Here is a 71582-nt window from a genome sequence, read left to right on the forward strand (position 1 = left end):
TTAATAAAGAAAAAGGAAAAATTATGCATTTCAAATATGTAATTGTCTTAAGGAGAAGGAAAATAGATTTCCAGACAAAGTTCATCTGTGTTATAAACTCTACTACATAACAACAAATATGTAATATGCTTTTCAAAAGGGAATTCTGACAGTAGTTACACACGTTATATCATATTCTAGGTCAGATCCCCAGCTAATCTATCTACCTCAGTCTCACAAAACAGCTACAAATAGGAAAATATTCAGGTGAAGAATCAAATATGTGTCACCCATTCTTCCCTTCATGGAAGGAATGTGAAATAACAGGGAGAGGAAATGACAACAAATGTGATGAGTAGCTCCTGAAGTTCCATCATATCCCTGGTCCATGGCAATGAGCAGGGTCTTACTGCGAGCATTTAATTGCAAAACCAGAGACTACAGCCCCCCATCAGTACTTGCACATACGTGAAAAGTGTTCTACATTCAAAAGTGAGAAAAGATGCACTTTGGCAAACAGACAGCAGTTTTTGAGAAAAATGTTTTCTGTTTGAAATGCTTCAAGAAAAGCTCTGTACAAACAAGCTTTGGCTTCTGGGATACTCATCATTATTTTATCCATGTGTTTCATGTGCATGTTTCAGTGCCTGAACTTGTGTGACTGGTCAACTAAAGCACATTTTGTTACTTCAGTTCTTTCAGTAGCCGACCTAATCTTCTGTAACTGCCTCACCTAATGTTTCTCTTGCTTCATAAAGTTATATCGTCACAAATGTAATGTTGTAAATATTAATTTTATGGAAAAAAAAAGAAATGAGAATATAAGAAGGGGTATGAATATATCAGAAGCAAAAACTTGTTTAGAAGACAAAAACATTTCTACAAATATGTGGCTTTACTATTAGCATGGCTATTGTCCTACTAGTGATTTTTCCCTGCCTTGATGGATGTTTTACAATCTGAACTTTTATATATTTGCCTTCTTTGTAACTCTGAATCTGTGTGAAATGTTCATTATTTTAAGATATGGGAATAAGTATTAATCAAAGAACAGCATTAAGAAACAGTAACCACTCTTACTCTGCATGGCGTCAGCATCATTCCTTCCACTGAACTTAGGTATAAAATCTGTACCAAAATTGGATTAGAAAAGTTGGCTTCAGTAACTTATTTCTAGTCATGATGTGGAAAAAACCAATTTGCTGTCAGTATCCTATTATTTCCACTTCTGCTCAGAAATTTGTGAGTTGAATGAACAAAACCTAAGGATTAATGGGATGAGGATACTGCTAAGATTTGTTAGAGCAGTCACATCTTTCTCTCTCCAAAAACACAAGATCCAATCATAATGATCTTACATATGTAGAGTGGTTTTCATGCCAAAGGACACACAAATGCTTTAAAAACTTGACAAATTATGTACATGAATCTTACCATTCACCACTGAATTTCAGCAGCCTCTCTTATAAAAGATTTTTAACAACACACAGTAAAGTCTAGTTCACTTTAGGACAAGATATGACTACTATAAAGCAGGAAGAGTCTCAGCAGGCAGACAGTAACACTTCAAATGCAAATGCAAAGAGACCACTGAAGTTAACATACTACTTAGGAAGTGTGGCCCATCTATTTAGCAACATTCCTTTTGTGTCTTGAGAGGACCATACATCCAATAACTCATTGAGCAAGTCCAAGTGCACTTGATGCACTTAGAGCACAGTTCTTCAAGGTGCTGAATACTGTGGTTCACAAGACAACAAATGGTAAGTCTGTAAAAATGACATGATTAAATGTAAGTACTTAAGTGCTTTACTGATCAGAACTTCCAGAGCAGTATAAAAGAATCTGTGTCCCTGAGAGCCTGACATTCACATCTTGAAGGCAGGATTCCTGAAGGAGAGAAACAGAAGCAGTGAGAGGGGTTGGTATTTTTCACTGGCAGTTTACAAGGACAGAAATAGGTAATTCACCTCAAGATCCTTTCTCTCACCCATTCCTTGAGAATTTGCTTTATGAGGCTACAGCTGAAGAGGACAAGGGCTCTGTCTAAAAAGAAAAAAAAAAAGAAAGAAAGAAAGAAAGGACTAAAACATATCAGAAGACATATAGACAAAACCTAGGTCTCTAAAAAACTTCTACACAGATGTTAACCTAACTGTAGAGATACCTGTTTCTGTAGACATCTCCAGTGCTGCAGCAAAGATTGTACAAGAGGGAGGTCTACGCTAAGCACTAGTTTAAGAGTTTCTCAGATGGAGGCAAATGTGCCTGAGGACTGACAGCTGCTGCAGTCATGGCTGCTGAAGGTGTGTGGGGATGGAGAGAGCAGGCAGCAGCCTGATGAGACTCTCAGAAGATAAGGAGCATGTCTTGAAGAAGCAAGAGGAGGGTCACCACATGGAAGGGTGATTTCTGAAGAGGAAAACCTATTATCCCAGTGTTTTCCTTTTCCTATAGTTCACCCACAGGTGCCTCTGTCATCCTTGAACAACCTCTGACCATCTGTCCTCAGAAAGCCAACGTCCTGGGACCACATCTGCTGCCTTTTATGTCAGCATTTAGAGTGGAGTTAGGCTGCTTATGTAAAACACGTCATGAAAGGTGACAGTTATATGTCTCAAAAAGCATCTATAAAGGCCAGTGTGGCAAGACAAAAGCAACCTAAACTCCTAATACTTCCTAAAGTCAAATCTAAAAGAAATGGTAAAGGAAGTGTTGACATTTACTTTTTTTTTCCAGGTTAAGGCACACTCTTTCAGACCATAGCACTGCTCATGCAATAGGTGCCTTACTTCATGGTTATATATGCAGTGTACAAGTTACATGTCTGACCTCTCTGAGAGGAGTTAGTGGACTTCTAGGAAATGTCTTCAGAAAAGCCCATTTTTTACCCAAGAGAGGCAATCAAAAAGGACTGTGAACAGTATGATTTATAAAAAACTAACCGCATCAAGGACTCAGCTACCCAGGATTCATTGACGGGACCCAGGAATGCTTCCTCAGTCCCTGTGTCTGAAATACAGAACATTTCTTCCTTTCTAAGCAAAAGCCTGAAGGGGTTTGAACCTAGATTTACCCCCTTTTGGGGAATGTCCTATCAGACTACTGGTACTCTGAAGAGAAGGAGAGGGACACCCTTGGGTTTTTTGCATGGAGTAGGTAGAAGTGTATGGGAACCAGAAAGGGTTGAAACAAAATCCAGTTCTCTTCAGTTAGCAGCTTGCAGACAAATTCAATCCACTGGAGGTATCCAAAGAGCAGAAGGAGAGAGTTGTTATATTAGACCTGGCCATTTAAGTCTGCTTTTACCTAGCAGTCAGAAAAAGGCATCAAGATGGAAATGTGTACTTCTGACCTCCTTTTCTTGTATTTCCAATCCTATAGGTAATTAGTCTCCTACTCCTCATACCAGATCTAAGGCAGCAGGCATGAAACCTGCGGGTAATGTACATTCTGTGATACCTAGGAATGCTTCTCAGATCCCAAGAATGTTCAGCCCTGACAGAAGGTCAACCTGGTATCAGTACAAGGTCTGACTGGTAATCCCCATTGCCTGCCATGGTTCCTATGGTAAAAAAAACCCCAAACGTATTCTCAAATGGTTTCCCAAACAAATTCCAGTAAAGTGTCAAGTCAAGAGACTAAAGCCTGGCAGACCATCAGCTGGCACCAACAAGAGTTCGGCATGGATGCAGGGAGCAAGTGGGCATCTGAGGAATGGAGGAGGACAGTTTCAGGAGCTGGGGCATGGGATGAGTGAGGGAGACACAGTCAAGACACATACACATGCCTAGGTTTATTCATGGGGATATGAACAGAGGTGAGAAGGAAGCTCTGTAAAAATAGCACTGGGGGAAAGGGGATTCACCTCCTTATTAACAGTCTGCTCCTGGGAACTCCCAGCTTGCTCCCACCAGATCAGATTAAAGTTATCAGAGTAAAATCCACTGCTGTGGGTTTAGGAGGTAGAAATTGAAAGCAGACACTGGGATGAAATACCGCTCATTCTCACACATGTAACCTAACAGATCAGTTCTCCAGGTATAATTTCATTTCCTTTCTCACTCGTGTGCATTCAAGATGCACAGTGGGAGGAGAAGGAGGTAACTAGTAATGAAAGGAAAAGAAAGGGCATTCTTTACTTGCACACACACACAGGAGGAAGCTGAGGAGGAAAGAGGGACAGGTGCAATGTGTTCTTTGAGAAGAATCTCCCTCAAAGGAGAAAACAGCAGGATGAAAATGGAGATGAAGGAAAACTATTCAACTGTGAAGAATTCTGGGGAGAGGGAAAGCTGTCCCTGAAGCTGCTCCACTTTGCACTGGAAAGGAGGGAGGGGAACTAACCAAAGTTGCTGGGTACCCAAACCTTCCTGCTCCCTCTGCAGGCATCACTGCCCAGCTTGTCACACAGACTGCTTTGTTTACAGCCTTTTCCCCAGCTGATGGCTGTGAGTGGGGAGCATGGGGGTAAATCCAGCAAGCGCTTCAATACCTTTTGCTTAGCATTCAGTAGAGCAGGAGGTGAAACCAAGATCTCTCTTCATATATTGGTTCCTTACCTACCAGCACATAGAGTCCTTTGTGCATGCCCTTCTTCTTTTTCTTCTTTCCATCTTCTTCTCAAGGAAAGTGAGAGTAATGGTTTCACTCTCTCCCAAGCTCTGAATTAATTTGTTATGTCCCATTAAAGAGCTACAAGAAAAAAATGCCATTGAATAAAAAGGTTATGTAGATCTTTGGTTTCTAGTTTTGTTTTTTTATCAGGTTTACAGGCAAGGTAGAGGAAGAATACTTGTTCGTGAATTTGGGTGGAGTTCTAGTGATAATAACCTCTTGGTGCTGAACTCTTCAGTTCCAGCAAGATGTAAGACTTCCTGCACATGCCCTGAAAACTTCTGAACTTTTCATTATATCAGAGTTGGATTTTCCTGCTTACTGATGATTTTTGCTAGTTTCACTTATAATTGCTACTATTCCGTAAAACAGTTTTGAAAAACTATAATCATCACATGAAGGCTCCTGCGGTAACTGGCACACATCCATGCAGCTGAGAGATAGGTACTACAAACTTTCAAAATACTTCTGCCCAGGAACTATTCAGTGAGGTATGTCATGGCTAGCACTGCTTACCTAGGAAAAAGAAACCACCTAAAGACTCTTTATTAAATTACTCTTTTCTGTAAAATTATATCTCTTTTCTATTTGGACAATGACACTCTTTTTTTCCTTCTTTTTGGTTTTGTCAAAACTTCAAAATCTTTTAGATATAAGAGAAAATTCAGGCATGAAGAATAAGGAATTGAGCTAATGTAATTTGTATGGTTCTGATTACTGATGATGGGTTTTTACAGCTTGACATTTTGGTCTGCCACATGCACCCCAGCATTTATCTAACTGTCCCTGCAAACAGATTCACACTCCGAAAACAGCACAGATGGCAAAAGTATTTCCATAAACGCTTTGATGTGGTCTTCTAACAGAAGCAAATATTCTGCAGAAGGAGAATATTATGATTGAAATACACTTAATTTTTAACCTATTTCAACATTAGAGTTATGCAAATTTGATTAAAACAGAGACTTAAACCAAAACTGAACTGCTCACTGAGCAACAGCTGTGTATGGTCTGCAGGTGGCTTTCCACAGCAGCATGCTCTTCCACGGTCTTTCAGCTCCCTCTACTGCTTAATCGATTCCCATCTTTTTTCATACTTGCAATGAGCTTTTACTCACTTTTTCAACCTCTGTTTTGATGAGAAAAAATGATGCATATTAAAATTGCACCTAAAGCAATGAAATGATTGCTTGAATTGATAAACAGTGTGTGCAAAGTTTCATGTAATTATTGGCCCTCCTTTTCTCAGGGAATGACAAACAGCCCATGGGTCTCTTCTGATTGCTTTCTGGTGACCTGCAGTGCATATATTCTGCCATTGCATTTTGGCTGGGTGTCACTGGAACGCATCTGTTGCTCAAGCTGACATTTCCTGGTTATACAATTTTATTTCATACAGATAATTTTTTAAAATAATTATGTCATTATATAGCTCAGTGTACTCTTTATTATGGATGTCTCTTTCAGATGTCTCTAGAATACTTTCCCAATTTTGAAGATGTTCATCCATCAATAATACTAAAGGAAAGAAGCAGCAGCTTGTATGCGTGTCTATCGTAGTCTTCATTGCCATATTTTCCATTTTTAAGTAGACTTGACAAAGCTTATCCCAGATAGCAGACAACTGTGTATATTCAAACAATGTGTTGGTCAAAATGCGATATAAATGTAAACCACACACACACTCACTCATTAAAGCAGAACTTTGTTTAATAAGGTATAATGAAGGGAAAGAATCATCTGCCAGAATTAATGTGAGAATTATCATGAAAAACTCAGCATCATATTTGACTAAAATGGAGATTTGAAAGGCAGTAAAGGTTAAGGGAATATTTACACAAGAGATTATGCTGTTCCAAGGTATCTCTGATCCTCAGGGCTTTAGAAAACCCAGAAGGTCTATCTAGATTGCATCAAAGATGAGAAGCTTAGAATTCAACGTGTAGTTTTCTCCATAGGTATGTAGGGTATTATAGCCATTTTTTTCTGTTTGGATATTCAGCCATGTGATTATGTAACTCACTGATGGAATTACCCCAAGAAAATAAGATTATGAAATCTCCATTTGAAATTCTGGAAACCTATTGAAAGCGCAGGTTTGGGGAATCTTAGCCAAGGCATACTTCCTCCAAAACAACTAGGATGACTGTCTGAGGGATCTGCATTAACGCTTAGCCCCAGAAGCAACAGTACCTGTCAGTATGTACTATGCTACACCTGGGAATAAATGCAGTCCACACGCGAACAGAACGACTTGGACAACTTGGGCTCGATTAGATCTTTCAGACACTGTCTGAGTGTGTTGCTTTGTCCTTTGTGAGGACAGTGCTTACATTTGAATCTTTTCAAATTGTTTGCTGCTGTTCAGGAAATGGCGACACGCTGCTGGCTCTGCTCAGGGAACAGGGGAAGCAGCTGTCTTTGCTATCACCACCTTCTTGCAGTTTGCTCTTGAATGACACCTTTGGAGCAGGCCCATTGGACTGGAGACTAATTACATGACTGAATACTTCCCAGGAGGACAGTACAGAATGACGGTCAGGTCCAAAGGATGGAGGCACGTGAAATAAATAGGTGGATTGCAGGACCCCAAAGCTACAGTCAAACGAGAGTCCCTCAGAGGCTGCCTAATTCTGGAGGTACTTGGGAAGACCTTCCCCTTTCAGCCTTAGAGTCTGGCATGCACTTGAAATTTGTGCATGTCCTGACCTTTCCTTACCTGAGCAGTTGAGTGCCTCACTCCCGCTCAAGTCTCATCATGGAGTCTGCTGCCCCACAGCAGCCAGATCTGGGTCATGTATTACCTGAAAAAGCTTCATACACTGACAGTCTCATTGCCACAAAATAGATAGGGACAGAGAAGAGAAGAAGGCAACACTGACCATCATGTCCAGTCCTCCACCACCAGAGACAACCAGAACATGAGCAGCAGTTAAGGGCATAAAGGACCCAATTCATAAGTTTCCCATTGCTGACAAACATGCCACAGGTGGGAAGAGTAAGCAAGGCCATGCCAATGAGCTTCATCCCTGCAACAAGAAGGACCATCACTTAACATGGAATTCTCAGGCAATTTGGATGGCTGCTCCTTCCAGGTGTGCCTTTCTCACTGCCCACTCTGTCTCAGTGGTCACTACGGGCTCAGGAAGCCTAAATCCCTACTAACACCCCAGTGTACAGGGCAGCTCGTACTGCACAGGCATAACTGCCTGCTTCACATCTCACTTATTAGGACCAGACTCACCCAGCCTTGCCACCATCACAGCTCAGCTCAGCACCGGACTTGTCACGCAGGACTCTTCATTCAGAGCAGTAATAGCAGTCTGCAAACGTAAAGCTGTGTGCTAGTGGCTGAACAGCGGGACAGTGTTCAGCTGCTCAACAGAAATACCAGGCAACCCTATCAAATTAATAAAGGAAAATTTCCTTTCTGATCTCAAATTTGGTGATTAATTTAATCTTGAGTACATCACTAAAATACACCAAGGTGGCACTAAAAGGGTTTAAAATCTCAAATCCACCAGCTCACCCTAACTCAACCTTACTCAGCCTATCACCGCAGCCTCCCCAGTGCTGCAGGGGAGGGCAGTGAAAAACTAGAAACCAGTTATACATCTTTGGGAGTGGAGAGGATGAAAGAGGCACAATAGCCCTTTCCATTACAAACTTTGCCAATGACCAGCAGAAATTCTGGAATACAGGATTACAATAGAAATAAAATGCAAATAAATGTGAACACACAACAGTCTAGTTGCAGTTCATTCTTTCTGGAATACTGAAGAACTTAACATTTCTCATTCTGGAACCAAACTTTTCCCTAAACTTTTCATCCTCAGTATAAACAATGCATATTCCTTGTTCTCTACCTCATTTAGAATACCTTTACTCTTCAGGTGCTTATATACAATCTTCTAATTTCCTATTTAAATTAACCATGGCCATTTTATTACTGTTCAACCTTGCGCCATGACTTGAAATTCCTTTTCCCAAAATATTTTGGGAGTCATCACTTCCGCTCTGATCCAGTTTTTCTTTCTTTCTTTCCAAACCTTGTTGAGAAAGAGAACTGAAGAAAGCAAAATGCACCAAGGAAAGCAAGAGCAGAACCACAGAATTGTGGGCCTGTGATAGGAACATTCTCTTGGTAGAGGGTGAGTGAGAACCTGGGATGCAGGACCTATGATTCTATGGATGCCCAAGTCTTCCAGGACTGCCTTTGCATTTTACAATAAACAGAGAAGAAATAAAATTCCTGTACATATGCAGCTATTCTTCCAAGTGATTAAGCCTGAGCTCTGGGTTCAAACTACAAGTTTGCATGGTGACCTTACACGCTGTCTAAGCCTGTCCAGGTAGCAGGTGGCATTCTACTATTTCCAGATAATTTTAACTCAAGAAGTAGCAGAGCAGAGCAGTTTTTTGCCTGACTGAATTCAGTGTGAACAAAACACAGTTGGCAGATCCTTGTGCTTAGGGCCCAAGTTCCAGGTACTTGACCTATCATTCCACCTACAGCAATAAATTAAAAATGCCTGGAATGGTTTTCTAACACTTAAGGTAAGCGAACAGAACAACTCATATTAATATTTTCAAACTTTTTAAATTTCCAGAGTGCACATATGCAAACTAACTAGCTGTGATGTTCCCAAGTTCATGTTGATTCTTTAACCATTTCTGGGGCTTACGCACAATAATGCCAGACATTAGTGATGTGCCCCAGGTATTGGTATCAGGGCCAATGCTGTTTACCATCTATATTAACAACCTGGAAGACAGCAGTAGCAAAACTTCAGCAAGTTTACAGACAATACTATGGTGGGGAGAGTGGTTAATACACCAGAGGTTTGCACTGCCCTTCAGAGAGACCTCAACGTGGCAGAGAGGAACCCCATCAAGTTCAAAGGGACATGCGAACTCCTGCGCCTGAGGAGGAATAACCACAGGTACCCGCACACAACATGGACTGATCAGCTAGCTGCTAAGCAGATTGGCAAGAAGGGCCCTGGCAGTGCTGGGGAACACCAATTTCTACGCAAGCAACACAGCCTTGCAGAAAACTAGGCCAACAGCCTCCTGAGCTGCATTAGGAAGAGTGTTGCCAGCAGGTTGAGGGAGGTGATTTTCTGCTCTGCTCAGCACTGGTGAGACACCTGGAGTGCCTGGTCCAGTTCTGGGCTTCCAAGTACAAGAGAGACATAGACATAGTAAAGCGAGTCCAGCAAACTGCCATGGAGATGATAAATGGATCAGAACATCTGACCTATAAAGAGAGACTGACCGCTGGGACTCTTCAGCCTGGAGAAGAGAAAGTTCAGGGAGATCTTATCAGTGTGCCTAAATACCTGATGGGGCAAGGGTGGAAGCAGAGAAGACTGAGCCAGAGTCTTCTCAGTAGTGCCCAAGGAAAGGACAAGAGGAAATTGGCAAAAGTGAAATAGTGAAATACAGGAAACTCAATTTACATGCGAGGGGAAAAAAAGAAAAACAAAAAAAAAACAAAAACCAAACAACCCAAAAAAACACCATGACACAAACCTGCAAGGGTGATCAAATGCTGAAACAGGTTATCCTGACAGGCTGTAGAGCTGCCATCCTTGGAGATATTCAAAACCCAACCAGACACGCTCCTCTGCAACATGCTTTAGTTGACCCTGCTCAGTGCAGGGTGGTTCAAACAGTAGTGTCTCCAGAGGTCCCTTCCAACCTCAGCAATTTTATGCTTCTGCAGTTGTAAGCAACTTTACCCACTGTCACCACCACCACCACTTAGACCTTGACATCCTATGAAGTTCAAAGCCTGTCTAAAAGGTTTTGCACTTTGTATGAAACAGTAACAATCAGGGCACCATTGCATCTTTGTGGAACTAAATTGCCCACTTGAGTCTGGATCCAGTACCTGTTACAGCAGCTTTGTCTACAAACCTTTGAGTGGGGACCCACATCTCCATTACATCAGTGAACCATACCTGTGGTTGAATTGCATCTTTAATTTCAAGAAAAAGAAGAAAACGTGGTTCTCTTACATCCATGACAATAATACTTGGAAATAACAGAGGAATGAGACAGCTTCTCTCAGACTTAGAATGAAGCTAGCAGCTTCTTGCTTTCCTCAGATGGACTTACCCACCTAACAAGTATAGAAAGACAACCATAAGCTACACTAACATTTGAGCAAAGCTCAGCCTCGTGGGCAGACTCTCACCAATGCTTAACCAGCTCATAGGTTGGATCTGGTAAGCAGAATTGTCAGTCAAATTCCTAAGAAGTAAAACGGTTTAATATACCTGTAAAGTTAACATTAGATGAGCTGGTCCAATCCTGAATCTAAGAATTTCAGGAGGTGCTCAAAAACAAATGGGGCAGTTTATTAAATTTTGAGTTTAGCCATAGTTATTAAATCTACACCCAAGGACTGTAGTTCAGGTGCCCATCTTTTAAAATGGAGTGATGAAGACCATCAAGTTTAAGACTGTCTATCAAAGATGGTGGAAATGTAAAGATTCTATGAAAAGATTTATTCAGCAACAACAAAATTTTTAGAAACCAAGTCCTAGTCAGACTGAACAAAATTAAATGTACATTGAAATATGCAGATCATTTTTTGACAAGTCGTTCGGTGTACTAAATTATCTTGCTGGAATAACAGGTGAGGAAACACAGTTTTTAGACCTGTTCATTTACTTCCTTTACTTCCATGGAGGTTGGCTCCTGGAAAATGTTTACAAAATTAATCGATACATTTGGTGGGACTGCTCCTTCCACCAGCGCTGTGTGCACAGTCTGTAACTCCAGATGTTATAGAACAATCAGATATTAACATAACTTTTCAGTTTTTTCTCCTTTACAAATTAGCATTATAGCGATCTCTGTTCTGAAAGTCTCTATAAGCACGTTTTGCATCTGTTTTACTGTGCGGGATTCTTCCAAAAGGCTCCAGGTCATTGAAGCAGGCATCAAAAACTTCATCCACAGCTTTCTCTGCTGTTTCTTTGCTAACTTTTCTAACAGCCAGAATGGAACGAACTGCTCTGTCTCGTACACAAGTCTAAAGTGGGAATTAGATAAAGAAAAACCTGTCATTATTAGTAGAAGTAATTTTTTTTTCCAGATTTTGTCAAGTATTGATTCCTACTACATACGCAGTAATTTTGTATCACGGAAGAGTCAGACAATACCTGTAATAAGCATTGAAGTACTTTTTTGTTCCATCCTGTGTTAACTATGTGTTTTAATTTTCCATGTGCAAATAAACTGTCAGATAAGTAAAAGACATTCCTTAGAACAGGAATTGAAATACAATTTGGCATTTGTTGAGGTATCGAGTATTTTACAACGGGACTCGGACACAAGAGAAAATATGTCAGAAAGAGACATAAATACCAGTTAGTACTTTTGTCATTGAAATGCTATAAAACATCAAGGAATTACTCCTCTGCTGGCCTCATTTCAAGACCTCTCTTTATGGCAACTTTGGCTTACACCGTTTGACTACTAAAAGACAAAAAAAGGTGTAAACATCCCCAGCTACAATCTAACTGCCACTCTAACATGAGCAACTACTTGTGACTCAACCCGTAGTCCTCACTATTATTAAAAAAAAATTAATTCCTGTAAGACTTAACACACATGGCTATTTAAAGCCCTTGTTGTTCTTCCTCCAGTTTTCTAAGACTTTTATAGTGGGTAAGGTATTCCCACTACATTTCCTGCAAACCCTGGTTTTTGTTTCATTCTTATTAACCATCCATTTTAAGTAGTAACGCTCTATGATATGACTAAGTATTCAGAAATTTCACTCCAACAAAAATAACAAGGTAGAAAAAAAATTATCATGAATCATTAAAGGTTATTAAAGGTTAATTAAGAGAAAGCAGCAAGTCCATGGCATCTACTTCTTTCTCTGATGTTTTCAGCTATGAAAACTGAGATCAAGTAGGTAAATATAACAAATCAGTAGACTTTAACATCTACAGTCTTTACCTGATGGTGTCCTTTTAATCCAAATTTAAACCTGGCTATTTCATTCATCAGTGTACAGTCTCCACTGAGATTAGCAGCTCGAATCTATTGAGAGAAAGCCACACAATCAGAAAAACACATGGAAATGAAGTCATAAAAGCTGTAACAATTTTTTTTCTTCAGTATCTTTCTGGTGACTGCTGGTAGAGAATATTCCCAGGGCCGCTTCTACTTATGAAGTACATATTACCCTTTAGATCCACCCTCTCAGCCTCAATGAACACCAAAGTATTCCTATAGGACCTGTAAGTTGCTCCAGGGACTGTCCCCCACAGATTCCCAAAGCTTAAATGAATGAGTAGAAGAGATCACATGGATGGGGGGGGTGTGTGTGTGTGTGTGTCTTACTGCTAAAAGAATAGGGAAAGTAATATTCTCCCCAGTCTGTATCTGTATCAGAAGCTGATACAAGAGACAGGAAGAAAGGCAGATACCCTCCAAAGACTATACCTGCAATACCCAGGAGAGCAGTAACACACCTACTTTTGGAAAAGCCACATTTAAATGACTATGTATGTTTTAGCTTGTTAACTGTCTTGTCGTTTGTAATTTCTTTTGTCTGCCAACAGTTCCACACCCTACCCCCTCAGTTAGGAAATGTAACTAAAACTAGATTTCCTATAATACCAGGGTGAGAATAAACGCATGGAAAATATGAAATGTAAGAATTAAAGAGCTGTAAATAAAAATTGTAAACACCATATAATAAGTATCAAAAGACCTGAAGCAAACAAATAATCTCAACAAGAGCAAGAACAAGCACAATCTTGTTTTATGTATTTTCTCTCTTGATTTTAAGTTTGAGGCTTACATGCTTTATTCCGCACTGTGCAAAAGCTTAGGAAAAAAAACCCTAGATGATAGTTAATAATTCTGAATTACTGTATTGGGTTTATGTGGCAAGATGTTGGCAGCAGTGGGCCTGTCGGGGTCGCTTCTGTGAGATGAGACAAGGGGCTGCTCCCATGTCAGACAGAGCCAGTTTAGGCCGGGTCTAAAACAGACCTGCCACTGGACAAAGCTGAGCCTGTCAGCGGTGCTGGCGGTACCTCTGTGATGACATATTTAAGAAAGGATGAAAAACACTAAATGGCAGTTTTGAAAGAGAGGAGTGAGAAAAACATGAGAGAAATAGCCCTACAGACACCAAGATCAGTGAAAAAGGAGGGGGAGGAGGTGCTCCAGGTCCCAGGGCAGAGATTCCCCCACCACCTGTGGAGAAGACCATAGTGAGACAGGTTATCTCCCTGCAGCCTGTGAAGGAACACAGTGAGGCAGATATCCACACTGCATTCTGAGGAAGACCCCATGCCAGAGCAGATGGACAAGCCCTCAGAGAGGCTGCAGCCCATGGAGATCCCGCACAGGAGCAGGTTTTCTGGCAGGAACTGTGGCCCATGGGGGACTGATGCTGGAGCAGTCCATTCCTGAAAGACCGTACACTGTGGAAAGGACCCAAGCTGGAACAGGTCTTGAAGGACAGCAGCCCATGGGAAAGACCCACATTGGAGTAGCTCCTGAAGGATGGTATCCCATGGGAGGGACCTCACACTGGAGCAGGGGAAGAGCATGAAGAGGAAGGAGCAGCAGAGACAAAGTGTTATGAACTGACCACAGCAGCCTTTCCCCATCCCCCTGTGCTGATTTGGGGGGAAGGAGAAAGAAGAGTCAGGAATGAGGGAGCAAAAGCAAGCCTGGGAAGAAGGGAAGGTAGGGGCAAGGTATTTTTAGTTTTATTTCTCACTATCCTAATCTGTCATTGACTGGCAATAAATTAATCTTCCCCAAGTCAAGTGAATTTGCCCATGACAGTAACTGATGCATGACATCCGTATCCTTATCTTGATCCACGAGCTTTTTAATCTTATTTTTCTCCCCTGTCCTACTGAGAGGGGGAGTCAGAGAATGGCCTGGCAGGTGCTTGGCAGCCAGCCAGTCAGCCCCCCACAGTTATACAGAATGGCTTTATTGACACCACATAAGGCTGCTTCATTAAGCTTAATCTATAAAAAGACAATGAGAAAAAAAATTAATGAGAATTTAAAAAATCAGATTACTGTCTCTTCCACAGCAAACATGAATTCGATTAAGGAATTAAAATTCATTTTTATGAAATCTGATTTGTTCCGTACCAAACTCATCATTTTGTTTCTCTCACATACAGTTTATAGGAGGAACCTGTGCAAATCCTAAGCAAAAAACCCACAACGAATTGAAAAAAACCAAGAGAGCCACTGTAAGATACTTATATCATTTTATATATTTAAAAAAAAAACAGTTAAAAAGCCACACAGTCACAAGAATATACTTTCACAATATTAATCAAAAGGGTAAGTTTTTCTGTGGTCAAACGATATGGGTTACATCAGAAATCAACTAAAACCATGTGAATACATGAGTCGTGTATGCAAGAGGAATCTTTCCTAGCCTGTGCTCAGTTTAATTTCACCTCCTAATGCATCAATTTTTAAGGCCTTTCAAGCAGTAAATTCCTATGTCCACTAAAATGGACATGGAGTCATAAATAAAGCGTACTATTAGCAACATCACAATTAATCAAAGAATGTATGTTATGGGAAAAAACAAGTTTGCTGTTAACCCAAAAAATCTAAACAAAAATAAGGTTACCACACTACTGTGATAACTGCCCAACAGTACAAACATTTGATCAATGTGTGAAAGTGTTTTCATCTCTAACTACTCTTATTTGTTAATAAACGCTTCTTGTTATGGTTACACCCACAATGACAGCATTGTACTTAGTATGACACTGACTTGTTAATATTTGTGAAAACTAAATATTTGTTTTCAAAATGAAACTGCTTAGGTTGATTTGACAGAAAGGGCAAAATATATTAACAGGACTAAACCAAATGAATTCTGTGCACCAGCATGCCTATTTAAATATGAAACACCCCTAATAACCAGCTGTAATTAATATAATGATGTTAGAAGCATTTTAACTTACTTCTGAACAAGCCAAGTGTTTGACATTTTTAAACCAGTCAACATGTGCACGGCAGTGATCAAAAGCATGAATCAATTCATGTGTGACGACCCGGTTCATATGGGATTGGTGGCGAATGTTGTTCTGACACAGAACGATCTGTAGAACAAAAAATACAGGCAGTCTTTTCACCAAGTTTCAACATCTCCCTTACTTCTCAGAGACCTAGGACACACCACCTGTAGCATTTAAACTTTTTAGATCAGTGTTTTTCAGCAATAACAGCCTTATTCTGCAGTGTACTAGTTCCAATACCATGGAACATCTTTTGTTTATCTTGTTTTCATGACTTTAGCTCAGATATCGGCATCAGTAGATTTAATCCTAGTAGGAAACACTAGAAAAAAAATGTAGTCCTTTGAAAGGGGATAATGTCCAGTGCCTACCTGAGATGTGGCAGAATCAAAACCTCCACTGACACAGCCATCGCAGTTTTCACAAGAAAAGTGCCGGTCATTGAAAACAGTGCTGAAAGGCCCAAACAAACAAAGGAAGAATTTGAAAAAGACTATTAACTGCATACAGTTAACAGTGTTAACATGCTAACAGCATGCACTGGTAACTCCATAAAGTTAACAGTGAGGTTACTACACAGAACAAGATGAATTAATTTACATACCAACCAGACTGCTTCATAGCCTCAAGAAGAAGTTGAGCGTATGGATCTAGAAAAACATTGCTGCAATTAGCTCTTCTAGACAAAAGCTTTGAAAGTCATCTATAATCAAAACATAAAGGCAGTAAAGAAAAAAAAGACAAGAAAACGGAAAAGCACTACACATGCAAACTCATACCTTCCAGCATTCAACCCTAATGCAATACAACTGGCATCTGTTACAGCTCGGGCTACGTAATTTGATATATAGAAAGCTACTCGGGAATCAAGTCGCTTCTGGCCTTATTTTATTAGCAGCAAACGCAAATAGAGCGGCCCGTAGCGACCATTATTTTCAGTGACGTCCACAGTCACCATCGCATAGTGCAAAGGGCACGAATGAACCAGAAATCGACAAATCCTCTCAAATTTTCGAAAGGAAGAGGTAGAGAAGAAAAAAAAAAAAAAAAAGCGCCCAGCCGCTTCTGAAACTGTATTCTCTTTGCCTCGACCAGAACCAGCGTGCTGGCCAAGCAGCGCCGCGCCGCGCCCCGCCGGCTACTCAGGCCGCCCCGCGGCGGGACATGGCGGCGGCGGGACCCCGCGGCCCGAGGTCAGCACCGCCAGCCGCGGCGGGACGAGCCGAACCGAGCCGGGCCGGGTGGTACGGGGGTGGGGGGGATGGGGGTCCCACCACAGCGCCAGGCCCGGACCCGGGGAAGCGCTTACTCGTGTCCAGGGTCATCCTCAGCATCAGCTGGCACCTGTTGTGGAAGGTGAAGAGGCTACGGACAAGGAAGCTCTGCGGCTTCTTGTTCCGGTCCGGGAAGAGCCTGTAGCCGAGATCATCCTCCTCCTCCTTCTTCTCCTCCACGACCCCGCGTCTCCCCTCGGCCGGCGGCGGCGGCGGCGCCGCCGCCTCCCCCGGCTCCATGGCGCGCCCCGCCCCCCCGCGGCGGGGCAAAGGGGAAGCGGCGCGGCCAATCACTGGGGTGGCTTCGCGTCACGTGAGGCGGAGGGGGCGCGGCCGGGCAGCGCGGAGGGCCGCGGGCCGTGGGGTGAAGCGCGGCGGAGCGCGGGCGCATGCGCTCTGCGCACCCTCCGTTGCCTCTGGCATTGCTGCTGCTGCCGCCGCCGCCGCCGCGGGGCCGTCAGGGCGTCGTAACTGTCCCGGCGCGGGGCCGCGGGGCCGCGCTGCGCTCTGGGGGGAGGCTCGGCCGCAACGGGAGGGCGGCCGGCGGAAAGAGGCGGGACTCGGCGCAGGTGAGGCCGCGGCGGGGGAGGCGGGAGGGAGCCCCCTCCGGTGGGCCTCGTTGGGAGCTCCCAGGCGGCGCCGCAGAGGCGGGTGTTGAAGCTCACCCGGGCTGGCGTTGCCCCGGCGGTGTCCTTCGGCCTGAGCTCGAGCCCCCGCGGCGCGGCCCCGGCGTGGGGGTGGCTGCCGGGGCGGGCCCGCCGTGCTGCCTGGTGCCAGCCCAGCCCGGCCGCGCCGGCTGTCGGCCGGGCCGCTGGGGTAGCGCGGCTGCTCCCCTGGGGCCGCGGGGAAGGAGCAGCCCTGGCGTGTGGGTGAAACAAAGACGGGCCTTGGCGGGGGGGGCGGGGGGCTCGAACAGAACCGGCCGAGAGAGTGTGAGGGCGGCACCGCGAGGGAGCCCGCTGTCCGCGCCTGGGTTAGGGGGGTTGCGGAGCTGCGTGCAGCGAGGGGCCTCGGGCTCGGGGTGGCGGGAGCAGGCGTGCGTTACGCGCCGGTGCAAGGCGCCTTACCATGCGGGGAGACAAACGGCTAGGCTTAATATTAGTTTTCTACGTGGATAAGAGTATTATTTTTTGTCAGTGATAACAAGAAGAAAAGTTCAACAGATCGCAGTGTGGTTTCTTGCATCTTCTGAAGCGTCTTCTAGCTGCTGTTGGCCAGGGTGTGCGAGGCCGTGTGGAATATTTGGTGTGGCCGTGCCCAGGTTTCATGAAATTAACTGTCAAAATATTGCACAGACAGTTCAGTCTGGGCAACAGTTGTAGGTGGTGGTGGGGGAATATATAAAACCCACCTGAACGGGAAATATGATTTAAAATACCAATTTTTTGGCTTTGCCTGAAGTTTCTTTCCCATTAGTTTCAAGTGGACTAAATATTTAGAAGACTTTAGGAAAAATATATTCCTAAGGGTAAGCATGTTACCATTTATGTATAGGAGTTAACTGAGGTGAAGCGCAGCTGGTGCATCAGGGCATCTACGCAGCTGCTTACTCCTGAGGATGAAAAAATCCTTCTGCTTTGGTAGCATGAGTTCAATAGTAATTATGCAGTGTGTTTTTTCCATATTTTTGAGACTCTTGTCCATAATTAGACAAGAGTCTACATAAGAGTCTTCTGCTGTATTGCAGAAGTCATTAGCTTCGATTGGCCTATAATTTTTTATGTTTCTTTCCTACTATGTTATTTCCTTACTGGATGTTAAAAATACATAAAAAAATCTAGTCCTTTTTCTTCCTTAAAAATTTTGTGTGTACTGCTTCTATAAAGGCCTTATTTATTCTTGTGTGAGGATTGTAACTGATCCTGAAGCTTTGAGTCAAGAAGTTATAGTTACCAACCATTGATAGGTTTCTTTGTCCAAGTCTGCATTTACTTAATCATGAATTATTTACTCATGATTGTTTTCAAAATACGTTTGCTTCATCCTTTCAGCTTTTTGTGCTATGGACTGTACAAGTACGGGTTGGGTTTTTCTTCTGAATTGTAACCAAGGTTACAATTTTAAGGTTACTTTTTACTCGTGACTTGATATTTCTGTGGTAATAAAATGTCTTTCACTTAAGACACTAAACTTGAGACAACAAAATTTATGAAGATGATTAAGTATTAATAATTATTAAACAGTATTTTAGGGACTTGGAGGGCTCAGATATGTCAAAGAGAACATTCAAAGAATTTCTGGGCTTGGAATTTACTAGGCTTCAGAATAAAACACCTCATGTGTTTACTTGTTCCTGTGCTAAAAATGTGTGCATGTTTAAGTGTACTGACTTGTAGGGGCCAAAAGTGCTTTTTGGGGGTTGATTTATCAGATGCCTTGGGTTCAGGTACAAGGCAACATGTATGTCTTAATTGTTTTTTTGTTTGTATTTGGTTTTGGGGTGTGGGTGCTTTTTGTTTAGTTAAAACTTAAATGTTAACGAAGTTTTCTACATTTTGTCATCTGGGAAACACTGCAGAAATTGCTTTAAGATCACCTTGTTATCACTTTCAGGATTTTCATTGTTTTGTTGGGCCCTTTACCTTACACTTAGTTAGGAAAGCATGGCTTGCTGTTTGTTATGATATACTTTGTTTTATCTAAATAACGTGGCTTCCCTTCCTTTTTTTTCAAAGTAATTTCAATTGTGTTTCTTCTTAGTCTGTTAGTATTTAATGTTCCTGTTGTGCTATTGGAAAGCCTGTCTTGCGTGTAAGTACATACTTTCAAGTTCTCTTTAGAAAGACTTTTCCTTGAAATTTGGCAGATTACAATGAGTGCACCAAATAAAGCACTAGAACTACAGCTGCAAATGAAGCAAAATGCTGAAGAGCTGCAGGATTTTATGAGAGAATTGGAGAGCTGGGAAAAAGATATTAAAGAAGTGGATTCTGAACTAAGGAAGCAGAGTGGTGTCCCAGAAGAGGTAAAAATCACAAGTCCAGTGTCAATATTAACTCAGCTATTCATACTGTGATAGTGCATGTAATAATTGCTTTTTGCTTCAGCAAAATTACATGTGTTGACTTAAAATATCTGAGGAGAAAGTATGAATTAACACAGCTGACTTGTTCCTCATCTGAAGCAGACCAAAGATTCCTCTGTAAACTGTTACACCAACAGAGCTATGGGGCTGTAGCATTTCAAGGTGATGGGGCCAGTAAATTTTTCATTAGTCCCAGGTAGATCTAGGAGACTGTTTCTGTCTGCAGAATCAGTATTACTTATTTATTGCTGATTTTTAACATATTGATGTTATTCTTCAGTGATACTCTGCAGAGAGTTGTTTTCTGAAACTTAACTTTGTATCATACATGTAATATTTGCTGTTATTACATACTAGAAGATTTATACTTGCTGTCCTTAGTGGTTTTGCAGCACTCCTGAGAACAGCTTGCTGGATGGATTTCTAAAATAAAACTAGTCAGTAGATAGATACTGTATCTAGATATAGGTACTATAGATTCTTCAGTACAAGTGACTTTAACTTACCTGTTTTATTATAAATAAATTATTTCAATTTAGAATTTGCCACCAATTAGAAACAAGGCTTTCAAGAAAAAGAAGAAAAGCAAAAGTAAAGTCCCTTCAAAGATAACCACTGAGGAAAATAAGAAAAACAAGATCAAGTCTTATGATTATGAAGCATGGGGAAAACTTGATGTGGTGAGTTGGAATATTTGCTTGTTAACTGAGTCTTGTCCCCAGTTGATTCTGTTTTAAATAAGACTTTGTTACAGTGCTGTGAGTTCAGTCCACAAGTCTGTGTCTTACTGTGCTGGGCACTGTATGAACCTAGAAAGCAGCTTTCTCCCAAAAAGCTTATGTTTCAAATTTGGAATGTTGAGAAATACTTGTTTTCTCCTGACTGTGCTCTCATCCAGCAGATTGAATTTGGCTTTAAGAAAAGAAGAATGGTTAAAAGATAGATCTATTACAAGGTCATATTTATAGTGGAATATGACTAAACACAGCTGGTAGTATTTGAGAATAGATCTCTCACTTTCAAAGTGTGGAATACTCCTTAGTGGACTTAAGCAGTAGAGATTTTTAAAATCACACTACTAATTCTCCTGAAGTCTTACTTGTATTATTTTGCATTGTTAAATTATAATGAAGGTAATAGTTTATTTGATCTGATTTCAGGATAAAATACTTGAAGAACTTGATAAAGAAGATAGTACTCATGATTCTGTATCTCCAGAATCAGACTCTGAAGAAGATGGAATCCATATAGATGCAGAAAAGGCTCTTGCAGAGAAGGAAAAGGTTATAACATTATAAATATTTAATTGTAAAGTAGCAATTTAGATGTGGGAGCATTTATAGTTTCTTTTAAAAGATTGTCCACTGAGACGATGCTTTTGGTGGAAGACTTGCCGGTTTGGAATTTTTTGTCTGTTTTCCCACCTGTTGTTCCAAAATAGAAAATTCTCACTACATTTCTGTTTCTTCTCATCACTGATCACAGCAAAGCATGTCAGACTGTTTAATGTGCACTTGTGATGATTAATGTATTGGTGGTTTTTTGCTTTGAGAAGTTGGATTGCTGTATAGAATTGTCATAGGGATCAAACTGGCATTTATCTGAACACAACATCTGAATACCCCAAACTAAATTCCTAAGAGTTTAAGACTAGTCCCTTTACGAGTCCGGTATATCTAGGAACAATGGGTGAACTCGTATGCCTTCCTTGCCTTTGTAATGGCGAGTTGGTACCAGTTCAGTTTAACCTTACTTTTGCAAGTAGAGTACAGCAAGACCTATTTCATGCTTCATTGCCATGTGAGATAGGCTAAGTTGTGTAGCAACTTCTGTGATTCTGAGAAACTTTGTTTACAACCAATCACCTAACACCATCTGTCAGTCCATACTTTTCTTCAGTAGATTTTCTTAGTTTTTTGTTTTTTTTAAATTGTCTGCATGGGTGACACCTGTGTTCTTTCTCTGCTGCTGTGGAAATCCCTTGATGTGTAATCTGCAGTCTACACTGAGAAATTGAGATGTCTTTGACTGTTATCATTTTGGCTGCGGTGAAGCAGTTGAGGGTATGAGATAAAAGTTGTGTCCCAAAGGATGTGGAAACTAGAATATTTGCCATGGAGAGCAAAGATGCCAAGTCTAGTTACTAAACACTCAAAAAAAAACCATCAGTAATTATGGTAATTTAAGCAGCTACGTACCTGCTTGTTATAGGTTTCTGGAAATGAACTACAGATATTGAAAATCAGTACGTAATAAAACTATAAATCATGAGAAATATTTAATGTGGATACTTAGAATATTTTAGTTAAAAGAAGTGTTTCCCAGTAAAGCAGTACTTTGAGAAATGTTAAACAAAAATGTTTGAGCATTCCAAAACACAAACTTTTAATTTTGTCACCAAAAGTTAGTAATGTGGCTGTCCACGTACAGTAATTTGCTAGAAAGACTTTTTTCCGTTCACAGGGTAATAACTACTTTAAACAAGGGAACTTTGATGAAGCTATAAAATGCTACACCAGAGGGATGCATTCTGATCCATACAATCCGGTATTGCCCACAAACAGAGCATCGGCTTTTTATAGAATGAAAAAGTAAGACTTGTATTGTTAAATCCATAATATTTTCTTCTTTGAAACACTACCTTCAGATTTTTTGTCTGGTTTTAACTCTTGATTGTAATATTTATCATGCTGTGATACAGTCTATGTAAGACTGCTGTTGCAACGTGCTTTGCAGTTTCAAAGTAAAATAGGCATCACCAGGATAAGGAATTTGGTAGTCTCTCATCTTTTTTACCTCTGCTTTTATGCTATAAGTTCAGTCTTCTGTGTTACACTGTAAGGCTTCAAAAGAAAAAAAAAAGAAAAAGAGAAATTTCGCTATCTAGTTTGCCTTTCAGCTTCAGTGAACTAATTTCTAAGGCATTAATTTGTTTTGGGGGAAGAAAGGGTTTGGGGCATTGGTTATTCTTTCTGCTGCAGTCGAGATTGTTGACCTCTGTGTTCTTTTCCTGTTTTGATGTATTCTGAATCAAGAGATGTTTGAATACTTGTTCTATGCCCCTTCTGAAGCATCTAAGTTTTCCACTTTAGAGACAACCTGTAAAGCTTCAGGGTAAGCTAAGTCACTGAAGTTTTGGGTTTTGTTACTTAGATGTGTCCAAACTAATTCATTCATATTTTTGATAGGTTTTCTGTTGCAGAATCTGACTGCAATTTAGCACTTGCTTTAGATAAAAATTACACAAAGGCTTATGCCAGAAGAGGGGCTGCTCGCCTTGCTTTGAAAAATCTTCAAGGTGCTAAAGAAGGTGAGTCTTTTCAAAATTCTTTCCTTAAAATACATAAAACTGCTCAACTACCTGCTTGCTTAAAGCTTGTGTGATTTGCTTATTTGGTGTAGGAATTTAATTTTCAATTCCTGTAAACAAAGAAATGAAATACCATATTGCATATTTTTCTGGCAAGATAAAATTTAAGCAGTGAGGCCAAACGATTGCTGTAGATATTATCAGTTCTAGAATAATTCAGCTTTAAAGGTCCTGGAATACTGTGTTCCTTGCAATATTTCAGGCTTCTTAGGTTGTTACAAAAAAGGGTTAATTCAAAAGAATGCTTTTATTTTATACTCTGGTTACTAGCTTGTAATTCCTACCTGAAACATTGTTTTCTGGTCTTGTGATAGATTATGAAAAAGTTTTAGAGCTGGATGCAAACAACTTTGAAGCAAAAAATGAACTGAAGAAGATTGATCAGGTAATAAGATTAATAGGCCCTAACATAAATTAATACACCCTGTTCAGTTTATATCTATATGTGTTTATAATAACTGAATTCAACAGAATCTCATTTGCTTTTTCTGGTATTTGGATTTCAATGAGGTCAAAATCTGTAATTGAGTTTCTTCTGGATTAACTAGCATGAATGGAAACATCAGTGTAATAGTGGATTGGCAGACTAAGGCTGGATGTGTGTACCAACATCTCTGGGTTTTTGAGTTGTTCTGTTTGTTTTTTTTAATCTTCCCTCAGATGTTTTTTCTGCCTCCTGTGTTTAATGTTTTTTTCAGTCATGCTTTAGTATTTCGGTACAAGGTGCACTACATGTGAAAGAATGTGCGTTTTCTTGGCTATAGAGCTGTACTACTGCCTGCTTGTAGTCCCACTGATTGCTAGCAGAACGTAGTAATCTGCTGAAAGTCTGATCCCTTTCATGACGGAGAGAGAATGTTGATTATGATGACCTTAATAAATGTAGGCTCACCTGTCATTACCGTGGGAACATGCTTATACCTCTTCAGCGGTAGTTCTGAAAGTGCTTGAAAAATTTATTTTCAGAATTAAGACCCAAAGCCTCCAGTAACTGAAGATTTGTGAATTGGATATATATAGACAGGTTCCATGGGTCATTTTACATTGTGCTTCATAAATTAGATACTTTTTATTTACTGAGTAATACTCTGATTTGCAGACCCTCATAGAAATACATTTTCGAGAACAATTTAGAATGATCTCTCCAGTTTGCATTCAGCTTACAACATAGGCACTTCTGTTAAAATGATTGGCAGATTTTTGCATCATAAAAGTTGTAGACTTTATCGTAATTTACGTTATGAAAAAAATGTAAGTGGGGGAAGTACTTATTGAGGAAAAATTACATCTTCGCAGGCTTTGTCACCAAAAGAAAGTTCAGAACAGAAAGAGTTTGGAGATGCAGTCCAACCAGAACTAGCAGACAAAGAGAAGTGCGTTGAAGACCAACAGCTCAAGCAGAAGGCTATTACAGAAAAAGATCTGGTAAGTCACAGGTTCTGGTGGAACAGGAGAGAACTAGCAAAGAGAAGTTGTTGTGTTGTGCTATTAGCTATGCAAACATGTAAATTAAACTTGATACTGTCTGAACTTCATAAATACAGTATCCTTGATAAACCTTATTTGCTTCCCACTTTGGGCTCTGTAGGGAGGGGAGGGGAACAGTGAGTTCTGTTTGGACTCTTCTGGAGGAGTAATTACACAAGGTAGCTTTTACAGCCCAGATTGTACGTGACAAATTTCAAATGCGTAGTAAGATAAATAAAACTTGAACCGTATTTTATGAAGATCCCATTTCTCCAGTATTACATGCATCTTGACCCCAGCTTGGCCAAGTAGAGTTGTGGACAATTTCCTGTGTTTCCAAACCTCTGATTACATAGTGGAAAGTAGTTATAAAAAGGACTTCAGGGAGTGCAGGCAAGAATGACAATAAAAATGTATTTCTGGATACATGGTCTTGACTCACAGCTGGCTTATTGATTTCTCCATCTCCTCACTGTTGGAATTAAGAAATAACATTATCAACTAAAACATAATTTTCTTTCTGTTCTCTTACCTAGCTTTTTAACTTCTGACTTTTTACCAATATTCAGGTTTCCTGTTTCCTATACTGGTTGCAGGAGGTAATTAGTAGGAAAAGAGTGAAAGCATACGCTAAGTAGGTAAAAGGAAAAAAAAGTTTGAAGAGGCCACAGAAAATTCCAGTCTGGTGCAGTACTTTATTGGCAGCAGAGTTGACTCACTGTCGACACGTTCCTGGCAACATGGATCATGTCAAGTCTGAACTGTGGTCTTTGCTTTATTGCCAGTGGGCAGAGTAGTAGCGGAGAAGATAACATGGCTTTGTATTAGTACTGAGAAGCAAAAGATAATTCTAGTCTCTTGGAAACAAAAAAAGTATATGTAATTTTGTCTTATGGAGCATTAATTAGAAAATAACAGCAACATTTGGGCCCAAGTAATATTTGAGGATAGCAGTTTCATGGATGCAGCATGATAAGGATTTGTGCAGTGCAGAAAGTCGTCTTGAAAGGGGAATTGTAAAGGTTCAAATTGTGTTTAAATTCAGGAGGTACAGCATGGCTTGTCTTGCACATAAAGAGTAAAGAAAAATCAAGCTGCACTTAAGCTACACATGTAGCAGGTTTTTTTAAATCCTCAAAGTACTAGAAAAAATTAAGATACTTTTTGTGGTCTGCCTCCAAGCTTAGATATGAAGAAATATGCCATAAATATCTGCTCTGATTAGGTGTTCTTTGTGATCCATCATCTGGCTATTTTGACCCTCTCTACTAAAAAGGAAAACAAAAACCCTCATTGAACTAGATTTTTCTCAACACTATTTTTTTTTTTTAACCTAAATGTTACAGGGTAATGGTTATTTCAAAGAAGGAAAGTACGAAGCTGCAATAGAATGTTATACCCGTGGTATAGCAGCAGATGGCACCAATGCACTTCTGCCAGCTAACAGAGCCATGGCCTATCTAAAGATTGAGAAGTAAGTAGGATTGCATGTGCTGCACTGTTTCTTTCTTTGTTGTGAACTAGATGAAGAATGATCCAGTACATTTTCACTCAAGCTCAGTTACTGTCACTCCTTTCTAGAATTCAGTATAGAATAAATTGTATTGAAAACAGTAAGGGAGAGAAAACAATGCAACATGTGTGATCTTACAGTGTATTTCATAGAAGTTCATAGAAGTTGTGAGAGAATAAAATAGCATCAGTATGAAATGATAGTTTCTAAAGTTCGATTTTTTTTTTTTTCATTCTTTCATGATGGTAAAATTCTAGATATTCACCTTTCTCAAAGGACCTGCCTGAAGCTTTATGTCTTTTTTGACTATAAAACCCAGTCAGCTACTAAATGTTGCACTGTAAAAAGTAGTGGATTATAACTTTGGACTTCAAAGGAAATCGATAGAAGCTTTTTCTAGAAATTGTCATATTTACAATATTTTTCTTTAACTCCGCTAGTGGAGACATGTATGTGTATTTAGTTTGTTTTAAATTAAGCTTTATTGAAATAATCCAGTAACAGTAGGAAATGCATGCTTCCTAGCAAATGGTGGAAATTCCTTATGACCATTTTTGAAGTCTAACTTTTTTTTTTAATCCCTGATGGTATGGTAGCTTAAAGCTTTTCAAACAGGTAGCGTGAGAAGCAGATAGCTGAGCATTATGTTGGTCATCAGTTCTAACATGATGTGGCTGGGTATCTGTAGAGACAATACATTGATCTCAGATTATGAGATTCTAAAATAGGTTACTCAGGTAGTATTTCTGATGCAACATTTATAATTCAGTACTGAAGCCACAGGTCATAATCAATCATAATGCAAACAAAGATCATAATGCAAACAAAGTTCTCAGAAAATCAGAGGAAGAGATACTTTAATTGAATGACCAAGGAAGAAAATTGATTCTGTATGATATTTCACTGTGTCATGGGTCTTTAGATTTAAAAGAGGACCCAAACATAAAATGCAACAGAAGCTCACTGGTGGTATTATAAACCTGTAGAGCTGATGATAACTGTAAAAAAAAAAAAAAAAAAAAAAAAGCCAACCCAAACAAAAACCCTCTTCCCATAAATTTAAGGATAGATTGAAGGAGGAGGAGATGACTGAATGAAAATAATGTAACAATCTGGGGAACTACAGGTGTGTCAGTCTGGCCTCTGTGCTAAGGAAGGTTATGGAGTGGTTCATCTTGAGAGCCATCATGCCAGCATGTAGAGGACAGCGGCCCAGTCAGTATTGGTATAGGAAAGGCAGGTCCTACTTGACTAACCTGACCTCCTTCTATGACAAGGTAACCCACTTAGTGGATGAGGGAAAGGCTGTGGTTGTTGTCTACCCAGACTTTGGTAAAGCCTTTGACACTGTTTCCTACAGCATCCTCCTGGGGAAACTGGCTGCTTGTGGCTTGGACGGGTGGACTCATTGCTGGGTAAAAAACTGGCTGGACAGCCGAGCCAAGAGAGTTGTGTTGAATGGAGTTAAGCCCATCTGGTGGCTGCTCACAAGTGGTGTTCCCCAGGGTTCATTGTTGGGGCCAGTTCTGTTTTACATCTTTATCAGTGACCTGGATGAGGGGATCGAGTGCCCCCTCAGTAAGTTTGCAGGTGACACCAAACTAGGCAGAAGTGTTGATCTGCTTGAGGGTACGAAGGCTCTACAGAGGGATCTGGACAGGCTGGATTGCTGGGCTGAGGTCAGTTATATGAGGTTTAACAAGGCCAAGTGGTGAGTCCTGCAGTTGGGTCACAACAACCCCAAGCAATGCTATCGGCTTGGGGCAGAGTAGCTGGAGAGCTACCGGGTGGAGAAGGACCTGGGGGTGGTGTTTGACAGCTGGCTGAGCATGAGCCAGAAGTGTGCCCAGGTGGCCAAGAAGGTCAACAGCATCCTGGCTTGTACCAGGAATAGTGTGGCCAGCAGGAGTAGGGAAATGATTGTGCCCCTGTACTTGGTGCTTGTGAGGCCACACCTTGAATACTGTGTTCAGTTTTGGGTCCCTCAGTACAAGAAGGTCATTGAGGTGCTGGACCGTGTCCAGAGAAAGGCAACAAAGCTGGTGAAGGGTCCAGAGAACAAGTTTTCTGAGGAACAGCTGGGAGAACTGGTGTTGTTTAGCCTGGAGAAGAGGAGGCTGAGGGGAGACCTTATCGCTCTCTACAACTACCTGAAAGGAGGTTGTAGTGAGGTGTGTGTTGGTCTCTTCTCCCAAGTCACAAGCAAGAGGACAAGAAGAAATGTCCTCAAGTTGCACCAAGGGAGGTTTAGATTGGATATTAGGAAAAACTTCTTCACTGAAAGAGTTGTCAAGCATAGGAACAGGCTGCCCAGGGAAGTGGTTGAGTCACAGTCCCTGGAGGTATTTAAAAGACGTGTAGATGTGGTGCTTAGGGACATGGTTTAGTGGTGGACTTGGCAGTGCGAGGTTGATGGCTGGTCTTGATGATCTTAAAGGCCTTTTCCAGCAATTATTTTTTCAGAGAAAGTTAATTTCTCTGTCTTGATACAAAGAGAGAGCAGTGTGTCATGACAATACCAAAAGATTTGGCTGAAATTTCAAGGTGCTGAGAAATCATATTTTGTATGTTTACTTTTATTTTACATTTTAGCTCAGTGGTGTGTATTTATATGTCTACAGGTAATTAAGGTCTGTCTTCGTATTAATTGTTTTGGGTAGCTCTGTCTCTTCAGTCGAAACTGCTTCTTTTGAAACTGATTACTAATTTTATGCTACTCTTTTGCTGAGATATCAAGAGGCAGAGAATGACTGTACACAAGCTCTGCTCTTGGATGCTTCCTATTCTAAAGCCTTTGCCAGAAGAGGAGCTGCCAGAGTTGCTCTTGGAAAGCTAAAAGAAGCTATGCAAGGTATGACTGTTAATTAGCATAAGTGTGATAGATAAGAGATGAGTATAAAGACATCCTGATATTTTTTCATCTTCTAATAGCAGTTAAATCAATTGCTGACTAATTGAGGTTATCAGTGCAAAAGTTAAGAGTGGTGGGGTATTCTTGTGTTTCACTGAATATGTATAAAACCTTTCGTGGTATCCACATGATTGGAAGATGATTTTGTGTGAAATCACAACTATTGTTGCTTAGGATAAGTAGTAAGAAATAGTTTGAAAAATTTGTTTAAAACTAGGTCATGACATAAGCATTATGATGACTTAGCTGCCTTTAATTATTTTAGAGCTGTGAAAGGAAAATAGAAGGTTTAAAAATTTACCACTTTAACTTCAAAAGTCTACAGTTTTCTTATGTTGTTTTTTCACTCAGATTTTGAAGCTGTTCTGAAGTTGGAACCTGGAAATAAACAAGCAATAAATGAACTCACTAAAATAAGGAATGTATGTATACTTCTGGTTTTTTTTTTGTAAGTCTATGGTAGTAGAATGTTTTCATTTATAATTATTCCTCAAACTCTTGATCTTTTGGACAACTTACCATTTTTTCAGGAATTAGCTGAGAAAGAACAGAAGAGTCGTCAAGAATATCCTGCAGTATTGATAAAAGAAACGGAAGTAAAAAATATAGTGAAGCTGATTGATAATCCATTACATGTGAAATCAACAGTAAGTTGTTTGTTGTGAGTTGCTTTCTATAATGATGGGAAAAGTAGAGCTTAAAGTTAAAATCCACTTCTTGCTTGTTTATGTAGGCTGACTTCTGACAGATATATCTTGCCTGTGGAAAGCCCAAAATTTATAGATTTAGTGTCTTGATATTTTTCAAGAGCATAACTTCAGCATTTCCACGTGTGTGGAAATTCATTATTTTTTTTTGCCCTCCCCCCCTGCCCCCCGTGGTGCTTCTATATGACTTGTGAAGGCGGTGTTAGGTGATGGTCAAAAATAATTAGTGTTCATGAAGAAATCAAACTTTAGTTAGCATGTCCTCTAGGGGTGGAATTAATTACCTTATGATGTATGTAACTTGGTCAACCAGCAAGGCTGAGTTACAAATATTTATCAGCTCAGAATTTTAAGTTGAGGATGAAGGCCTATGTTGCTGGATACTTAATTTGTTTAGCTAAATTACAAAGCTTGACCAGGTCATTGGTCAAAATATATGGTGGTTCTTGCCCATTCAACCTTAGAGGAAAAAAATAAACTAATTTTTTATTATTATTATTGGGAAAACAGGATGCAGGTTCTGAGATCCTCTAGAGGAATAATATGCTGGTTTATAAGGGTAAAGCAATAAAATCATCATATAAGGCTGCCCAGAGAATGTAATGAAGTTTCCTTTTTTGCCATTTATCTTTATTGAAAGTATCTTCCATGTGCACCACCACAGATGAAACTGGTTTTCATGAGATTGATTTTAAATTAAGCATAGCTGTTTATCTGGGGCCTGAATATACACTGATTTTAAGGCACGTGACATGAAGTATTGTCTGTTTAGAAACCTTTGCGAAGAATAGCCATTGAAGAAATTGATGATGACACACCGAATAGCGATTTGCCCAGCACTACTTCTTTAGTCAATAACTGGAGGAATTCAGTGAGTGTCGGAACAACAGAGAATCTAGATCAGGATGATCAGTTGACTACAATGGACATTCCAAAAGCAAAGCACTTGAAAATAGAAGAAATCAGTGATATGTCACCATTACAGTAAGTATAAAAACTCTGATCCTGTTTTTAAAAGGTAAATGTAGTTGAAATGTAATCTTCATTTTCAGATTTCTGCATGTGGTATCAAACATTTTGGAGAACTCGGATTAAAAAGAAAATATTGAAAGAAACTGCAGTTCTTGCATGCCTGCTTCCTTGATCATGTAGTGGTTGAAACAAGTATGATCTATTTAGTGTCAGATGGAAAACTAATCCTGTTCTTACACTTCAGGTATAAAAAAATTAATAACATTTTCCCATATGCCATACTGTCTTCCTTGTGCAATCCATCTTCCCTAGCTGTGATTTTTATTTGTAATGGTTTAGAGTAGACTCTGAGCAGAGTTCAAATGTTCTTTGCACACCAGTTGTGTGAGAGAAAAGGAGCAGATGAGAGTGCCACCACTCTTTCTTCTGCTGAGTAGGCAGCCAATAACTGCAGGCTCCCTCAGAGTTCCCAAGTTCCGCTGTGTTAGCCAGGCAACCTCAAGTATGTCTGGCTGAAATTACGCTGAGGTATAGAAGCCACTATCCCTGATAAGAATTGGAACTCTACTTGTTGTCTGCTTAGGAAAGCTCTGTGTGCATCGGTATCATCTGACTGTGTTAATAGTAAATACTTCTTATGGAATTGTAATTGAAGTATTTGTGAGAAATGCCAACACACATGCACTCTTGAGCTCAGTCAGATGGATTTACTGAAGAAAAAATTATATTTCTTAGCCATTTTATAACTTCTGAAAAATAAATGGACTTAACTGACAAATTGCAGTGCAAAAAATAGCTCCACTGTAATCCGTGTTGAAAACGGTTTGTTCATTTGACATGGTTATTGTTTTGCATCTGAAATTGTAGTGTTTTTTGCAGCTGTGTACAGTAGAAATCTGTACCATAAAATGCAGTTATTTCCAGAAACAAAGCAGAGAAAGGTTGAGTTTATTTGTAAATATTTACAGGTAAGTTTTTATAGAAAATTAAGTGTGTGTATATATATGTATATATAAAGTATACTTTATATATATAAAGTATATATGAATTAAGTATAAAGCCTCCATAATTTGAAGGGTAGTTTTTTTAGATACCTGCTTGAACTAGAATACATTATTTGTAAAAGTTCTGATTGTATTTTTGATTCTTAAGGAATTAAAAGGTAGCCAGTTAGGTCTGTGCAGGATTTCCATGAGTGTTTTTCTTGATTATGTTTCAAAATATCTCTGCAGGCTTCCTGCTAGTGCAAAAAGAATTTCATCAACGTTGCATCCATCTTTCCCTGTGAACAAAGAAAGAGAAGAAGACATGAAAAGGTCATTTGGATCTGCTCCTTCAGTCCCTGCCATTCCTGCAAATTCTTTCCAGCTTGAGTCTGACTTCAGGAAGTTGAAAGACTGCCCAGAAAATATGTATTTGTACCTGAAGGTATGAAATGTAGTATTGATTGACAGTGCTTGGACAGTTTCTTCAACCAACACTGAAGAAACAACACGAACTTAGGTAGAAAGGGTAGCTATGCTTAGTGTCTTGACCATGTACAGTAGCCCCTTTCTTTAATTGCCTTCACATAATACTAAGTAGTTTGATCCACATTTATTTCTCCTCCTTGTGCCTGACTTTTCACTTACCTCACTTTGAGTGCAGTCTCTGCATAATCTGCCTCTTCTTTCAGACTTAGGCCCTTATTCTGTAAACACTTAAATACATTAGTAACCATGTTAAACTCTAATTTTTCAAATGAATGCTTCTAGGGTAATTAGACATAGCAACATTCTTACCTCTTTAAACTGAAGAAATGCTTGAAACACATCAGTCTACTTAATGTGTACTTCTGCTTGTATGTATTTCACAAAAAGTTTGCTTAGAATCTTTAGCAATCATCACCACAAAAAACCCCAGCCAAATTAATGCTTAACTTCAAATAGTGCATGTGATTTGTTTCTTTTTTTGCTTTCATGCACCTCAGCATTGTCCAAGACATCCTAAAAACTTATTTCTAATTCTCACGACTCAACTGTATTTTTTTGCCTAAAAATAACGTTAGTTTTTTTTTTCCAAAGCAAATAGAGCCTTCCTTTTATCCGAAACTGTTCCAGAAATCCTTAGATCCAGACTTGTTTAACCAGATACTGAAAATTCTACATGATTTCTACATTGAGTAAGTTTAAGTCCTTTGTTTTACACTGCTTATTGCTATTCTGTTTTCTGGGTTTTTTGGTTGTGTTTTTTTTGGGGGTGGGGGTGGGGGGGGGGGGGGGTTGGGGTTTTGGTTTGGGGTGGGGTGTCTTGCCTTTTTTTTTTCCTCCCTGGCACCATCCTTGGGCTTACAAAATTATTTCCAGCATGCAGCATTACGTGATCATGATGCAATAATTGGAATGATTCAATAGTTCCTTCTTAAGAAATTAAACATACTGTCAAAAATCAGATAGAAAAGAGGTAAAGAAATAAATAGCCTTTACTCTGTTGTTGAATTCAGTTCTGCTAAATCGCATTAGAAACAGAATATTAGACTGCATGAAATAATTTCTGTTCGTATGAGTGTGTATATTCTGTTATCGCATATAACTGCATATTAGCTTCCTATATTAACTGTCTAAAGCTGAGAAATCCAGAGGGTTTCATTTTTGTGCAATGTTTATCGTGATGCATTCTGACTTCTAATTACCTGGTAGCATTTTACAGTAGCCTGTACTAAATGTGTATCGGAGCTAGAAGTTCTGATAAGGCATGACCTGACAATTATTTTTGAAATTTCTATCCCTGCTATAATTTGAGGCTTAAAGTTCACTTTGCCTGTCAGTGTGCTGCTTCTCTGAATTACTCTGCCTGAAGAGCACGCATTCAGAATGTTTTTAGGGTGTTGTCTTATGGAGAAAAGCAAATGTAAATGAATGTTAGCCTTTTCCTTGGTTTCTTTAAAAGTAAATATCCATCATGTGGGTGAAACATGACATCCTAAGAGATATGGCCTACATTTGGTGGTATGACATATAGAGGCTAGGAAGATGAAATTATTTGCAGTAAGGTAAAAGGCATTTCTTCTGGAGGGAGACAGGACAAGTTATGAATGAAAGAAAAATATTTGTTGTTAGTATTTGTAACAAAGACAGTGCCTGTTTACTGCTGACTAGAATGTAAAATGAATACAATCTAGGAATTTTATGTATGGATAAAAATGATGGCAACTGTAATGCAGTGCTTTTTGCTGAGCTTCCTATGACCACAGGTGCTACTTCCCCTCACACATCACTATATGTATAAAAACGGTGAAGTTATGGCAAGGTATAAGCATTAAATCATACAATAGCTATTCTGTACATGAACAGCAGTCAGTTTGGATCAGTCTAGGTTGTTACATTTCTTCCCCCTTGCCCTGTATTAGAAGGATACTTGAATAAAGATTTCTGGATGTTGACTTCATTCTGGGTGAATGAACAGGAAAGATGAGAAAGGCAGGGAATATGGGGGGGAGAGAGAGGGGAGTTCCATTGGTTCTTTAATCTCTCGTTCCTCAAGTCTTTAATATTGCTTGCAGCTACTGAATCTTTCTAATCAACAGTAATTATTTTGATATTTCCAATAATCTTCTGCAGGAAAGAGGAGCCATCGCTCATCCTTGAAATCCTCCAGAGGCTGTCTGAATTAAAAAGATTTGATATGGCAGTAATGTTTATGTCAGGCTCAGAGAAAAAAGGTAAGTAATTCAGTAGTGTCTTTCAAACTTCATTTGTGATATTATAGAACCTAGCAAGAAATATGTAAAATGTAGTGCTAATCTTGTTGTTTATTCTGGGTAACAGTCAGTAAAGGTTAGTTGTCTAGTTTTTTGATTGTTTTAGAAGTCAATAAGAGGATCATGTAACTTTTCTTAGTCTTTTGATTTTTTATAATTGTTAAAACTTGAAAACTTCCAGCTAAATACTTCTGATTTTATCAGTAGTGCCGCTGCATTTTAGTCTGATAAAGTAAGCTTCACTAGGATTTCAGTTTACAGCTGGTAATGTTACAAAAATATGGATTTGTATGAAATCTTATCTGACATGCAAGGTATCCAAATTACACATTTTTTGTAATTTACAACCATTTCCTCGCAATCCTGACGTTACTGGTGGCAAAAAGAATGCAAACATCTCTAAACCACCCAGCCTGTTCATCTCTGTCCTGTTCTTGAGGCATCACTTAGATTAGTTTGCAATTCAGGTTGACATTGCCTTGGGTTCCTGGTTTATAAAAGTGTTTTATGTCTCAGACATTTTCTTTATTTAGCACACCAGACAGACTATATAACAGTGAGACACTGACAAGCAAAACATTTCGCTGGGACCAAATAATGTCAGATTTACTATCAACAGCTGAGTTTCACTAATAACCATTATACTTTCAAAATTTTTATATGTGAATCTTCTTAAAATAAAATTGCTTGTTTGACTTACTGAAGCACAAGTAAATTCCACTTATGAATTGCATTCACGCCTTTAACCTGATGTAAGCTTTATCTGCCATCTGGCACTAACTTTTATCTTCTGCATTTAATGGCATAGTGCCAAGATTGTAAAAGCTGTCTGTTTACGTTGTCAGGATTGTATACCTGTTTAAGGAAATGTTAGGTGGCTTGTGGGCATCAAAACAAAGTGAGAACTTCCCTTTGCTACTTTTTTTCATCCTCTCAGTAGTTCTAAAAATTTACTTGTGTTTCAGCTATATAATCCAGCTCTCACTGAGGAAAGAGTTTACCTTAACTTAAGGTAATCCCTGATTTACCCAAAGAGTGCAACTCACAAAAATAACAGTTCATGTTGGGAATTTCTTTTACAGTTACACAAGTATTGTTCAATCATTTGAACCATATGGGATTGAAAGATACTTCTGTGGAAGAGTTGGAGAAGAAATACGGCATTTTCTCTTAGTGAGATGACTGATGTGTAAATTTCTGTTTCTGCACTTCTTTCATATGGAAATCATCTGAAGAAGCCTATAAAGACTGGAATTCTGCTGCTTTTTTATAAGTAATGAAACTCTTGGTTTAGCCAAATGGCAAGTGCCTGAAGAGATAATTGTCTAGTTCTGCAGGTACATTTGCTTTCCAGCACCTGAAACAGGTCTACACTGTCTTCAGTGGAATCTGTTTGCCTAAAAAATAATTGGGCAGATTGGCATTCAGGATTTGGACTGTAGATAGAGATCTTTATTAAAAGGAAAAAAATATTTATAAATATGTCTTTGGTAAGAATCAAATGGTGTATATTAGAAATGTGCATGTTTTTTATTTTAGAAAATAAACTGAACATTGAATTGAAGATAATAATTAAAAATCCTTTAAAACTTAGGTGCCTAAATCATTCTTCTCTAAGGACACACATGTAATATGCAACATGTAATATGCAAAGTGAGCCTGGGGTATGATTGCGAAAAAATTCCAGAATTCTTTTGAGTTTACCCAAAAGCTGAGTTTTTAGCATTGACAGCTGAGATATTCCTGTGAACTTCAACTGTAATTGCAGAATAGAAGGAAGCAAATACTGTAGAATTAAACTAAAAGTATAGGGAAAACCGCTTCTTGTTGTCTTTGGAGAGTACTTTTAAAATACTCTGGTGAAGCTTACTGTTAGGGTTGGTTGTTCCTAATCTGGTAAAGCTGTTAAGAAGCCTCAGGAAGCTAAGCAGAATACCTTTCCAGTATGAAGAAGACAATGGCATGAAATCACCTGAAATTCCTTGAGGACGTAAGACTTCCCTTAATAGTTATGCATTAGGCATAAACTATTCAGACTCTTCACATGACCAAAAGAAGGAAGTAAAGCACTTGCCAAGTATACTGTAAGATTTAACTGTAGTATCCAAGTAGTGGTGTCTAAAAATTTGCCTGTGTCTCTAGGCTTGACTGCTCTCTCTTTCATCCTGCTGATATTGATGTTCTGCCTTGTGCTTTACTCATGCTTCTCTGACTATGGAAGCCTTCTGATAGTAATGCTTTTGTTTTGGTAGTTATGCTCTTTTTCAGCGGAATGATTACACAGCTATAGCATTCAAAAAGACTTAAGACTTCCAAGATGCATTAATAGGAAAAAGTATGAATGCTATCTTTGAGGTAGTCAGTATAGGAAAACTAATTTTAAAACATTTGCAGGTGTGTAATGTCCTGGTTCAGATAGAATTGAGTTTAAAGAAAATATGTAGCTGAGCTACATCCTTTGGCTGGGTAGCCACTGACATGAATGGAGCACTAGATCCCTAAGGTAGCTTCCAATTAGCACTGAAACTGAGCGCTAGGAGAATAAGCAGTGTTAGTGGGGAAATGGAAGAGCCTTTATATAACACTGCTTGCAGCTTACCTACAATATAAACAGCAGGTCCTACTAGACTAATAAGTTCTACTACTTTGGCAAGGTAACCCACTTAGTGGATGAGGGAAAGGCTGTGGTTGTTGTCTACCCAGACTTTGGTAAAGCCTTTGACACTGTTTCCCACAGCATCCTCCTGGGGAAACTGGCTGCTTGTGGCTTGGACGGGTGGACTCATTGCTGGGTAAAAAACTGGCTGGACAGCCGAGCCAATAGAGTTGTGTTGAATGGAGTTAAGCCCATCTGGTGGCTGCTCACAAGTGGTGTTCCCCAGGGTTCATTGTTGGGGCCAGTTCTGTTTTACATCTTTATCAGTGACCTGGATGAGGGGATCGAGTGCCCCCTCAGTAAGTTTGCAGGTGACACCAAACTAGGCAGAAGTGTTGATCTGCTTGAGGGTACGAAGGCTCTACAGAGGGATCTGGACAGGCTGGATTGCTGGGCTGAGGTCAGTTATATGAGGTTTAACAAGGCCAAGTGGTGAGTCCTGCAGTTGGGTCACAACAACCCCAAGCAATGCTATCGGCTTGGGGCAGAGTAGCTGGAGAGCTACCGGGTGGAGAAGGACCTGGGGGTGGTGTTTGACAGCTGGCTGAGCATGAGCCAGAAGTGTGCCCAGGTGGCCAAGAAGGTCAACAGCATCCTGGCTTGTACCAGGAATAGTGTGGCCAGCAGGAGTAGGGAAATGATTGTGCCCCTGTACTTGGTGCTTGTGAGGCCACACCTTGAATACTGTGTTCAGTTTTGGGTCCCTCAGTACAAGAAGGTCATTGAGGTGCTGGACTGTGTCCAGAGAAAGGCAACGAAGCTGGTGAAGGGGCCAGAGAACAAGTTTTCTGAGGAACAGCTGGGAGAACTGGTGTTGTTTAGCCTGGAGAAGAGGAGGCTGAGGGGAGACCTTATTGCTCTCTACAACTACCTGAAAGGAGGTTGTAGTGAGGTGTGTGTTGGTCTCTTCTCCCAAGTCACAAGCAAGCCACGATTGCTCCCCCCTCCCTTGGCCAGCTCCTCCCAGTTAACATACTGGGCATAACGTTACATGATATGGAATATCCCTTTGGTCAGTGTGAATCCACTCTCTTGGCTGTGTCCCGTCCCTTCCTGGCTTCTTGTGCACCTGGCAGAGCATGGGGAGCTGGAAAAGTCCTTGATTAGTGCAAGCACTACCCAGCAACAAGGGAAACATCTGTGTGTTATCAACTTTGTTTTCATACTACATCCAAAGCACAGCACTATGCGAGCTGCAGTAAAGAAAATTAACTATCCCAGCTAAAACCATGACAGTATCTTTACTGAAAGAGTTGTCGAGCGTAGGAACAGGCTGCCCAGGGACGTGATTGAGTCACCATCCCTGCATGTGTGTAAAAGATATGTAGATGTGGTGCTTAGGGACGTGGTTTAGTGGTGGACCTGGCAGTGGTAGGTTGATGGTTGGCCTTGATGATCTTAAAGGCTCTTTCCAGTCTAATCAATTGCATGATTCTATTACTAGGTGTGTCCTAAGCTACTTGCTAACTAGCTATTTCTTACCCTTGTTGTAAAGCTGTTCTGAACGTGTATCAGGGATACTGCTGTAATTAATAGACTCTGGGAGAGGGAGAATATTTACCAATGTAATTTTACACCCCTTTGTAGATACAGCATACCTTCTTTATGTACTGTTATGAGTTGTTCAATGTAGAGCAGAGGTATATGCCTGACTGGGTTATACTAATAGAGCATTTGGTACCTTCTCAGAAGCTGCTTCTTGAAGGCTATTGGATGAAAACAGCTGATTGCAATATGGATCCTTGACAGTAAAGCAAGATGATGGCAGAAAGACTTGAAAACTGTAGGCCAGGAGTCACCTACAGCTCCACTTCATCTAGTCTGCTATGGTTTTAATGAGAATAGGCTGCTGTATTCGGTTTCTGGTCCCACTCCTGCTTTTATGGAGATTTCTGTTTGGGATTTGTGTGTGGTAATGAGGGCTGATTGAAAGGAAGCCGTTCAAGAACGTAGAATTTGATGGGGTGGATGGGTGGACCTGATTCATGTTGCTACTGAACTCAGGCCACCAAGAGTTATCCTGCAAGTGGTACGTTACTGTAGCCGTTTGCTTGTATTCCTAAACACAGCATTTGATGGTGACTTGCTAAGTCCCTGAGGCTATTTTTCAGTGCATAGAAAACAATGCAAGGTTGAGAGCGGAAGGCAGGCGTTCAGGGAGCTGCTAGCTTCACTTGCTCCAGCAGATGGCAGTGTTTTTCCCCTCGAAATTGTTAAAGATTGCCAAGCCTCTGAATCGAAGAGTTTAATGAAATATGGAGAAGATTCATAGATCTGAAGTAGAGTCAAGAATTCTTTTTAGGGAGAGAAGGGGATTTTTTTGGTTTGCCTTTTTTTCTAAATCCCACCCTCTCTAATAGTTCTATCCTTGTTGTGTCGCGGGGAAAAAGTCTAAGGTAAATAATGTGAGGCAATTAAACAGTGTGAAATTATAGCCCTTTGCTATGTTCTGGCATTCAAGGTGTCAAAAATCTGAGGGTATGTTTGCTGCAGTGACAGATTCAGACTTGTGTTTTGAATGATTCCTTTACTTATCAGTATTAAATGTTGTATTTTTCTAGACAACTTTTTAACTTGTCAAGATAACTTTTTATTTTGAATATTGCTCTCCAGTAGATCTGGGAGATGCTCAAACTCCATAATGTCTATTGATTTCATCATCTATGTTGTTAGAATATAAATGGAACTGATCCTAGGACAGACTTCTGCCAAATATCCTTACAGCTTTCTGTTTTGACAGTAGACTGTGATTTTATGTATATCCTTTCTGATAACTAGCTCTGCATTCATACAGTAATAGTTTCATCTGAGCTGAGTTTGTCTTGCTTATAAGAATGTCCTGTGATAGTCAGATGTCAAGATAATGTCCACATGACTGTGGAAGAAATTATTTTAACATAACTTTTTCTTGGCTGACTTGTCACTTTCTGTGGAAAGCATAAAATAGTATAGTTTGAGTACTTGTTCCAAAATATTTGTTAGAATTAAAAACTAATGGTCTTGACTGTGGTCAAGAAGTTTTTGCTGCTTCTCTTCTTCCCTGTCTTTCTGTTAATAATAGGCATTTCAGCTTGCCAGTTCTCAAATATAACTAGAACTGGTTTTGAGGCTACTTCTGCAACATATCCTATTAATACAAGATTAACATATCAATTTTTAACATATCTTATAGAGAAGTCTTTGGGGCCCAGAGAACCTGTGAACATTAAACTTCAGGAAACTTATGTTCTAACCCATTCTTTTCTTTTCCTAGGCAGAGATTTTTCTTTGTCAATGATGTGAATACAGTTGCTTGTAGTTGCCATCACTAGGGAATACTGAAGTGAAAACAGCCATTAAACAGTTCATTTCTAATGTCATCAGCTGTCAGTTGTTTTTCTTCCATCTTGCATAACGAACACTTTGTTTCTGTTAATGCAGATGCACTTCAGTGCAATCTCTTCTTACTTTTGTCAACTGCTGCTTGTTTCCCTCTTTTGGTTCTGATATGGTCCCAGTGTTCTCTTTTTGCTCCTACTTAATAATTCTTACGTAATCTGTCCTTATTTCTATTACTTACATGCTTTTCTGAGCTCATTGAAGAGCTCTTTGTTGGTCAGGTTGGTCCCTTTTTACACTTGCTGTCCTTTCTTTCCATTGTCATAATTTGAGCTTGTTATCTTGTTAGCATTTATTTGGGAACCAGCAGATCTCCTGCAGCCTTTTCTAACCTTAGATTTTCCGCCCATGAAACCTTACTGAGCAGTGTTAGAACAGAGTAAGAAGTAGAGAGGGACTTAGGTGCATGAAGCTTTCAAAGTTGCATTTAGGTGCTGTGATGTCTGGGCAGCTTGAGATTGCTCTACTGTCAGTATTAGAAACTAAGAATTTGGGGCATTAAATATACATCCTCTCTTCTCTCCTCTGCCTGCGTCCCATCCGATGGCAACTGTAAGCCAAGGAAGCTGTGCTAGTCTTCTGCCACTAGTTTTTGTTTTTTCTTCTTTCATTAAATCAGTGCTTTTCTAGCAAGAGCAAGAAGGGCCTTAATAAAAGCATAGGGCAGCACATTTATTGACTCTCACTTCTCCCCAGCTAAGATTTACCTTGTAGCTTTTCTTTCGTAGCAGCTGTCAATCACGCCATGTTTTTCTTTCTGGGATCTTAACAGAGCCAGTGATGTTCTGAATTACGTTGTGTCACTGCGGCCTTTGCATGATGCTTTAGTAACTTCCTAAGTATTTCTAAGGGTTGTGTTATTCAGAGGACAGAGCTACCCTGCAAAATCCTTTGTTATCGATTATCCTTGAGGGAGCAGGGAAGTAGCCTGACGTCTCAGGAGCGCATTGTAAGTCTGAATCTAGTGTTCATTTAATATTGGCAGGTGCAAGTCTGCCAAATGACCTGGAATTGCATTAGTGTTTAATCTGACCTTATCCGCTTTGCTGGTCAGGCTTAGGGAGAACACAGCTTTTGGAATAAAAGGTGAAATTGTATTTTTCACTGTTGTCACATCTCTTAAGTGTGCAGTTCAGCCTGATTGCAGCAGTGAAGTTGTGTGGGCTTTATGCATCTGTCTGTTCCTTTTTCTTTGTACTATTTCACATGAACAGTTTGTATCAAATCTTTCTCATTACATCTGTCACCATGTGCCGATTCCCTCTCTCTGAATTTCATTCTTCTTTTTCACTGTGCCCTTTCTGTTTTCCGTCACATTCAAAACATTGTATTCTCCACTGCCTTCCCTCTCCTGTCATTAGTTGCAAGCAGCTCAGCCTCTAAAAGTGTCATTTGAAGGCTCCTTTTAGTTTTTCTAAAAATTTCTGCTCAAGGCTCTTTGTTTCTGAAAGCTCCTTCCAACGGCTCTGCTTCTTCAGGCTCCATTTTGTACAAATATTCCACACTGATGTCTGGCTTTATGAAGTGAAACAAGTACAGCATAGAAACCAAGGGAATTCCTTTTTTTTATTATTATTTTTAATTTTTTTTCCTTCTTACTCCCTATTCAAGGGGTTGCTGAGTTCAGTTGTGGCTGGATATACTGGAATCTTTTGCTTTCTTAATAGTACCAGAAAGTAGTGTTTACTCTCCAGATTTCATCTTCAAACTTAAGACCTTCCAGTCTCTCCTCGGACAGTTTTTACAAATTTAAGGTGGCAGGGTAAAAGTAAATTTGTTTTCCTGTTCCTTCGTACCAAACAAGTCTACTTGTATTTTAAAGCAAGAAATGTATCATTAGGCACAAATACTGATTACATTAACCAACCACTGAGTATTCAAAAGTCTTCCTTGTCCTGATGCCTGATGGGATAGGACAAATTAATGTTCTATATGAACTCTTAAAGTTCCGTTTTGTAGCTACATACTTAGACTCTGATCTGCTGCTCAGCAAACTATGGCAGACCTGTCCAAGTGAGGAAACCCTCAAAAAAAACCCCAAATAAACATAAAAGCCCAGATTTTCTTGCTTTTATGTATATTACAGGAATGACTGCTTGTACTTCAGGTTGCAAGGGTGTGTACTCAGAAGCAGCTTCATCCCTAAAGAATCAGCAGTCTGAACAAATACCACCAAAAGCAGAGAAGGATTAAATGGTTGATTTGCCCGGCTGTGACTGTGGTGGGAGAAAAGTATCTGACTCCTTAAGTCGAAATCTGGTGTCTTTCTGGCTACACCAGGCTGAGTACTCAGTTTGACAAGTGGTGCTTGAACTTGGTTTATAATGAATTGCTATCACTTATGGAAGAATCAAGAACACTTTGCTGACCTCAGAAAAGTGTACTCCAGAGTCTTAGCTGGGAAGCAGGAATGCTGCCAGCTTTTTCTAAAATAGCCTAAAGTTCATATTATTGAAGTAAGAAGTAATGAGCTACTGCTCTATGCCGAAGCCTGTGTGGATGAGCCTTGAGGACTCCAATTCTGTCCTTGGTGTTAAGACTTCTTTGTGTTCTGTGATTGGATTCGGCTGGTTGTGAAAATTAGCAAGGCTATTACAGGGTTACATCTTATTAAATGCAATATTTGAGTGAAAATGTGTGTTTTCAACAGATGGGTAAAAACATTTTAGGGAATAATTTCCATACAATCTGTAACAAAGAAAGGACATGAAATAAATACTTCAGAATTTGCCAGATCTCTTGAGATTTTCTTCCACTTCGTTTCATTTTTCTGTGGACAAGCTTGTCTGATTGACTGGGTGAGAGATGCCAGCTTTACCAAAAATCTGCAAGCACTAATTTTGTTGAAGGAGAACATCATCTTTGTTTAAATTTTTATCATTCCTAGACTGTAAAATTAAAGCCAGAGAGAGAGAAGTAGGTTCACTCCTTGCACCGGTTTGCAACTGTCAACCTTTGGCTTGATGATCTGACCTTGAGAGAGCCTTTGTCCTGTGTCCCACCCCAAGTTGCACTTGAAATACTGCTGTGAGTGACTCGATGCAGCCTGAAAATGGGTACAGACCACAGCAAGTGGGATCTCAGGTGGCTGGAGCCTTTTTGAGGAACTGAGGAGCAACCTCTACTTCATTTCTGTCTTAAGTTTCAAGGATGGTATCTGGATAAAACACATGCTTTGCAGCTTGATTAACTGCCTGCTTTGTTCAAACTGTAACTATTGCACGGTTTGAAATGCAGAGCCCTGGTAGTCCTGGGGCTCCATTCTCTGTTTGTGTTGCTGGTTTTCACAGAGCCCCAGGTGAGGCAGGTGCACTGTGGGTCTTCATTTATGGTGGCACACAGTAGGTCTTTCCTCCAGGGGTTTGCAATCTAAATGGACAATGTGTAGCATAGTCTCCCCACTGTTAGAGATGTGGGACTGAATGCCTGGAGAGAGGCTTCCCTTATTGCAGTAGAACCCTTTCTGTGGGTGGTCTGAGCTGACTCAATGGTGGGAAGAGCTCAGCTGCCCGGCTGAGAGAGGCGAGAGATGGTATGTCTCTCTGGGCTGTAATGGAGGCAGGGCCATCACCTGACACATCACATCATCTAGGATGCAGAAGAGTATGTGTTTTACCGCTGTGAGTGCCAGCTTGTTCTCAGTGTAACATAGGAACTCGGTGACTGGGGGTGAAGAACAGGAGACATACATTTCCATTTCACAGGACTCAAAATCAGCGTCTTTTTTAAGGCTTAATATTTCAATCTCAATGTCAATATTCAGTGGTTTCAACACTTCTCTGTACTTCAGTAAAACCTAAGCATTAATGAATATTTTTAACATGAGATTTGGAGAAGCTAGGAGCGGAACAAACCCCACTAGCCCTTTTTGAGCCCTAGGTCTGTTTTAGTAACTTCAGCTAGCTTTCCTCTCTCTGTCACATACTGGTTTTATATGAAGCCAGCTGTACTAAGGACAGATTCCTCTGGTCAATGTTCCCATTATCGGACTTTGTCAAAACAGCTCTGCTGGTTCAGAAGCAAAGAAGAAATTTCGCTTCATCAGGATACCCATGTGCTGCATATAAAACACCCAGAGAGTCTTCGGGTCTATTCCTCCCTGGTTTCTGCTGATAGAAACAGGAAGCCGCTGTACCATGCTGCCACAGCTCCAGTCTCAAGTCATTTCATAAGGCTTCTTTCTCCAGCTACAGTAATGGCAATGCAAAATAACATTATAGGCATCAGCTGCTGTGTTCAGAGGCTGGCTAGGGGTCTTGTTTGTTCCTATTCAGCTCCCTGGGGTAACAATATAGGGCTCTTCATCTTAAGACTCTCAAACCTTAGAGCTTGATAAAGGAAGTTTGTTTATCATTCCCAGTTGCATAATGCATAAAACAGGGCTTGTTATAATCTTCGTTCCCTTCCCTCCCTCTAGGCTGATACTTGGTTCATCCTTCAGCCTGCCTGTGCTCTCTGTCACTGCCAGTTCCTGGCTGAATATAGCCCATTTTGAATGGGCTGAATTAAATCAGAACAATAGACCAAAGCAGCATTTTCGGGCACCTCAATGTATTCCAGCTCTGTGTACAGGATTTCCGCAGGTACAGTACTGCTCGCTGACAAATTTCAAAACTTAACAAGATGGCTGTTTCCAAACCGATGAACATCTGCTGGGAGGTTGCCAAAGACACAAGTGACAATTAGATGCCCATATGCCTCTGAATCTTGGGGAAAACCAGCTGCATGATACAGCCTAGAGGAGCAGTGCTGGGTCCAGCTTTACAACAGACTGCAGTAATCAGTGCTTGGGAAAAGAAGGGAAACCAGGCAACAAAGTGAGTAACAAGCCCAAACCCTTCCATCGTTATCTTCCACGATTATAATGAATCATCCCATGCTGAGATTTGCCCCACTTTCGTGCATAGCCCCGTGCCTCAGGCAAGTTCCTTCCTATAAATCAGTTGTCGCCCCGTAAGTTCAGGGTTTGGAATATTTTTTTGGTCTCAGCTTTATTGGTAAGATGTAGCTGTGCTGTTTTATCCTTCTGCGTAGGCTTTTGCTACTCTGTTAGGTTTATGAAGGAGCAATGGAGGTTTGATTAGTTTGAAAGTCATGGAAAATTGAAAAGGCACCATCACAGAAGGTCTCTCTTTCAACAGAAATTGGCTGTGTCACCCTGCTAACTATAAAACATTTCTCAAAGAGCTCATTTGCGAATGTTGATAGGTTGTTGCGTCTGGTTGGTTTTTGGGTTTTGGTTGGGGTTTTTTTTTTTTTGTTGAAAGCATTCTGAGTTTGCCACCCCAGTGCCTCAGGCCAAAAATTATTAGAAGAGCTTCCCTATGCCATAGATGATTTGAGACATTTAGAGAGAACTTACTTTCCCTCAGGAGATGTTTTTCAAATAATTCTGCCTGAAGATAGAGTGATATGTGATGACTTCGTGTTTTTTTCTAGATCCTTATAAAAACACTCTTCCTTGGAGAAAAGAGAATTAATACTTCCAATAAATACTCTCTCTCCCATAATTGCTCTCTTCTTTGTTAGCCTGTCACTTCTTCCACCGCCTTTATGCTGCCTTTCTGCACTGAAGCTCCGCCATGAGTCTCCTGCTTAGCCAAGCCATCTGCCGTTACACCCACCTGTCTTTCAGAATATTGAAGTGACCCTCACCTGTAGTTGGATGAGACTGTCCTTAAGGGTTTGCCAGCTCTCCTGAGCATCTTTCAGAGCTGCCCCATGGGATCCCACCTACCAGTTCCCCGAACAAGCGGCAGTCTGCTTGCCTGGAGTCCAGGGTCTGTGCTGTGCTGTGCTGCATTCCTTCCTCTTTCCCCAGGATCTTGGGCCCCACTATTGCATGGTCATTACAGCCATGGCTGCCACTGTCACATTCACAGCTGGCTCTTCCTTGTCAGTGAATAGCAGATGCTGGAGGGCGTTGCTGTGCTTGGCCCACCCAGTACCTGTACCAGGAAGTTCTTCCTGACACCTCCAGAAATCTTGTGTTCTGCTGTATTGCCCTTCCAGCAGATGAAAGGAGGTTAAGTGCCCCAAAGAACAAGGATGTGTGATACAGAGGCCTGAGCTTTTGAAGAAGTCTTTGTGTTTGCCCTTACCCTGATCAGGTGAGGTGGCACCCTCCCACTGTGATGCCACCCTCCCGCAGTCTCTCCTGATCCTGACCCATGAGCCTATACCCAGCCCATCACCTGTCCCGTGGAAATGCTGTGCATCTCTGAGCTGCTGCTTCACTCAGAGGGCATCTCCTCTCCTCTTCTTCACTGCCTGTCTTACCTGCAGAGCTGGTACCCACCCGTGCAGGTGGTCCCAGCAGCTCTGTGGTCCTGTGGCAACACCACAGCCCTGTGACCCCACAGGAGCACTCATCCTTCTGGATTGTTTCCCAGGCTGCGCACAGAGGTGCACTTGCATACTAGATGGGGGATGCCTCCTCTCACCCTCCTCCTGATGTCTCTTGTTCTCACCACCCTACACACTTATCTTTCTTAAGCGTGTCAAATTTGACACTGGGTTTGGTTTTAAAAGAATATAAAATTAGTTTCCTTTTACAGACGTCAAGTGTTTGTTTAGGTGCAAGCCCAAATTTAAGTCTTTCTCCAGGTTACATTCCTTGCCTAGGCTGCTGGTACTATGAAAGATAAACATGATCAAATCTTTCCCAAAGTGAGGACAGGGTGGGGGGCATCAGGCTGACGCAAAGCTTCTGTCATGTCACCGTGCCTGCACCTCTCACTCATGTCCTGTCACCGCTGCCTAAGAAATGGATCGTCAGTGTATGAAATCGCAATGCAATGGTGGAGCTGGAGTCTCTGCGTGCACAGGAGGCAGAGCATCCGAGGCTTTCAGAGGTCATTAGGAAGACCGTTGCCCGAGTATAAAAATGAGATTCTCTTAATTGGCAGGAGAATGTAAAAATATTTTCTCCTGATGGGGAAGACAGCTGTAGGTCTATGGGAGAGTGGGGCAGGACGTTCTCATAGGAGCCAGATGAAAACTGAGGATTAGGAGGGAAAATCCTCAGAGCAACTTTTGGGCTCATGGTATAACTAAGAGTGCTACTCATTGAAGGTTGTATTTGATGAAATTTGCATGAAATATCATTTTCCCTTCCTAATTATAGAGCTGGCATAATGATTCAAGAATATCCACAGAGTATTTATGAAGTGAATTTTGTGAAGGGAAAGCTATGAACTGTATTTGATTTGTTTAATTTATTTGACAAGGTTTGAGTCTGACCCAGCTTGGGGGCAAAGAAATGCTGGCAGGGAAAGAGAGCACAAGCCCCTTATCCTCACTGAATTTTTTCTGCTAGCAAAAAAACCCTTTGGCTCTTCTAATTATTTCAGCCCCAGCCTGATGTTTGTTTCCTATCACCCAGTCCTGGATTATCTGACTTGTCATACAGGGTCATGGCTGCTTTTTCCTTTTCAACCTAATACTAAAAAGGAGAAGCCTACCGACAAGGCGTGTTTTGACAAGAAATTTTGGAACTGCACAGAATTGCCATAAAATCCAATATCGGGGGGAAATGATCACCCCTGACAGCTAGGGCACAAACTGGAAATAGGTCTTCCAGGCTAACGTGTCTTAAGACATTGCTGTTGCTGTTAAAGAGTAGCCGGTTAGGCGCACAGGGAGGTTGTGAATGCCAGCATGAACAGATGGATAGAAGGAGACAGTAGTGGCCAACCTTTGGCTCATGGGCAGTTTTTTTCCCTGAAATGACTCACTGGCACCATTCAGCGTCAAAGAAGATAAAAAAAAAATTAGAAGAGAGCCACAGCCTTCTGCTCTGACAAGAATAGCAGTTTGCCACAGCTCCTTGTTACTTCTGCCCTAATTTATCCCAGAGTCATCAAGACTCCATGATAGCTGATGCAGAGATTTCTCTTAGAAAAAGTGTGTGTATTGAATTGATTAATAAATAAATAGGATGATAAATAGGATGCATTGTCTGTCCTGAGCCTGCTGGTTTGTCCTGGCACACAGTCATGGAAACAACGCTCTTTCTTAGCATAGTACAAGTAGAATTGCAAAGCCAAGCACTCAAAAGGCTCAAAATGGCAGTTACGCCCGAAGTGGTACATAGCCTTTATTCAGCCCATTTGTGTATTTTTCGTACCATGGTATAATCTTTAATGACATGCTACACCCGATTTCTTACCTTCTAGCAGCAAGGCTCGAAATGTACTTATCCTCCTGTAGTCAGTGGATTTTTTTAAAGACTGTAGCTTTTTTCTAGGAAGACTTTTGTTGCCCATATTTAGCTGTCGAGGGGCAACCTGTCACTTCTGCAGCACAGTTCATGCTTTTAAGCTTTTCATAATACAGTTGTGCAAAAAAAAATATCATCTAACAGTGAGTTGCAGCCGCAGGGAGGAAAGTAGTGAGATTAGTAGCTCTTGCTCAGCTGGTTGTTAGAAATTTCCAGATAGCATTGATGACACCCACACACACAGTTACTCCGTCCTCCCTATTGAAGTACTCTTCTGTTTCCTGGCTGTTGGGCACCAGAGAGGCACTCATATGAAAGACAGACATGCTTCTGTGTGTGCTGGTTCAGCTGGACTTCACGCCACATAGAATTTGCTTTATGTTGGACAGACTGCGAGTGAAAATTCACTATAGAACCTACAGCACCAATATGTTATTTTTTTTTTTTAGTGCTTTGCTCTTACAGACTTATATTGTTTTTCCTCCAGTTCATTTTTGTTGTTCTTATTCCTCTAATTTCCCTTCCTACTTTCCTTTTATTCATAAGTGCTAATTAACTGTGCCTACAAGCTGTAACACTTTCCTAATGAACAAGCCATGGGCTTTGTGAAAGTAAGTACCTCAAAAGACATGGAAAGAACTGTTTCCAGCCGAGCCAAACCCAGCACATCTCATGTCGGCCAGACAGGAGAGAGCAGCTCCATTTAACAGCCTTTGAGAGAGCTGCCATTGCCGTGCAACTAAAAGAAAGCCTGCAAGCAGCGAGAGCATCGGTGCTCAGCCATGGCAGCAGCGAGAAAGCGAGTGCCTTGCTGCGAGCTACGCAGGTGAGAGCGTGCCAGGAGGAGAGGCGCTTCCCGGGAGCCTGCTGAAGCTCCGCCAACTCCGACTCGCGACGTCGTCCTCTGACCTTGCCTGAAAATACACCACATTCAAGATAAAAGAAAAGCGTCCGAGGATGGAGTGAAAGGAAAATGTTGCAGGGAAGAGCCAACTCAACAGGAATGGATAGAGTTAGTGTGATCGGAGGTGCATGGGAGTGCCTTCAGATGAAGGAGACTTTAAATGGAGAGGAAGGATTAGTCCTTTCTGGGAAAAGGCAAAATGGGAGAAATGGGTTGATTTACTGCCTCCATGCTAACAACAAATGAGGTGGGTCTGTATTTCCATCCCCTCTTTTGTAGGCAGTCAAAAACAAAATAGCTCTTCAGAGCTTTTACATTCTGCAGTGTAATAGCCAGAAAATGGCACTGGGAAGAAATCATCTAATTCACACTGTTTCCTTATTTTTAATGCATTTTTGATGAAAGACCCCATGTTGGACTGTCTTTACAGTGTTAGCATAAATACAAGTAATGGGAAACAGAGAACAGAAATGGACTTCCATTTGGAGAAATTAAAATCTTTTAATATAATACCAGAAGAAATTGTTACGAATCATTGTGTAACAGAGAAAAAAAAAGAAAGGATGTTTGATTTGCAGAAGTTCCTGCTTATCATTCATGGCAAATGAAGCAAATGCAGTTTTATTGCATGAAGGAACAATCTTCAGCTGGCTTGAACTATTACGCACTCCATTTAGCCCAGAGGCTGAGACATGCAGCAAGAATGAATGTTATGTAAAATGGGCATAGGTTGAGGGAAAGCTGCAAGAATGAAGCTGCATGGGGCTGAAAAATGCCTTTCCTAAATTTCTCCATTTCTTCCACTTTGCCCACAGAACAGGACCTGGAAGAAACCCAGAAACAGCATCTCTCAGGCTGAGCTCACTCCTCTATAATGGAGAGCAGCAGCTGTGCCATGCAGCAGCAAGGAGGGAAGGGTGGAGCTGGGTATAAAGCAAGCACCAGAGCCCCCTCTTTGGCTGACAGACCAGTGGCTGACTTTTTGTACCCCCACGCTTGTTGAAATGACAGCAATTCTTCCTATGGAAAGAAAAGTTTGCTAAATAGAAAGAATGAATGAAAAACACTGCTTTCAGGCATAGAGCTGTATGTCACACATTCCCCTCACCAGCTGAGAGTACCCAACAGCATATGCAACACACACATTTCCCTTCTGTGGTTTCAAAATCACTTTTCCTCAGTTAAATCCACCTTGTGAAAACATGACAAATATGAATCTTTCATGATTCTTCGGTGCTTCTTTGGACTTTACACTACAGTCTTGCTCATGACATGAAGCAAAACAGAGTTGGAACAACACTGATTTTTCCTCACAATGCTCTTTTATCTGTGAACATAAATGGAAGAAAAGCAAAGCAATAAATAGCTTTATAGAATAGCTTCCACCAAAGGGGTCTTTATGCCAAAGAAAAAAGAAAGATGAGGTTAAGAGTGTGGGGTCACACGACAAAGTACACTGTGACTTTCGATTTGATTGGTAGGCTGTGTTGCAAAAGCCAGCATTAAACCTGGTTTAGAAAAGAAACACACAGAGAGGAATATTTAGTCAGAATAACCTGACTGCCAGCCTCATGATTACTTTTGTAGCCAGTAATTTTTTTCTAAATCATCTCTAAGAACAAGAAATATACAGAAAGTACTATTAAAAAAAAAAAAAGGGGGGAAAAAGTGCCTACAGAAAAAACATAACAAAAACAGCAACAAAAATAATAAAAGTAAATCAGGCTGAGCACAGGCTGTATGCCCAAAAGCCCAGCATTTGGAAGTAAATTAGGATAAAACAAAGTCTGCCTTTTTCCTTTTCAAACTGTCCTACACCTAGCCTTCATGGCTTGTACAACTTGCACTTGTGAGCACAACTATTGCTATTTTACATTCTTATTTATGCGGCTTTTTATCTTAAGGCATTGAAATTCCAGTATTCCTGCTGGAGTCTTTCAAGTCATTTAATAATTCTGTGATTTAATTACTGAAATTATTGCAATCTACATTCAGTAAGTGCAGCAGCATTTTGGTGATTTGAAGGGTCTGATATATGTCTATTCTCAAGCAGTAGAGGAAACAGAGTGATCAGTCATGTTGGCTCCTCCACATAAAACAATGATGGGGAAAGAGGTTTTTTTGGAGGTCGAACAACCCAAAGAGTGTTTAGGACCCAAATTACTGTATCAGATTCTCTTCTCTTCCCCCCACGAGGTAATATTTCTTCGGCACATCAATTTCTGCTACTGAATTTTCACAATCATCTTAAGTTCCTCACAGTGGCTATATGCAGACCACAAAAACCTGGGCAGGATAGAGTTACACAACACTTCACAGATGCTGAAACCAGTTTGGGATATTTCTTTATTATGTCCCCTACCAATAGGGCCTGATCCTTCAACCATACCTCAAGGGAAAACCTGATGCTCCTACACACTCCCTAAGCTCACGGTGGATGAGCATTGAAATGAGAAACCCCAGTTCAGGTTCCTTTCTCCATCCTTATAAAACAACCCAGTGCTCTAGAACATCCTGGGACAGAGGGTCCTAAATCCCTCTGAAAGGTCCACTTTGCATGACCTAATTAGAGATGGCATTTTACAATAAAATTTCTGGCTATATTAAAATAGGAATTGAAATGCCCCAAATCTCTTCTTTACCATGTGGTAAAAGGAATTTCTCTTACATTTTTGCATGCAAAGGGAAGCACCTTCAACAGGCATTAATGCTAGAGTCACCTTTCTTCTGCCGCCTGAAGATTACTGTACAGTCTAGTAGGGTATGGCAGAAAGTGTAAACTTGGGCAGATTGACAACCTGAATTCAGCTTTATACCATCCGTGGTATGTTTGCCCTGAGTATTGGCTTATTTACTGTGTCAAACAGACGTTCTACCCTGACATCTTTTTAGAATGAGAAAGAACCCCTATAAAGGTGTTTTAAGGGCACTGAGCGTTAGCAGGAAACTAATGGTTGTAAATCCCAAGCACAGGTGGGAATCTCAACCAAGTGAAGTGCTAGGTGGTGCTGTCTTCAAGGAAGCGGAGCTTAAGATGTGCCTCTTTCTACGCTTTTTAATAACTGTTTGAGAAGTTTCTCTTCTCTTCCTGTCCAGACAGGACACAGACTGGTATATACTCATCTAATAGACAACACAGAAAATACTGTCTGCATGGGGAAATTGTGCTTTGCAACTAAGATTTACAAGAAGATGGGACTACCAGTCACCTCAGACACTTGCAGGGCATGGATCATTGTCTATTTTGAAAAGATGTGGAAAAACATGGCAAAATACAAAGATACAAACTTGATCTCTCTCCAGCTGCTCAGAACAAGTTTCATAACTAGTTCATAACTGCATAAATACTGTATTGATTGCTACAGCAGCAGTCTCCAGTGTGTGGGCCTCATACCATGTGTGAAGTCCTGTGCCAAAACCGAGGCTCCTGATGGAAAACAAACCCTGATATTATCTGCAGAACACCCCTTTGCCCAATATTAGCTGTACCTGCAGCAGTCGATTTGGTGTGCGTGCTGGTTCTCTAGCTTGAGTGTGTATCACGCTCTCTTTCCTTCCCATCTCACTCCTTCCTCCTGTGGAAATAAAACCCAGATTCAAGGGAAAACGAACATACAGCATCTTCCAAGCAGATGTCCAGTGTGGATGGTCAAATCCCAAACTACCAGGTTGTGCTGGTCCTCTGCTGGAGACCCTGTTAAAATAAATAATTTTCTTAGGGAAATCACTGAGGTCTCCACTTGTGTTGTAGCATGAACTCCACATTCCCAGGGCAGATTCCCACATCTATCTCTGATAACAGAGAAGGATGAAGGTTGATGGAAAACTGGCAGTGTGCTGGGGACAAGAGTATGTGCTGCCCAAAGTGTTCTTAGGCACAATAGGAATCCATGCACAGACATAAATTATCAGAGAGAGAAAATGCCTCGCATCAAAGCCACGTTCAATGCGTGGGAGAGCCTCAATGCCAGCTCAAATATAGCACAGCAAGCAGATGTCTTTACTACAGTAGGCATACTTAGACCTCCCTGGATTCACAGCAACAGCACAGAATTGCAGCCTCTTTCATTCAAAAATTATAGCAAAAGTCTATGTTGCCACTAACCTTTTGTATAAGCATGGGAGGCTACAACACTCACCCACAGTGAGAGATCTGTAAAGACAGAAAGGAACAGGAGAAACTAAACCAGGAAGGAAGAAATTTCCATTCTTCCTTCTGAAACCGGGCTTCCTTATTTGGAATGATGCAGAATTCCTTGCAGCCAAACTCAGGAGGTGTAGACTGGATGGGAAGGCTACAAGATGGGTGAATAACTGGATGGGCCTTCAGGTTTCAAGAGTCATGATAAATCACTTGAAGACTACCAAGTGGCTGGTAATGACTGGTGTTCCTCAGTGGCTGATACTCAGGCCAGCGCTATTCATTGTCTTCATCTGGACAACACGGTGGAATGTACAGTCAAGATAGCGAATGGCTTGAAATGGGGTTAGCATTTGACAAACTGAAGGGCAAAGCTGCTCTTTGAAGAGACCTCAACAAGTTGGAAGAACGGACTGGCAGGAACCTCATGAAGTTCAGCAATGACAAATGTAAAGCCCCTGGAATGGAATAAGCCTATGCAACAACACAGGCTCTGCATTGGCTGGCTGGAAAGCACTTTGCAGAAAAGGACCTGTGGATTGTCGTTCTGATGGACAACAATTTGAACCTTGAGTCAGCAGTGTGCCCTTGTGGTGAGGAAGGCCAGCCTCATAAAGTATCAGCAAGAATGCAGCCAGCAGGTCGAAGGAATGACTTTTCATCTCTATTTAACAGTTACAGGGTTGCAACTGTACTACTGGGTTCAGTTGTGGGCTGTATAGTACAAGAAACATCAACAAACTGGAACAAGTTCAACAGAAGGCCCTCAGGCTGGTTCAGAATGGAGCACTTGACCTGTGAGGAGAGGCTGATGTTCAGCCTGGAGGAGAGGCAGCTTCAGGGACACCTAATTGCTGCTTTCAGCTGCCTAAAAGGTAGCTGTAGAAAAAGTAGTGCCATACTCTTATCATAGCTGCACAAAGAAGGTCTCTTTCCTAATAGAGTAAGAGGCAACGAACACAAGTTGTAACAAGAAACTTCAACTGCATGTATTGAAAAACATCTTCACAATGAAAGTGGTTAAACACCAAAGCCAGTTCCCCAGAGAGGCTGTGAAATCTCCATCCTAAGAGATACTCAAAAACTGACCAGACATGGCCTTAAGCAACCTGACCTAGCTTAAAAGCTGGCCTGACTTTGAGACCTTCAGAGCTCCCTTACAACCTGATTTTTTTCTATTATTCATAGAACCCAAGAGAGAAAGTAGGCAACAGAAAACCTGTATTCTTAATGTAATGCTCAAAACTTTCCCTGAGAGAGGCAGTTCCTGGGAGGCGGAGAGCCGTGGTGTCTGTTTCCACACCAGAGAGCAGAAGGGTCCATGCCAAATCTCGAGAGTTTAATACCAGCCCTACATATTCAGAGATAATTCCTGTTCCCACCCTTTGAGTGGTAGTCTCCTGCCCATAAAAATCTCACAATTGTGGATGTCGTTTCAGCGAATAGCTATTACGAAAAGCTATGGGTATGTATGAGGGTGACTGACAGTTATCCCCACCTTATCAGCTATATAAGGATATGTTAAAATGCTTGCTCACTTTTTACTGGAGTGATTTTCACAGCCCATTTCACAATGTTTGTTTCTTTAAGCTATGAAGTGCAAACATCATGTCAAGTTTCTGGAAGATATTGCTCTACACCTACCCCTCTGGCTTTGAAACAGTTCCCCAGAGAGAGTCACAGAAAATTGGTAGGTAAAGGAATTAATAAATACATAGCAACAACAATTACTATGAATACAAAACAAGGCAGCAGGAGAAGTAACTATCATGTTTAATCCATCCTAGCACCCTTCCTGTCATAGACATTGTAGGAGAAGCTGTTTAAAACTAGTGGTTGACATCAAGTTCTGTTGAAAATATTATATAAAACCTCACTGAGTATGGCTACTGGGGACACACTGGGTTTTTTTTCACTTTGCCTCGATTCAGTGGAATACAGAATGGACAACTGTAATGGAAAACTTCATTTCAAATAAAACCCATTGGTGATTTAATATGAGAGGCTACTGTTACTAAATTCTTAAGAACAGGACACTAACATAAATTCTTTATTGGGATGTTGCCATTAGAACAACTTTCCTTCCTATTTTATAGCTGAATTACTGGAAAATAATATTGAGGTATGAAATGTTCCTATTTTATAATGATTCTGAAGGTACAGAATTAGATTTGTCTGGCAGATTTACTGTTTTTAATCAGAATCGAAAGTGCAGACTAAAGTCATAGTTATAACAAAATTTTGATTTTGCATTAATATTTTAATAGAGGCATCTGAAGCAGTCATTTTGCCCAGAAAAACAGGTCATCTCTCTGAATAGTTGATCTCAAAAGCTAAATAGAACTAAAAATATTGACTTAAGCATAAAGTGTTAAGTATATCAACCAAGTACTGCCTTGAAGAAATAGACTGCCGTGGGACAGCAGCAAAACAGAAGACACAATTTTTATCTTTTTATTAGATTGTTAGCAACAAATATATGGAATTCTAAGTAAGTGCCTGATTTCAGGCCTCTAGATAATTTGTTTTTGTAATGTAAATGAAAATCAATGATTAATGTAGCTTTTCCTGAATGGATACTAAACTACTTCATCTTTTTGATTAATCTCTTAGGCATACATTGCAGTTTTCATTAAAAAGAAAATCAGATATGAATTTACTGAGCCAAGAATACAGCCTTCTCCTAGTTGTCTGGACTCGTAGTTAAAATGCATGCTCTGTGTGCTTCCATTGCCTGTATCACATTGTGAAGAGAGAAGAATGGTTCTGAACTGCACTGGTAGCAAAAGCCTCCAGCCTCTTTCTCCCTTTGCCCATCATTACTTGTCCCATCTCTAAAAATGCATATAAACTTGTGGGTGAAATTCAGTCTGTCTACTGAAAATGAAAAATAATCAGAGGACTTCCACTATTGCTGCATTAGTTGGTTTTCTAGTCTCTATTTATGTCATAAACAATATAAATTCAAGCTTAGTTTTACACATTTTCTTTAAAGTGTAGGGGTAATTTGAAGTCCCGTCTAAAGAAGCCAATCACCAGGTACACAAGTGTATCAAAGCCCAGAAGCAGTACCTTGACCCCTGAAGCAATATAAGTATGGCACTGTGACCCGGGCAGCCAGAGGCATGTGCCAACTTTCTCTCAGCAAGGCTGACTGTTGGCTCAAGTATCTCTGCGTTGTGCACTGTTACATAGCCATGCCCATCATCACACCTGACCGGAGCTGGCTTGTCATGGTTTCCTCCCAAGGCTGCACTTCACTCCGGACATCTGAAGCCACCGAGGCTGCAGCTGTATGGCTCAGGGCTGGTGTTTTTCCATTGGCCTGTGAGATAACCCGTACACAACAAGCTAGATTTCTCTTTCCTGTGCCTGTACTGAGACCAGTAATTGTATTCAGACAGAGCGGGTCACAGGAAGGCATCTGGATGTGATCTGGAGATAGCAGGAGAAGGAAAACTGCCTGCACTTTGGTCGTGGTTTCTAAATTCCAGTTCATCACTGAAAGGGGCAGTACCTAAGTTCTAGCTGGATTTGGGCTTAACTTCCAGACGTTAGTTTTTGTTCTGGTAGGCTAATGACTTCTTCAGTTCCTCTTATTTTCTCCTCCCCAAAATGCTCATTAGTAATGTTTAAACTGTTTTGGCAAGTTTGATGAGCTTGACAGACTTCTATAGTGTCTCCCAGTACAACATCTCTTCCACCACAACATTTTGATATTTAACATACAGATTTAACTATCATGGAACACAGTATCATAGAATCATTTAGGTTGGAAAAGACCTTTAAGATCATTAAGTCCAACCATAAATGATAAATGAGAATATGAGAATTAAAGTAAGGCGTAAAGTTTAAAGCATCTTTGATTGCATTCAGTCTTAAAAGCCTCAGGATTAGAGTGAATCTTATATTTTAAATACCTCTGTGTCCAGACAACATGCACATCAGTGTAATGCTTGGGCTGACACAAATCACGAGACAGTATGCCTTTCATCCAAGCTGTGTGTTGAGCTTTTCTTCCACACCAAAAACCGTCACTGTGTTTCTTCAGGTGAGGCTAGCTCCCAGCACCCTCACTCGCAGGTGCCCACAGTAAGTTGTAGGGCAGGACAGCAAGTCCTGTGTTAGCAGAGACCTAAAAAACACCAGAACTGTGTAGCACTGAGTTTGCGTCCCAGCCCATCATTTTCAGTGGCAAGAACAGCCAGCTGGCACGGACACAGCTTTCCAACAGAAATCTATCTGACTGCACAGTGCCACATGGATGTGGATGTGTTGAGCTGGGCTGGTGCTGGGTGGGTTGTTTCTGAATAGATGCTCCCAGGTTTAGGAGACAGTCCAAGAAGGAGCAGCTGTGCTCAGTCAAGAGCTTGGTTTGTGTAGGGGAATAGACAGGGACCGGCGACCAGAAGATCACGGGATGTGACGGAAAGATAGACTCCTCCCCATAGGAGTGGCAGGAACAGGAAGCGCAAGAGCTATATACGTGTGTGACACAGTTAAACGGACATATTGTATCCATCATATTGATGTCTGTGCATCACTGTCCCCAGGGTAGGTAGAGCCCTGTGTCCCGGAGATATGCAGCCCAAGATAAGTTCTCCCACAGAAGCGTACAGCAACAGGTTTGGAGTGCTCTTGACAAGTGGAAGAGTAAGTTCCACTCACATGTACAAGTAATCCATTGTCACCATTGACTTGTTTGGCTTCTTTCTGTATCTTCCCTGGGAGCACTGCAAAAGCCAAAGTTGTGTTTACATGGCCCTGTTCCTCCTTGGAAATCTCCTTATCTTTTTGGAAACTGTGAGGCACAAAACCAGCATGCTGCAGGCACAATTCTAAGTAACCCTAATTTTGCCTATCCACAAAAGACACAGTATAACACGTGGCAGTTTTGCCTTCAGCTTCTCTTCTTGAAAATAGTACTGTAAAGGCACATGTATTCTGTATCAATGAAAAAACGTATGGATGCCATGAACCACTGAAAAAACAGAAAAAGGCAGTGCTTTACTGGGATCTGTGCTAGCACCAGAAAAACCTACAGCCTATTTCTAATCAGGGTTTATTGTGCAGTGCCTGAAAAACCATGGACAGGACAAACAGGGTTGGTAGAAAGCCTCATGAACCACAGGAAAGACTAAGAGTTTTCCCTTCTGAACCCCTCTCCTCTGTTTGAAGGTTTTGGTTCATCACCCTGAGCCTCTTTCAGACCCAGATATCTATGGCAATTTTCCCACAAGATATGCCAAAGACAAATGTACAACCATTTAATGGCTGGAGTAGCTTAACAAGGAGTAGAGAAGATCAAATCTTTCCTTTGGCCTGCGAGGCAGGGATTGAAAGTCATATCTCATACTTCCCAGGCCAATGTCCTAGTTTTTGTCTAACTGTTCTATCTTCCTTTCATTTAATAGAGCTTCAATTAGTCTGTTGGTAATGGGGTGCAGTTAACAAAAGAGACTGGGAGCCTCTTTCTCTGCCCAGTTTGTCAGGGTGGCTCATAGTTTAGTGATCATGTGAAATATGGATACTGAATTTCCTTGGAGAAAAGAGGAAGTAGTCTAGAGATTTCACATGCTGGGTGACTCCTCTCATTACAAAACTATTGAATAAAAAACACAATAAGGTGCATTTTTGCGTAGCTCCTAACCTGGTTGGAGCATTTCTCCAGTCAGATGTTCCACTACACCCTGACCAGGCATGAACACTGAATACGCTTGCTTAAGTCTTCTTCACAAGAGCAAATTTCTCACTAAGACACCTCAATATGGTTAGTGATATAGTCATGACCAAAAAAAATCTCACTAAAGAAAAATCATTCATGAGGGTATTTTCAAAAAACATCCTGCCTGCTAAGCTCATGCTATCCTCAATTATTTTAAGTCCGATGTTTGTGAGAAAGGCTGAGGACCCTCTGCTTTCTGGCAGAACAGCTCTGCTTAGTTAAAATTACATAATTTGGAACAGCAGACACAGATCAAGCAATAAATGGTATAAAAATAAACCAGATCACAAAATAAGAGAACAGGCTCATATTTGTCACCAAATCTGATTCTTACCTCTTTCCCTTCACCAATGATATGTAGTTTACCCATTTTAAGTATTTTTGCATTGCTGTTATATGTGATGATATCTAGATCACTTCATGAGCAATTTTCATACTGCAGAGTGGAATAAACAGCTCCCAAAACATATCAGAGAGATACCTCCTCTGTATAATATTTTCATGGCAAAATTAATTCTTGCAAAAATAAATTGTGAAGGGAACCTTACAGAAACTATTCTGTAACAGTGTGCTGTAGAAACCGAAAACTTGTTATATAATTCCTTAAATTATCTGCAAAGTTTTAAAAAAATCAGTATGTTTTCTAGATGGAGAACCTGCAACATTGGCCAAAACACCTGAGCAATACCATAGCCATTTCTTTGCTTTGTAAAAGGTATTTTCATCCCTCTTATTGCAGTTTCTTTAACCTATTACTGAGGGAGTAACTGTCATTCCTGAATTATTCACCACACCTCAGAATTTTTAATGGTCTCAGGGGGAACAGTTTTGCTCTCAAGTAATGTATAACTGTGCCAACACAAAATATATTTGCATATCACTCCTGTAAAGGGTGAGAAATTAGACCAGAAAACATTATATGAGATACAAAACTTCTCCCAGTCAGATCACGAGATCTGTCAAACTACTAAACTCTTGGTTCAAATGAAAAGAAGGCTCCAGGGAGACCTTACAGCAGCCTTCCAGTACCTGAAGGGGGCCTTCAAGAAATCTGGGGAGGGACTTTTTACAAGGGCATGTAGTGATAGGGCAAGGGACAATGGCTTTAAACTGAAAGAGGGTAGATTTATATTAGATACAAGGAAGAAATTCTTCACTATGAGGGTGGTGAGGCACTGGGACAGGTTGTCCTGAGAAGATGTGGATGCCCCATCCCTGGAAGTGTCCAAGGCCAGGTTGGCTGGGGCTTTGAGCAACCTGATCTAGCGGAAGGTGTCCCTGAACATGTCAGGGTGCTTGGAACTGCATGATCTTTAAGGTCCCTTCCAACCCAAACCATTCTATAATTCTATGAATCAGTCAACATTTGTGATACCTTTGAGGCTATCAATAATGATAGGATGGAGAACTTATTTCTAAAGGCCTTCAGATAATGATGGGAAGGTTGAATCTGTCCAGAAACTATTAGACTAAGTTGTCTTGCAGCGGAAGCATTTTGTCAAACACAAAGCAGCTCCTGAACCTCTTCAGCCTACAGAATGGTATGTTCATACAGCCCAGAAGAAACTTTGATTTAGTTGTGTGGGCTGACAGTCAAGAGCTACACACATGGTTCACTTGTTGCCACAGAGGAGATGGCATGACTGTGAGAGGGGGCGGTGGGTAAACAGGCACGGTATGCAGCCGTCTCATTTTAATCTGCTTGTGTGTGTGCAAATCGCCACCCACAGCCACATAGTGAAGGGAAAAAGAAGAAAAATTGCACTTTTAGAGTGAGATCCTTAGTAATTTCCCATCTGGTAGGACATGCCTAGCACCATGCAAGACCTGATGGCAACAGAGGAGGGGGAAGCCCTCTATCGCTCCTCTCAACTTGCTGGTTGCTCCTAGAGTGAGTTAAATCAGCATCCAGGCTGGATTGCATCTATTCTGGTATGTCATGACATAAACTGAAAAAAAGCAATCAAGAACCATTATTTTGTAGAGGCATTGATCTAATGGAAGACTTTTTGCCTAAAATCGTGATTATTCATTCTTGTACTCATACTATGTTATCAGCCCTGCAAGATGTGTCTTCATTCAAAATCCCAGCCCTGTCCAGCCACAGATATGCTCATGTCTTTTGCTGTGACTTATTTTTACTGCTTTGTGTCAGTGTTAAACAAGATCCTTAACACTTTCAGTTCATGTGAAGATGTGATAAAGAGGATGGCAGTTTTTCCCTAATAAGCTGTCATTACCCAAATAACTGTAAATGTTGTGCTATTGCTTTCATACCGTTCAAGATACTGCAATATAGATATTATTTTGCTATGTGATTTTTAAATCTTCTTCTAGCCTTTATAAAAGCATCTTTCAGGTTACATTTTACAAATGCTATTTACTGTGAAGAAAGCCAATTCATTACACTTCACTGAAATCTTTAAATTAATAGAGTCATTTTTCTAAAACTTTGCTAATTTACCAGTTATTTGTCTTTATTCATGAAGCCTGTGGATACCCAGGTAATTTTATTTTTTAAACCTTCAAGCTCTGAAAATGAGTCATTTCCTACACCCTCTTCTGTCTCATGTAACATCTATTAGCTTCTAAAGAGAATCATCCCAATAAGAATATCTCATTATAACACCCAGAATACATTTCCTTCATTTGTTTATACCAATATTGGGGAAATTAAATTTTAAGGTATGAATATGTGTCTAGTCTAAACATGACTAAGAAATGGCACACATTTACATAGCTGCGAGATACATAAGGCATTTGACATAAGAAATAGGCCTGAGAAAATAATGCCATTAAATACTAAATACAAACGTAGAGACCCCAAAATTCAGTGGCTACATTACTGTTTTGAAAGAGAAGTTGAGTTAGCCAGCAATGAGAAGTTACCCTTGTGCTGACAGCTCCAAGTCAGTAAAAAGCTAGCATTCTTTTCCTTTTTTTGTTTGTTTGTTTTTTGGGTTTTTGTTTGTTTGTTTGCTTGATTGTTTTTAAGAAAAAGACAAAGCAAAGCTCTCTCTTTTGCTCTCTGTAGCCTTAGAAATAGCAGCTGTTACATGAGCTGGCTTCACAGTAATACTTCTGTTGTTAGAGCTCCAGTTAGGGATTTCTAGCACTCAAAGGGAAAGCAACCTAGCTTCCATCTACCTTCTTGCATGTGCAGGGAGGGTAATCAAGTACAGCAGTTCCAAAGTTGTTTTTCTTAACGTTATAGATTTTGCTTTGTCCTTTGAAAATTGGATACCTCTTCAGGTGGAAATAAACCAAAACTCACTTTGCTGTGCCTGAGGGATGGTGAAATATAGGAAAAGTCTGTTTATGTTGGGTAGGATTCAGGAGCCTGAACAGGAGCTGGGCGGAGCCTATCGGTTTAAAAGTCCAGGCACATGCCAGAGGTGAAAGTTACAGCTATGTTACTAAATAATATAAGCTGGGACTGTTCTCTGCTATGCAGCCAGATGATACTGGAACCTGACAGCTAAATTCCCTTCCTCTCCCCAAAAGCCTGGCTACGCGTGGGCTGCCATTGCCAGCTCTATTCGCTGCTGTCCTGGGAAAACTGAAGTTACCATGTCTGCACCAAAACCATGTCAGGAGCAACGCTTGCTGTCTAACAGCACCTACTCCTTGCTGTTCATTTAGTAAAGCAGATTTATAGATGTAGTCCTACAGACCCAAGCTACAGGACAGGCCCTAAGCTCTTCTAATGGTATTGTAAATCCCACTGTCATAAATTAACATAACATCTTACTGGGAATTTTACTAGGTGACAGGATTGGTAAATGTCAAGTAACCAGGGTGGTTTTCAGACCTTTCTTTTTTGATTTCTCTTAATTTCTCTTTCAACTAAAATTCTTATCTCTTGACAAAAAATCACCTATCCTGCCTAATATGTATAAGAATCACTCAGCAAAAGAAGGATGGGGTATATCTGGAAAAGTTATTTCTGCCTTTCAACCACTAGGGTTTGGAGAGGTCCAGCTTATTCAGAAGCTTAGTTTCTTCCTCTTTTTTTATTTCCTATCTCCGTCCATAATTCCAGTTGCTAGCGAAAGCTGCATCAATGATATTGCACTAAAAAAAGAAGATTGACTTTCAATTTCTATTTCTTTTGTGGCATACAAACAATGTGTTTCTTTTCACAGAAGCTTATTTTCACTTGAGTTTCTTGAATTACATAAATTGCTTTCTTATAAAGGAAACCGCAGCACTATTGATCATGAAAAGTGGTTATTTGTGTGAAGATCTATATAAACTCAAAGGTAACAGTTTGAGACATCCAGGTTACTACCATTGTTGGAAGTCTGCTGTAAGCAATTTGGGTAAGTGCAGAAAATGTTCCTACATGCTTACTGCCGAGGTGATGCTGCATGGCGTTCTGAAGGGGTGCTGCTAGGAGAAAGATAGACACAAGAATTAGCTATTCTGAAAAGTGCTGCAGATTATGAACTGGCAATATGCACTGGACAAACAGCTTGCTGGTACAATACAGTCTACATCAAAATTTCATAGAATTGAGTTAGGTTCTATTAATGGGTAGGAAAAAAGTGGGCTTTTTTTAAAGTCAGAACATTTTATTCAATATTTTTGATGCTACATTTTAAAAATGTGTTTTACTGAATCTAATTAGATACAACTATGGAAAATTCAAAATATATTTCAATTATTCCACTATGGATAACTCGTTTTCAACCTGATCATAATTTTTGAGGGGGCAGGGAGAAGAGAGAAGATGTTTTATAAGAAAAAGAGAAGAAATCTTTTTAAGTTAAAGGATTTTTCTTTCTTCTGTTTTGACATTGATTTAAAAAAACATTGTCACAGTACTATCACTGATAATGAGCCTAAGTCTGTCACCCATAGTCATGTTATTTTCCAAATTAATGAAGGAAAGCAACATCTGGTCCTTAATCAAAACATACCTTGGTTTGTTCCCACAAATCTCGATTGAGTTTTGCTCTGGTCTGTGACATAATAATTAAAAATCCCATCCTGGGATATATTCTTAATATCACTTATTTTAAAGTGAGTGTAAACAAACCTTTAATTTTTATTTATGTATTTAGTATATCCATGTACTTACTTATTTAAATCATACAGTCATTATTAGAGTCTCTTAAATAGGAAAGAATTAGGATCTTCTGATCATGAATGGAAGTTGCAAAATAAACCAAGAAGGTATCAGTAAATAAATTAGTGTCTGGATAAACTTCTTGATTAAATGAATCTTGCTAAAAGCACCAGATATGAAAAAGACAAAAGACTAATTGTCAGCATCAGTGATGCTAAGTAAAAGTTTGACTTACTGATTATAATGAACCACTGCTCTTAGTGGAAGTTTTGTGCAAATTGTTTGTTCTCAAATTGTTCTTCCATGGTGAAAATGCTGTTTCCGTGGCATATTTCATATGCAATTATTTTGTCTACTGATATACAGATCGTTTGTCCCAGGAAAATGTCTCTCATTGTACATTGGGGTTTTTGTAGTATGCAAGTCTTTTTTCTGTAAACAATATTGATTAGACTAATATTGGTGGGTTTTTAAAGCTCTACACAATTTGTCTCCATTAGTGACAATTTTTGATACATGCACTTTCTTCTAATTGCCACTGAATGTCATTTGCAACCTCATAGGGCTTTATAAATAATAAGTCTTAAAAATCAGAAGCTCTTCAGCTAGTGGAAGCCATGAAATGTTCAGCACATAACACAGATTCACAAAATGGCATATTATAGGACTAAATTCTCATAACAAAGAAACCCTCTGTAATAAGACCTAGCTGAGCTGTGTGAATATAATCAACAATCTCCCATTGCTAACAATATTTAGTTCAAAAGACCTTCCAAATATATATCTTTGTTGTATCATGCGTTTTAATTCATGTAATTGGAACAGAAAAGAAAGTATAAATAACAATCAAAAGACTTACTGGACATGGCTATCATTTCCTCAACGGTAATTAAAAAAATAAAATTTAAAGTCATTAATATTTTCAATATTTATAAAAGAACATGACTTTGGTTGTAGATTTTGGCTTGTCCTCTATGTTAGTGCCATGCAAATACCTAGGAATACTCCTGAAGAGAAAGAGAGGGGTAGACTGCTCTTCTAGTGGCTCTGTGCTTCTGATAACCCATTTGACCACATCTTAGTAGATAAGGATTTTTGTTCTCAATGAAGCTCATACTGCCAGGTACTGAGTAAGGACTAGTTGCATGATCAGCAGGAGACTAAGCTCTCTACAGACCCAATCAGAGGTGGCAGACTCATACCTGACACTTTGGCCTAGAGTATTTTTACACCTGAACCACAGTCACAAGAGATTCTAGTTCTGCAACCTAAATTACCCTGTTACTGACTGTCATAGCTTAACTCCTTATGGATCTCTGGGGTGAGAAAAAGGTTTGACACAAGCATTTGTGAGGGGCAGTCAATGAAAGGGGTGAATCATGATAAAGAAGAGGCAAGGATTAATGGCACAAACCTGAAGCGACCTGTTCTTTCACAAATGTTTGTCTCCTCTTCCTATGCATCCTTCCTATTGGTAAGTTAGCTTTGGTGGCCTTATTTCAAGGTTTCACTTTGCACCTCTGCAACCCTCTCTTGGGACACTTTTCTCAGGCTTAAAGGAGCCTGAAGAAGTCAGCTAAAGAGCTGTGTGCAGAGAGACTTTGCAAGCAAGATATGCACAAATTTATAGTGTAAAGGAATTGTTGGCTACCACTCCCAAATGCTACAAGTCTAAGCTTTAGTGTGCTCACCACCCTGAAGAGACACCTGAAGAGTCTTTGCTGGTCAGAAGGTGCCAGTGAGGAAGGAAAGAGCTGGACTCAGCACCTGGATTGGATCCTCCATTGGATCCTCCAGCAGTTGTCATCTGCTGACTCCACCTTTCTCCCTTTAGGGTTTTATTCCTTTCTATGTTGGTATTTTTCCTTTTGAATCTGTCAGCTGTCAACACACACCATCTCCCCTATCTCTATCTGCAATTTTATCATTCTTCTTTTGCATGGTTCTATCTACAGGCTTTCCTATGGCCTTTTTTCAGAGCTTAGTTACTTGCTCAGAAGTCTGGGACAAATTTATACAATGGGGACGTGTCAGAAATAGGCCTGAAACAATGGAAGACAAACAGCTGAATCCATGGTGGGGGTGGTCACAGAGCAAGGGGATTATGTTTCTTTTCCAATGTGTCAAGCTCATAGAGGATTCAGCAGTTCTTCCTCTGCTGAACTAGATGTCATGCTTGATTAACGAGTGTCTTGCAGGAAGATTACATCTGTGCTCTCTTTTTCCTTCTGAGTGTAACTGAGAATAAGTATCTAGGTATAAAATTCATGGTGCAGTTTGTCCCTAACTATACAGTAGATGTCTAGATAGATGCACTTCTGTGATCACCCTGACCCTAGAATTTGGGAAACAATCTCACAGGTGTACTATGCTCTTGACTGGTTCCCTGTTTTCCAGTTCCTGGTATATTTCAAGACAGTGCTCCAATCTTTTTGTTCCAAACTGGCGCCATGACTCTCTCATGTGACAGCTTTTACAGAGGTGTCCCTGCAAATACATTAAAACACATGTTTTTGAAATCTCTAGGGGCAGGGGAAAAATGACCCTGGAGAAATAGTGGCTGCTTGTTTTATAACCATACAGGTGCTTGGGGTGACATGCACATTTTCTCATTCAGATGCTAGTCACTGCACTTTGTGTCAATCATGGAACTCTGCTCAGCGTGGATTCAGAATGCCACCTGCCCACCTACCCAGCATGTAAGTTTACTGTGTGCTGTGCACGGGAGTACAAAATAAACAGTTATTAGGTTAGCATTTTAATGACTCTGGGATCTCTAACAGGCACAGAAAGCAAAGGAATCCCTTGCTGCCTTTGTGGTGTCGTGCATACGTTGAACAGAAACACTCTGGAGGGTGTGTGATGGGAGTCACCAATATGTTCTTTCATTTTTGTGCGAGTGAATGTGCTGAGGTAATTTCCCCCAAAATATTTCTTAGGAGAAGTCACTCATTTTTATGTGGAAATGTAAAAGCTGCAACATTATGCAAAAAATGTTGATTTAATATCCATGGTATTCATCACTCACAAAAGGGTCTGATGAAGACTTTACAGACGTGAATAGAAAGACTCCCATTGTCTTCAAGCACTAAGCATCAATATTACTAAGCTAATGACTTCTTTGAGGCAATGGCTACTAATGACAACTGGAGGATTTCTGAAGCTGACATCTGTTCTTGGCAGAAATCAATTACTTGTATATCAATTATGGTAAATAAAAAATACTGTGTTCAGAAAATGGAGATGTTGTTAGCCTGACGTGGCCCACACAACTGGAACAATTGATTCAAGGAAGTAATACACAATAAAAGAAATTGCCCCTCTGTGAATCAGTTGTTATTATGTGTACGGTTTCTACAATGCTAATCAATTGTTAAGAAATTAAATGAAAAACATTAGGCTTTTTACAAAGTGACACCTTCATCAGTATTCAAGCAGAGACTTTCTGGAAATAATTAGTTATTTCTAGGTGGATCTGAATCAAAGCCTAACTGTGAATATTACCAAAGTTTGGCTGAAGACATTGTGAATATTGTCTCTTCTCCTCTGGGAACAATCATGTCTGTCTTTGCATTTTGGAGCTGTCTTCTCTGCCTTCAAATTAGTCTAATTAGCTCCTGCAAACTGAAGATAAAATGGGTTGCAGAGCTGTCTCATCAAGAAGCAACTTTGGTCAATTTAGGTTGTTAAGACCCTATCAAACCCTTGCATTACTGCTGTTCTCAGAGGAAAGGTTTTTCCCCCCCAGCAAAAGCTTACAGATGGTAAACAGTGTAGATAGTAAGGGTGCAGGAGGAATTGTTTCATCTTTAACTTAGACATAAAAAGATAAGGCTGTAAATCAAGGAAATTAGTCCACATGAACTGGGATATAACATCACCACTATATCGCTTATCATGATATCACTAATTTACTGAAAGGATGCATGTGCAAACCAAAGAATATTAAATTAATTCCAGAAAACCTTTGGATATAGCTGCTGCCCTTCATCATCTGGAGCCTGAAATGAGGTTCCTAGGCTCCCTGAGCTATCACAGAGAAAAATTCACCAGCCTAAGAACGGATGTCAACATATTATTTACAGAGCATTAGAAGAGCTCTATCTAGCTTTCATGTGAGGCTCCCAAAGATGTTTTCTGCTGTTAGCTTGATCGTTCTCTGCAGAGCATTTTTATCCCAGATTGTGCAGGATCCGGAACAAAAATACTTAGTCAGATCTTTAGGTAGACTGTTATTTCACAGGGCCTGGACACAGAGAAGTAACAGCCAGACAGTAATTTAGATGTAGAAGTAGCAGAGCTGTCGTTGTGGGGTGCTGTAGCTGAGCAGTTAAACTGCGTTACATGTGTGCGCCACATGAAGAATTAGGACTAGTAAAAATGAGAAATATTAGACTAGACAGCTAATGCCTAAAGTTCAGGTAGAATTCATCCCAACTTGGATATCAACTCCAGAATTATAATCCTAATTTATATACTAGATCCAAAATTACAGTCCTCAGTGTCAGCATGTACCTAAAGGCACTGGGAACCTCCCCTTGCACCCAGAAGTTCCCTCAGCATCTCAAGGCTATGACTGCTCCCACCAAGCAAATGAGGCACTCAGTTGCTATCCAGCTTCACACATCCCCTGAAACTGATGCACATGAAAGATCCAGGGCAGTGCACAAGAGTAAGTGCCAGGCACCATACCTCATGTTACAGGGTCTCTGCTTCAGAAATACTGCAGTTTCACCAATAATCACAACAAAAATTATGGCACTTTGAAAGTAAAACAGCTAACCATGGAAAGCATGCCGTGGTTTCCCAGTCCCCTTACAGCTGTGTGAGAGTGGCTTTTATGGGAAATAAATGTCAGGTTTGCCTTTCCCAATTGAAGGCTGAAAAGCACTTGTCAGTAACAGAATATGCTCTCTATTATTTTATGTTCTCAGTATAATCAAAAAGTAGAAAGGGAAAGTTAATGCAGGAAGTGTGTGCTGGCAGCTAGACATATTCATGGGAGAGAGGAAAGATGCAGATGTGGCCTCTTTCTCAAAGTCACCTATCTGGCAGCGCTACATCAGTGAAGCATGAGAAGGTTTTAAAATCTGAAACCCCTACAGTGGCCAATGCTTGGACTTTACTACAGCATTTCAGAACATGGCCTACCTTTTGTTTCACAAGCTAATACAACTGCTGTATCACTGCAATTTCCCTTCCCCTGGCCACAGTGCAGCTGCATCCAACTCCTGCTTCAAAGGGATTTAGCCATCAGCTGATTCCTCTGATCCTTGGAAGGGATGGAGGAATGATCTTTGCACTGTTTGGGTTTAATTTTGGAACAGATGGGATCCTGCTGAACACGTCATGTCACTAAGTCAGCGAGGCAACACATGTGAATTGTCTAAGGGGGATTTGCTCTGAGCATTGTCAAAGCACAAGATTAGCCTTGCAGGCTTGTGGGACTATGCTTGCTTTAAATTTTGGTTGTGTTTCATGTTCAGATGAAATATTGGAACAAAGGCAATCTGAAAGAGCTGAAGGCTCATCTGCCTGTTTTGATCTCAGATTATACCACTGGGCTCACTTGGTTTTCCCTCGCAACAGAAAACAGCCAAGTGCTGTTCAGTCAAAACCCTTGATCAGTATGAGAGTTGTGGGCCTTGATGGATCCCCACTAGACCTGTCCTGAATTCCAATTCCTTTCTGTCTTAGGTATTTTGATATCTTTGGCAGCCTTGTCCTCTTAATACCCTCAACTTTTCTTTCATCTTGGTAAAAAGTGCATTTGCTCAGTCCGTTTCCCTCCCACTGGTGCATGTGGTTGTCCACACACCTTGTTCACCACTGTAGGGGCCTCCTGTCCATCCCCCTGTCCTGGGTTACCTGCCAGAGGGCAGCCCCTGCCCACCCAGCCCCAGTTCTCCAGACCTCCTCCTCAGCCACTTCCCCTCCATGTTTCTCAGCGGCATGTGCATGCCCCTGAGAGTATCAGTGCCACTTAGAGCACATCCACCCCAAAACTGGGCTCCACAGTCACCTCTACATGTCTGTCCTTCAGTCACTTCATTTTCTCACCTTTACATCCTGTCAGAAAACAAGAAATGGGACATCCTGTCTTCTAGGGAGGAAGGGAGAATGGCAGTGTGTGTGAAGAACCCCTCAGAGCCACCCTTCCCTTGGACCTCAGGCCATGGGTGGCACATGCAAGAATTTCCTTCATAGGTTGGTGGGCATGGGCACATCACCCTTACCATGGGTACCCTGGCTCATGGCCTTTCTGTGGCAAAAGGTGGACCCTGGCACACAAGTACCCCAAATGCTTCACGTCATTGCCACATTGCCAGCTCCTCCAGATCCTCTTGCTGAGGTTTTAGAGCATATGTCTCCTCACTTCTTCCTCTGTCTGAGGCCCAACCAACTCACTCCACCTTTTCATCCTGGTCCTGTCCATGCTGTCCATTCCCACCACCTGGAGGAGGAAACTCAACCAGGAAGGGGGTTTCCTAATGACTTCTCCCTCATCAGTCATTCCTCCAAGTAATACTGTGTATGCAGCTCCATGGATGCCTCCTAGGACAAGTGGGTTCTCTCAAGTGTTCTGCTGAGTGTCACTTGCCAGCTCTTCTGCCACCCATGCCTGAGCCCCCAGCCCTCGCACTCCTCTTTTTTCAATCATTGTCCCCCATCACCAGCTATCTGTCCTACTTGTATTTCATTTTTCACTGTTCTCTCCCTCTCACGCACAAGGCACAGCATCGCCAACAGGACTTACACAGCTCTTTATCCACTAGGGCTTAACATGCTCCAAATGCCACTTTACTTTTCCTATTACTACAAACACGCCTTTGTTGGCATTTCTGCTTGTCTTCAACAGAAAAAGCTATGA

General features: G+C 40.6%; 2 protein-coding genes across 4 annotated transcripts; one reads left to right on the plus strand and one right to left on the minus strand.

The window, feature by feature from the left end:
* Nucleotides 1-11096: 11096 nt before the first annotated feature.
* Nucleotides 11097-17188, minus strand: ATP23 (ATP23 metallopeptidase and ATP synthase assembly factor homolog). Of its 2 annotated transcripts, none has more exons than XM_075080946.1 (6): nucleotides 16947-17188; nucleotides 16242-16287; nucleotides 16009-16090; nucleotides 15584-15721; nucleotides 12577-12660; nucleotides 11097-11641 (listed from the first exon to the last, which is right to left on the minus strand). In XM_075080946.1, the coding sequence occupies exons 1-6, from the start codon at nucleotides 17149-17151 to the stop codon at nucleotides 11438-11440; spliced, it is 759 nt and encodes a 252-aa protein (XP_074937047.1). In that variant the 5' UTR covers nucleotides 17152-17188; the 3' UTR covers nucleotides 11097-11437. The 2 variants fall into 2 exon arrangements, with proteins under 2 accessions (XP_074937047.1, XP_074937048.1); XM_075080947.1 differs by having other exon boundaries at nucleotides 16242-16340; nucleotides 16947-17061.
* A 48-nt stretch (nucleotides 17189-17236) lies between these two features.
* On the plus strand, nucleotides 17237-36174 carry RPAP3 (RNA polymerase II associated protein 3). 2 transcript variants are annotated; one of them, XM_075080943.1, is made up of 17 exons: nucleotides 17237-17480; nucleotides 19718-19876; nucleotides 20476-20616; nucleotides 21097-21219; nucleotides 22400-22527; nucleotides 23125-23246; nucleotides 23621-23691; nucleotides 24603-24731; nucleotides 26120-26247; nucleotides 29016-29137; nucleotides 29549-29619; nucleotides 29728-29844; nucleotides 30677-30888; nucleotides 32109-32304; nucleotides 32940-33037; nucleotides 34476-34576; nucleotides 35698-36174. In XM_075080943.1, the coding sequence occupies exons 1-17, from the start codon at nucleotides 17301-17303 to the stop codon at nucleotides 35787-35789; spliced, it is 2190 nt and encodes a 729-aa protein (XP_074937044.1). In that variant the 5' UTR covers nucleotides 17237-17300; the 3' UTR covers nucleotides 35790-36174. The 2 variants fall into 2 exon arrangements, with proteins under 2 accessions (XP_074937044.1, XP_074937045.1); XM_075080944.1 differs by lacking the exon at nucleotides 17237-17480 and adding an exon at nucleotides 17694-17776.
* The last annotated feature ends 35408 nt before the right edge of the window (nucleotides 36175-71582 follow it).

The sequence above is a fragment of the Phalacrocorax aristotelis genome, chromosome 1 (genome assembly GCF_949628215.1).
Source record: "Phalacrocorax aristotelis chromosome 1, bGulAri2.1, whole genome shotgun sequence".
In the NCBI taxonomy this organism is placed as follows: Eukaryota; Metazoa; Chordata; class Aves; order Suliformes; family Phalacrocoracidae; genus Phalacrocorax; species Phalacrocorax aristotelis.

Excerpts from the sequence above, each read along its gene's own strand:
- ATP23 (XM_075080946.1), bottom strand. The coding sequence starts at position 17,151 with ATGGAGCCGGGGGAGGCGGCGGCGCCGCCGCCGCCGCCGGCCGAGGGG. Across the intron at positions 16,091-16,241 it reads GCTATGAAGCAGTCTGGTTG|CACTGTTTTCAATGACCGGC; the intron begins GTATGTAAATTA and ends TGGGCCTTTCAG. Across the intron at positions 15,722-16,008 it reads TTGATTCTGCCACATCTCAG|ATCGTTCTGTGTCAGAACAA; the intron begins GTAGGCACTGGA and ends TTTGTTCTACAG.
- RPAP3 (XM_075080943.1), top strand. The coding sequence starts at position 17,301 with ATGCGCTCTGCGCACCCTCCGTTGCCTCTGGCATTGCTGCTGCTGCCG. Across the intron at positions 21,220-22,399 it reads CTCTTGCAGAGAAGGAAAAG|GGTAATAACTACTTTAAACA; the intron begins GTTATAACATTA and ends TTCCGTTCACAG. Across the intron at positions 24,732-26,119 it reads CTATTACAGAAAAAGATCTG|GGTAATGGTTATTTCAAAGA; the intron begins GTAAGTCACAGG and ends TAAATGTTACAG.